Raw genomic sequence first — 53,479 nt, forward strand, 5'->3', positions numbered from 1 at the left:
GGAGGTAGGGGATGACGTGCGTGGGGGCGCGTAGGTCCGTGCCATTTCTGGCGCGTGAAGGCACGTGATAGATCCAAAAATGTTTCTAAAAATATCTCAACGTCCGTGACGTCGAGTAGGTCACTGTAGTATATTCATATACCCAAATTGAGCATCGTATGAGAAGTTATTACGTATTGTTGGTTGTGTGCTTTAAAATAACGTTTTTATAGTTGTTTTGCATATAGGTAAGACCTATCCCGAGGACGAGCGCTTTCAAGGGCATCACGGGGGTTATGACCCTTTGACATACCAGTGAGTGGGCAGTTATTTTTTGTTTATACCTATATACTACTGATTTTTCCCATAAATTGAATTTAAATGGAAGTAGGTTTTAAAATGCCATGCATACATAATATATGAAATATATGAATTAGTATTTGATGCATATATATGAAATTGTGTTGTGGACGCACAGGTGAGTATCATGTGAGTTTTACGTGTTCATGTGAATTATTAATGAGATGAATTATGTTGAGAGCTCATAACATGCACCCCTGGTGTTAATGCTTATATTATTCACCCCGCACCACACGCTCACCTTGGATCCAAGTAGGTGCATGCCGAACAGACCATTAGAGGTGGTTCCGACATGTCGTATAGACCATTAGAGGTGGTTCCGACTTGTAGGTGACTTTAGATTATTATACAGCTGTTGATGAGAGAAGCACTAGAGTGTATTCTTACACCATTCTTGTCGTACAGACTACTTCAGGTAGTTCCGATTTATGTGCAGAGTAGTGCCGTACAGGTCACATTTGTGACTCCGGTTGGGTTGGATATTGAGCTATAGAATTAACCGTACAGGACAATTGCAGGGTCTCCGATTGATTCATTATTTCATCTGTTATACAGTGAGGGGTTAGAAATGTTGTTAAATGAAATATTTTCGAAAAGCTTTGTTTTACTGACCCACTTAATCTTGTTTTGCGCCCCTCTAGGTTTTAGTTAGCAGTGTTGGTGGCCCACGAGGATTCCCATGGCGTACTGACAGACTACTTAAATGTAGGACTCATCCTCGGGTGTTGTAACTTAATAATGGTCCTACTTGACTGCACTTAGTACTTATACTCTGAATATGTGTGTTTTACACTTAAACTCACTCTAGCATGTTAGTTGGATATTATTGCTAGTAGTTGGTTTTTATTCCTTTGTATTTCTTTTATCTTTTGCTTCCGCATTGCACTTTTGGTTACGTCACGCCCACGTGACGGCCAGCACACATTGATTCTAGGATCGGGGTGTGTAGGTTTGGTATCAGAGCGTAGATTTGTAATTTTGTATAAATTGTGAATGCTCTAATGATCTTTTGGTGTCTTCTGTCAGAACCATACCGCCTCGTAGGGAATCACGTCGTGCTCTTGAGCCTAATTTCCCTGACATAACTCAATTAGGGGAAGCGATGGCCCATGCCTTTCAGACTGCAATCCGTCCTCCTCAGAGAACACCCCTGGAGACTATGTACAATCTGAAATTAGACCGCTTAATGGGTAATGAGGGTCATGAAGGGGCAGAAAAGTGGTTAGACCATATTGAGAAGACCTTTCAGGTGATGGAGAGTCAAAGGAATCTTCCTGCTAGTAGATGGGTCGAGACCACTACTTGATTTTTAGAACGAGAGCCAACAGCTTGGTGGGTAAATCAAACTCAGTTTATGTCACCTAAAGCGGCAACTGATTGGGAAGTATTCAAAGAGAATTTTAAGAAAAGATTTGTTCCCCCGAAGTACATTGATCGTAAGAAGCAGAAGTTCACTCAATTGAAGCAAAAGAATATGTCGGCGCATGAGTATTACAGGAAGTTTACAGACTTATCCCGTTATGATCCTGATACAGCTGGTAATCAGGTAGAGATGCTTCGCCGTTTTAAGCAGGGAACTAAGAGGAAATGGCAGACGTTCGCTAATGTGATTCCTTGCACCACTTATCATGAGTTTTCTGAGATTTTGGTTCGGATTGAGGATTCCGAAAATCTTCATAGTGATAGTGAGGAAGATGAAGATAAGAATGATAATCAGAAGAAAGATGACAGGGGTAAATGTATCTCCACTCAGGGACCCCGTAAGACACATAATTTCAAGAGAAGTGGAGCGAGCTCGAGTTCTTCCAGCGGAGGATTTAGTGTCACAGGCCCGATGAGAGGTGGAAGATTTACTGGTGGACTCAGGTTTCAGAGACAGAGAAACTTTGGTGGTGCTGGTGGTTCAGGTTCTCCGTTGTGCTGCCGTTGTAATTTCAAACATCATGGAGAGTGTAGGAGAAATGGCGGTGGTTGCTACACTTGTGGACAGATGGGACATAGAGCTGCTCAGTGTCCCCAGAGTCAGCAGATGCCTCAGCAGTCTGTTATACCACTTCCAGCGTCGATTCAGCAGAACTTTGGATCAGGCAGTTATGGTTAGACGAGTCGTGGTGGTGCTTACCACTATTAGGGTGATGCTGCTCCCTATGCTTTTGGATAGAATCAGTATTCCCAGGATCCTTATTTTCAGACTAGGTATTCCCAAGATCCTAGAGGTTATACTTCATATCCTTCCATGCCAGCTAGTGGATCTTAGTGGTATCAGAGAGGTCAGCCCCGACAGGGAGAGGTTGCTGCTAGCAGTGCAGGACCGTCTAGACAGTTTAGCCAGATAAGACAGGGACGTACTTCTCAGAGGCGAGGTAATCAAGGTAATAAAGGTCATGGAGGTCGACAGCAAACTCATGGACGTGTTAATCACATCTCACTGCAAGATGTTCAGAATCATCCGGACTTGATTATGGGTACGTTAAACATCATTGGTCACTTTGCTAGAGTTTTGATTGATTGTGGTGCTACACATTCTGTGATTTCTCATACTTTTGCTCAAATGACACAACCTCACCCCACACCTCTAGGATTTGATTTAGAGTTTGCTATGCCTAGAGGGGACAAATGTTATGTTGATAGTGTTTATCCAGGGTGTCCAGTGATGGTAGATGGTGTAATTATGCCAGCTAATCTTATCCCGTTAGATATTGTGGATTTTGATGCGATTTTAAGGGCAGATTGGTTACATTATAATCGTGCCCATATAGATTGTTACGGGAAATTAGTTACTTTTCATCGTCTTGGACTACCAGAAGTTACTTCTGTGGGAGAAAGAAGTGGGGTGAGACATGGTGTTATTTCTGCCATAAGAGCAAAGAAGTTATCAAAAGGTTGTCAAGGATACTTAGCACATGCGGTGTTAAATGATGTTGTTCCTAACAGTGTGGAGGAAGTTGGAGTAGTGAGGCACTATCCTGATGTATTCCCAGATGATTTGCCTAGATTGCCGCCAGACAGAAATGTGGAGTTTTCTATTGATTTGCTTCCAGGTACGGATCCTATATCTTTGACTCCATATAGAATGGCTCCAGCTGAATTGAGAGAATTAAAAATTCAGTTACAAGAATTAACTGATAAAGGTTTCATTCAACCTAGTACTTCACCGTGGGGAGCTCCAGTGTTTTTTGTAAGGAAGAAAGATGGAACTCTGAGATTATGTATTTATTACAAGTAATTGAATCGGGTAACGATTAAAAACCGTTATCCATTGCCTCGTATCGATCATTTGTTTGATTAGCTTAAAGATGCATGTATGTTCTCTAAGATTGATTTGAGATCTAGCTATTATCAGTTGAAGATTAAAGATGAAGATGTACCTAAAACAACTTTCATGACCCGTTATGGACATTATGAGTTTTTGGTGATGCCATTTGGATTGACTAATGCACCTGCAGCTTTCATGAGGTTAATGAATGAAGTATTCCAGCAATATCTTGATAGATTTGTCATTGTTTTTATTGATGATATTCTGGTATACTCTAAGTCGAAAGCAGATCATATTTGACATCTTAACTTGGTGTTAAAGAAATTGAGGGAACATCGGTTGTATGCCAAGTTTAGCAAATGCCAGTTTTGGTTGAATCAAGTGGCATTTTTGAGACATGTAGTATCGACACAAGGAATTCAAGTAGATCCTCAAAAGATAGCAGCAGTGGAGAATTGGGAACAACCACGAACCTTCACAGAAGTACGGAGTTTTCTTAGTCTAGCAGGTTATTATCGACAGTTTGTTCAAGATTTTTCTATGATTGCTTTACCACTAACGAAGTTAACCAGGAAGGATGTTAAGTTCGAGTGGGACGAGAATTGTGAGCAAAGTTTCTAGCAGCTAAAATATTGCCTCACTCATGCTCTAGTATTGGTACTTCCTGACAATAGTGGTAACTTTGAGATTTACAGTGATGCTTCCTTAAATGGTTTGAGATGTGTCTTGATGCAGCATAATAGAGTGATCGCCTATGCTTCTCGACAGTTGAAGATTCATGAAAGGAATTATCCTACTCACGATCTTGAGTTGGCAACCATTGTCTTTGCTTTGAAGATTTGGAGGCATTATCTCTATGGTGAGAAATGTAAGATCTTCATAGATCATAAGAGTCTTTAGTATCTTTTTACTCAGCATGATCTTAATCTTCGTCAGGGAAGGTGGATGGAGTTACTAAGTGATTATGATTGCACTATTGAGTATCATTCGGGTTATGCAAATGTGGTAGTTGATGCACTGAGTAGGAAACCTCAAGGTCGACTTAATGTTTTGTATGCTTGCCGTGTTCCTCTTCTTGCAGATTTGAGAGCTACTAGAGTAAAGTTGGAGTTAGAAGAACTAAGAGAAGCTTTTCTTGCTAGTTTCAAAGTCAGGCCAGTTTTGGTCGATCGTGTACTTGAAGCTCAGATGGTTGATGAAGAGATCCAAGAAATGATCCGATTGAGAAATGAAGGGAAAAAGAAAGATCTCAGGATTCGAGAATGCATCCAGGAGGAACTAAGATGTACCATACCATTCAACCATTTTATTATTGGCCGGGTATGAAAAGGGAAATTGCAGAATATGTAAGTAGGTGTATTGTTTGCCAGCAAGTCAAAGCAGAAAGAAAGAAGCCTTTTAGACGGATGCAACCACTTCCCGTTCCTCAGTGGAAATGGAAAAATATAACTATGGATTTTGTGTATAAGCTTCCACGTACAAATAATGGATTTGATGACGTTTGGGTGATTTTAGATCGGCTTACCAAGTCAGCACACTTCATTCCAGTAAGAGAAAAGTATCCCCTGAATAAATTGGCTAAGTTGTTCATCACGAAGATTGTGAAGTATCATGGAGTTCCAGTTAATATTATTTCTGATCGAGATCCAAGATTTACTTATAAGTTTTGGATATCTTTTCAGGAAGCTCTTGGTACGAAATTGCTTTACAACACTGCTTATCATCCTCAAACCGATAGACAATCAGAGAGGATTATTCAGACGTTAGAGGATATGCTAAATCTTCAGTTTTACAATTTGGTGATTCTTGGCATGATCGCCTAGACTTGATGGAATTTGCTTACAATAATAGTTTTCATTCAAGCATTGGTATGTCACCATTTGAGGCACTTTATGATAAAGCTTGTCATACGCCATTGTGTTGGTCAGAGATTGGCGAAAAAGTGCTAGAGGGCCCAGATATTGTGGATCAAAACTACTCAAAATGTTCAGGTGATTCAGTCTAACCTGAAAGCGGCCCAGGATCGACAAAAGAGTTTAGCAAATAGACATGCCACTGATCGAGTATATGATGTGGGTAATTTGGTATTCTTGAAATTGTCACCTTAGAGAGGTGTAGTGCGGTTTGGAAAGAAAGGCAAGCTAAGTCCTAGGTACATAGGACCTTATGAGATCACTGAAAGGATTGGCGAAGTTGCTTACAGATTGGAGTTGGCTTCGGAGTTATCTAAGGTACATAATGTGTTTCATGTCTCGATGCTTCGACATTATGTTTCAGATCCTTCACATGTGATTCCTCCTCAACCTTTGGAGATTAATCCAGATTTGACGTATGATGAGGAATTAGTGACTATCTTATATTGGAAAGACAAGGTTCTAAGGAATAAGACAGTGAGCTTGGTAAAAGTATTGTGGAGGAACCACTCAGTAGAAGAAGCTACTTGGGAGACAGAAGATCGAATGAGAGAGATGTATCAAAGGTTGTTTTATAAGTATTAGTGGATTGAGTGTTGTATGAATTTCGAGGACGAAATTCTATAAGGAGGGTAGATTGTCACAGCCTGTCCCGAAATTTCATTTATCACGAATGTGAAATGACAGAATTGCCCTTAACGGTTGCTAAGGTACGTGTGACATGTTATTTGAATATTGCATACTCTCCTAAATTCTTGGAAAATTTTAAGTGGATTAAAAGTTGTATACAATTTGTGTGGTTAGGGACTTAAAGAACTTTGGATTGTGGTTTGTTTTGGGTGGACCACAGACACACACGGAACACACATACTCACCCCGTGCCCTCTCTCTCCTCCCTCTTAGTTCACTTTCTCTCTCTCCCTTTCGAACTTGTACGGACAAGAACCAAACCCCTTAAAACTTCACAGATTGACGTAAAAAAGGTGAGTTTCTTCATCCTTGCAACCTCCTGAATCGATTGGTACTATTTTTAGAACTAGAAACCCTCGAAATCACGTCGAAACCGTAACCCAGTTTGATGTCACTGTTCATGCACACGTGAAATGTTGGTTTTCAAGGAATTCTAAGCCTACATGGAGCTTAGTGAGGTCCCAAGGAAGCTCGGAGTACTTAGTTTGAAGGTTTTGAACGTCGGGATCGCAAGGTTCGAAGTTGGCCGGTTTTCTTAGATTTTCTCCGGTGAGATTTCGTGTGTTTTTGAGCCTTAAATTAGTACATCATGATTCTACATGCTTAGGGCTTCATTTTGGTATAAATTGCGAAAAAAATGGTTGAGAATTGACGGAGAATAAGAAGTTTGAAAATAACCTAGAAACCGGCGACTTTTCCGTCGCCGGCGAAACCAGTCCGGTGACTGGAGGTAGGGGATGACGCGCATGGGGGCGCGTAGGTCCGTGCCATTTCTGGCGCGTGATAGATCCAAAATTTTTTCTAAAAATATCTCAACGTCCGTGACGTCGAGTAGGTCACTGTGGTATATTCATATACCCAAATTGAGTATCGTATGATAAGTTATTACGTATTGTTGGTTGTGTGCTTTAAAATAATGTTTTTATAGTTGTTTCGCATATAGGTGAGACCTATTCCGAGGACGAGCGCGTTCAAGGGCGTCATGGGGGTTACGACCCTTCGACACACCAGTGAGTGGGCAGTTATTTTCTGTTTATACCTATATACTACTGATTTTTCCCAGAAACTGAATTTAAATGGAAGTAGGTTTTAAAATGCCATGCATACATAATATATGAAATATATGAATTAGTATTTGATGTGTTCATGTGAATTATTAATGAGATGAATTGTGTTGAGAGCTCATAACCTACACCTCTGGTGTTAGTGCTTATATTATTCACCCCGCACCACACGCTCACCTTGGATCCAAGTAGGTGCATGTCGAACCGACCATTAGAGGTGGTTCCGACATGTCGTACAGGCCATTAGATGTGGTTCCGACTTGTAGGTGACTTTAGATTATTATACAGTTGATGAGAGAAGCACTAGAGCGTATTCTTACACCATTCTTGTCGTACAGATTACTTTAGGTAGTTCCAATTTATGTGCAGAGTAGTGCCGTACAGGTCATAGTGGTGACTCCGGTTGGGTTGGATATTGAGCTATACAATTAACCGTACAGGACAACTGCAGGGTCTCCGGTTGATTCATTATTTCACTTGTTATATTGATGCATCCTTATCATGTTTGAAGCATAGCATGGCATATTTCTTGAAAAGTGTTAAAGACTTGTGATTTGAGTTTTGATGTTATATATGGTTATATATATACTATTTTTCTGGGAAAGTATATAGGTTTTACAGTAAGGGGTTAGAAGTGTTGTTAAATGAAATATTTTCGAAAAACTTTGTTTTACTGATCCACTCAATTTTGTTTTGCGTCCCTCCAGGTTCTAGTTAGCAGTGTTGGTGGCCCACGAGGATTCCCACGACGTACTGACAGACTACTTAAATGTAGGACTCACCCTCGGGTGTTGTAACTTAGTAATGGTCCTACTTGACTGCACTTAGTACTTATGCTTTGAATATGTGTGTTTCACACTTAAACTCACTCTAGCATGTTAGTTGGATATTATTGCTAGTAGTTGGTTTTTATTCCTTCGTATTTCTTTTATCTTTTGCTTCCGCATCGCACTTTTGGTTACGTCACGCCCACGTAACGGTCAGCACACCTTAATTCTAGGATCGGGGTGTGTCACTAAAATATTAGACCACATAAAATAAAAGGTTTATGTTGTGATCAATTTCATGACTTGAAAGAGCTCTTTTTAGACAAATTATTTATTTATTTTTAAAATAACAAACATTAATTAACCAAATAATTTTATTGTGGTTATAAAATGGTTGAAAAAAAATTGTCTCCTTTTTCAACTTTGATATAGACAAGCAAGTGGGTGAAGAAACTCAGATTATATCTAAATTAAAAGAAAGAAAAAAACAAATTGGTAACAAATATTGATCAACGTCATTGGTAACGCGACAATGACGACAACCAAAGCTGAAATATAGGAGAGAGAAACACAAAGGAAAGAACCCAATTGCCGGATTTGGATCCTCTTCGGATCCCCTCCCTGGGGATCCCGCGGATCAAGGCACAAGGATCTTTCATCAAAGATCGTGTGGTCACAATTAAATATTTTTATGCAAAACGAGACTGCTTTATTTTTAAAAATATAAAATACATTTAATTGTGGCCGTACGATCTTTGGTGAATGGTCCTTATGCCTTGATCCCCATGATTCTCAGGGAGGGGATCCAGAGAGGATCCAAATCCCCAATTGCCGAGTGAGGACCACATCCTCTTTATGAGGATCTTGGAAAATTTCAAATCATCTCCATTCATTAAACATCGTGCAATTAAAAATTATTAAAAATTATTTTATTTAAAATTGAATATAGAGAGTACATCATCAAAAGTAGTTATATAATTCACGATGAACGAATATGATTGGAAATCTCGGGTTCCTCGTCTTCCGGCGGGGATCCTCTCTCCAATTGCCCAACTCCAAAACAAGCTCCTTCATGGCTGCCCCTATAAAATTACCATTCTCTCCAACTTGAGGGGAAAATGCAATGGTCCATATAGTTCTTCCGTTTAGTTTTTGGTCAAATAATTGCTTCTTTTAGTCTATTCAACGTCATTCATTTGCCGTCTTGCCGTTTTACTCCTGCCATATATAGTAACTGGCCCAATTATCTTGCTCCAATATTCGCACTCGAAAATCGAAGCAAAGTGTGAATTTTTCTGCAAACAAACCACAAAAAAGGCGAAAAATGGCGGAAGCAATTCGGTTCTTTGAGCTCAACACCGGGGCCAAGATTCCGTCAGTCGGACTGGGCACGTGGCAGGCCGAGCCTGGCGTCGTCGCTGCCGCCGTCACCGCCGCCGTCAAGGTATCTTCGGTTGCTTTAATTTAAAAGTCCAATTCCAAAAAATAAATAAATAAATAAAATTAAGTTTAATTTTGCGTCTGTGTCAATGCAGGTTGGATATCGGCATATTGATTGTGCTCAAGCTTATGGAAATGAAAAGGAGGTATTTAAATTTCATTACTTGTGATTAATTGTGTGTTTCGAATTTTTCTGCTTAATTAATCTGGTTTATTCTATGATTTATGTATCGCAGTGACCAGTAATTTCATGGATTTTTTTTATTTATTTTTGGGTAGATTGGGTTTGCTCTGAAGAACAGTGGCGGAGCCAGAATTTTGAATGAGGAGGGGCCTTTCACAAATATGTGTGTGTATATATATATAAACATGTTGACATATGCAATTTGTGTAATCCTCACAAAACTGAAAAAAAATCTCTTAAATTCAATACTAAGAAGAAAAAAAATGTAAAAACCCAGACAACCAAGTAAGAGGTAGGTTGTGGAAGGCTAAAGAAAATACAAAGAAGTAGAAAAAGAAGGAAAAGGGGGAGAGGTCTGCAAATAAAGAAGGTGGGTTGCTTTAGAAAATTATAGGGTGTATATTACTGTTAGGTGAGAAAATCGAACCAGAAGTGGGATTGCTTTTTCCATTTAAAATTGCACCTCTCTTTTAAAACTCCCTTGCCAAACTTATCGTTTCATTAAACAACCGAAAAGATTTAAAATCAAAACAATTTAACGACGTCGTTTGCTTCATCTTCTTCCATGAGGTTCACACCTCAGATTAAGTCAGGATGGGCCGGGGACTACCCTAGTCCCTTAGTGGCTCCGCCCCTGCTGAAGAAGCTTTATGCTGATGGTGTAGTGAAGCGCGAGGACTTATGGATCACTTCAAAACTCTGGTCCGTTTTCAATATCTTATTAACTTTGGGAAATATACGAAACTGATTACAAACTTTTAGTGAAAAATGAACGTCGATAAAAGGATACTAAACCGTGGTTTATGTATATGACTTATTGTTGGTTTAATGTCCTTTTAATTTTATTTTTTACATGTTTGTAACCGATTTTGTTGTGTGTATTTCCCTTTCCATTTTAAGACTCTTGAGTCTTTAGACTATCTCCAACCTTGCGAGATAAAACTTAAAAATTTAAGCCAAAAAATTTTAAGCCATAAGCCAGAAACTATTTTTCTCCTCTAACACTTGTGACTTAAAATTTTAGTTCGAAATTATTAAAAAAATAATTTTAGCCTAACTTTTTTTGAAAATAAAATTTATGTAGAGTATCCTAATTTATTTTTATGAATATTTTAATCTAAAAATATTTAAATTTCGATAAGTAATTAAATATCATACAAATACATATGTATTTATAAAGTTTTAAGTTAAATTTGATTTAAATAATTTTCTTAAATTATTTTAGACGTTAGATTTAATTTTGGGCTGGCAAATATTTTTTTTTACTATTAGATTTGATCTTATTTGATCATAGATGTTAGATTATAAGTAAAAAAACAAAAGAAATGTTTGAAATATGACAGTTTAGTGGGTTCAGAATAATTTAAGCCAGACTTAAATCGTAGAGAGAATCTAGCCCAGAGATATATTTTCTCCCCAAGACTTATTTTAGCCCATAGTTGGAGATGGTTTGGGGGGGGGGCGGTTAAAGCTTATATTTTAAGTTTTATCTCATGGGTTGGAGATGGTCTTACTATCTAATTGGAAAGGGTGAATTTGAATTTTGAAATTGCATGTGTCACTGTGCAGGTGTAGCAATCATGCACCAGAAGATGTGCGGAAGGCAATAGATAGTACCCTGCAAGACTTACAACTCGACTATCTCGATCTGTATCTTTTATGTACAATCTGATATCTTGGTTTGCTGGTGTATGAGTTTACGATTTGGATCGTACATTCAAATAATAATCGAACGTTACCATTAAAAGAATGTTAAATCTTCGACAAGATAACATTTTATTTGACATTATCCAAATGATTTCTGCAAAAATAATTACAATCTTGGTATATGATTTAGTTCGTTTTCATGATACGACGTTGGAGTATGTTTAAGAACAAGCAGCAACCTTACAAATTTCACTAGTATCATAAACTCTTATTTGCCACTAATGTTCGTAAAATTATTGTAGATCCACTGGCCGGTCAAGATGAAGAAAGGTTCCGCTGGCTTTAAGCCTGAAAACCTTGACCAACCTGACATACCCAGTACTTGGAAAGCACTGGAGGCAGCATATGACTCTGGAAAGGCCAGGGCTATTGGAGTTAGCAATTTTTCTACCAAAAAGCTCGGCGACCTGTTGGCTGTGGCGCGCATCCCTCCCGCTGTTAATCAAGTGGAATGCCACCCTCAGTGGCAGCAGCCAAAGCTACATGAATTCTGTAAATCCAAGGGAGTCCACTTAAGTGTAAGTATTCTGATATGAAGTTAAAGGCCTCTTTTGATGATTTTCGAAAGGCACAAGCTGCTAATTATTGGTATGATGCTGTGATGCTTTTCTTTTTTCAGGGGTATTCACCATTGGGATCCCCTGGCACAAGTAGCATTAAGGGTGATGTCCTTAAGAATCCAATTCTATTATCGGTGGCAGAGAAGCTGGGCAAGACTCCTGCGCAAGTGGCTATCCGATGGGGGCTACAATCGGGTCACAGTGTACTGCCTAAGAGCACAAAGGAGGATAGGATCAAGGAAAACTTTGATGTTTTTGATTGGTCTATACCTGAAGACTTGCTTGCAAACTTTGCTGAAGTAAAGCAGGCAAGTAATTCTTTCTTTGTCCCGTCTTTCTTTCCCCAAATTCAAGTTGTCATTTCTTCTTCTTGGTGTATCATGCTTGAATTATGAATGAACTTTCTGTTTGGGAAGATTGGGTTTAGTAACATCTGCTATAGTCTAATTTCATTTCTATGTGATTCGACTTTGCTAAAGTTTCTTCGTATTTCCTTCCGTACAGGAAAGGTTAGTGAAAGGTACTGGATTTGTCAACAAGGAGCACGGTGCCTACAAGACCATTGAGGAGCTCTGGGATGGAGAATTGTAAGCATAGGCTGGAAGAGCGAATGTTTGAAACATTCAGCTTTTCTATATGCCTTTCTTTAGCCTGTTTGTTTCGTTGTAGCTTGATTTTCAGTGGCTCCTTAGAGAAGGGTGAATTCAGAAGCTCTGGTACTTGTGTTGAACATTGTTATAACTTGTAAGGTTCTTCAGAATCATTGAAATATTAAACCTGTTCACTTCGTCTGTCATGAAACATTGATGTCAATGATCATTTGGTTTAACGGCATTTGCAAAATGTCACCTTCTCCGGAGCCAGATATATCAGGTTTGTGGCAATGACTTGCAAAGCAAAGTTTTATGAGGAATTTCACAAACAGTTTGTCCAAATATTGGCATCCCGATTATATCTTAACCCGGATTAGTAAAAGTAATTCAAGAGAGTCGACAAATAACTCTTTCTGAATTCAAGAGAGCTGACAAACTACTCTATTTTAAAAGCCAGTTCTAAAAGAAGTGTTCATGCATAGTGGAACGACAGTTTTGCGTGAACATTTCCATTTCATCTTGAAAGAGATGAGCATCAGTCTGATTTTAATGCGTGAACCGTTCACGCATAATGAACGACGGTTTTGCCTCTGTTTCTCTGTGGTCCCGTTTACTGTGCTCAAGATCAGTCCGTCCATTTCATCTTTTTCTCTCCTCTGCTGAACATCGCTCTCTCTCTCAACAACGCTCTTCTGCTCGACATTGCTCTAGCTGCGCAAGTCGACCCCCCACCCGCACGTCATCTCCACGAACCCAGAGACACGCCAAACCACCCCCACGAATACCTCCTGCAGTTAATCAAGGGGAATTGCACTCTCACTGGCAGCAACCAAAGCTGCGTGAATGCTTTGAAAACAGAATGGACCAGTTGTCAATCTTTTCGGTTCCCCAATTCAGTTAGGGCTAGTTACTTACAGATTTTTGTGATTAATACCATATTCCGGGGACTTGCATCATTGGCGACGAACAAGGTCCTTACGAATGCTATTGGTCTATACCTCAATACTTGTTTGCCAAGTTTTCTGAAATTAATCAGTCAAGTGCTTTTTCCTTTTCCCCTTCTTTTCATTCCTTCTTTTTCGTTCAGGTGTGTTAGTTTCTGCACTTGCTTGTCATTATACGACGATGTTCTATAGTTTTTCCAATGTATCCTTTCGTTGGTCATATCGATTAGGCACTTGTAAGCTGCGACTTTAAGAGAACTTCCATATTCGCAATTATTCAACTTCGTTAATACAAGACATTGATTGAATTCAATATTCTGTTCGATTGATCATGCAGGAGAGGCTTATAAAAAGGAACTGGATTTGTGCACGAGACTCTGGTTGCATCTGTTGGGTGTTGAAATGGTGGAACTGTTCACCGTTGCTTGTTCTATTTCCTTTCCTAACCTGCTTTTTACTCGTGTCCCTACACTTAAACGGAAAGAAATTAACTAATCCCTGTCTGATTTCTCTGCCCTGCCTTAACAACAGCTCTCATCATCTTTCAGTCACGTTTTCACCTTATGCACTCCTCCCCTTGTTTCGCTTCTTGATTCCCATTTAATCAAATCTTCTTCTCTTAATACCTACACGTTAGACTGAAACCTGTATTGAAGTGACTCGTTAAAAATAGAAAATGAAAAAAATTATGCAAACAATCGCTGGTAGAAGAACGACTTCTTAAAAGTAAAAACCATTTTACTTTACTATATCATCAAATTAAGAGAATGGTTTAGGTGAAACGAGTTCACAGACTATGACAAAGCTATAAAAGTGGCCCTTAACACTAAAACAAAAGTGTGTTCCATTGAAGATCTCTCTCCAGAATCAGAGAACACTACAAGAGCATGGGGACTTTGAACACTAAACACATGGAGTTTGGAACAAAAAAGTTAGAGAGTTTGAGCACAGAACGCAATGAATTTAAAAAGAAAAGCCTATTCACTTGGACAATTGCAGCTATTTAATTTGGGAACGACTAGTTTGACACACCTCGAAAATTCACAATTTATCCTTTTCCTTCTACTTGTGTGGTCTCCTGGAAAAAGATCGACATCCTTTTTTATGGCTTGAATAAAAGGCAAAGAAATAGCCGTTTGATAACTCCAACAAGTGTCTTACCTGGACCACTCGGTGACTTGATTTGACTACGTAAAATCTACGGCCACAAAAGGTGGCAACTTCCATTTCAAAGGCTGAGATTCCCTGTGCCACCTGATAGGCTGATATAAAGGAGAGATTTTTTAGTATGACGGAAACATGGGTATGCGGGACATATGTCATTATTTAAACGGATGAACATTTCAAAAGAAATTCAACTAATTGTATGTTTACATATAACCTGTCATCTCTTGTTCCCATCATATTGAAAAGTCTCTCAATACCCAGACTAGTAGGGCACTAACCACATCCCAGAAAACGGAGGAGGTAACAGTCCTTATCAAACGTTCGTAAACGATGACGTCTCGAATTCTCTCCCGCTCTCTTATATAAAGTGCGCGAAGAGCCTTTCAATTTTTCTAGATCCCTCTCTCTCTCTCTAAACTTCACTGTCTCCTCCTGAGAGACTGAGAAATGGCGGGCGAGATTCGTTTCTTCGAGCTGAACACCGGAGCTAAGATCCCTTCTGTAGGATTGGGGACCTGGCAGTCAAGCCCTGGCCTCGTCGGTGACGGCGTACACGCCGCTGTCAAGGTATTTTTCTTTCCCTTACTACACATTCTATTTAAATTTTTTTCGAACAGAAAAATTGATCATTGTGGAGGATTATTGTCTATCATTAGCGAAGAAAGTTGAGTTTTTTTTTTCCCTTACTTCATTATCATGGGATTTGTTCACAATACACCTCTCGTGTAGGGATGGGCAATGGTTATACGGGTGGGTAACCGATGTTAATTTATCTATAATTGTTTATGCTCATACCCGCATAACCGTTTACCCATTGGGTAATTGCCTAAACGGTTATACCTATACCCATAACCGTTTATAAACGGTTAACCATACCCATTTAACCGTAACCGTTTAATACCCGTTTACCCATTTATCCTTTTTAACCCGTTTATTTTTTTTTTTACAATTACGCTTTTTTCACCTATCTACATGTTTTTTAACAACTTGAAAATTAAAAAAAAAAATTGTCATAATTTTTTTTTTGACAATTGAACACCGTTATAGGTACATTCATCATACATTTCCATATTTTAATTTTTTAAGTCCTTATATCATTCCAATAATTGAAATAATAGTTTACGGACGATTTTTTAATTGTTACCAATGAAGGTAAATATAATATTTGTTAAGTATTATTGGGTTACAAAAATTGTTTAGAATACAATTTTGTCAAAGCATTTCTGTCAATTTCACGGTTACCCGTAAGGAATTTAAATTAATTTGGCAAATTTCTTGATGATGAGAATCATCATTCCTATAGTAGTGTTATTGAGAGAATGACCGATAAATTCCTTGCTAATTTATTGGGTGTTAAGTATTATTGGATCGAGAACATGGTTTATGTTAGTTTTACATATATAAAATAAATGGGTAAACGGTTACCCGTTTATAACCTTGGTTAATACTCATAACCGCCCATTTAAATTTCGCGGGTAAACGGTTATACCCATAACCGTTTATTTATCTAAACGGTTACCCATAACCGTAACTGTTTAATTTAAATGGGCGCATAACCGCGGTTACCCATAACTAATGGGTATTTGCCCATCCCTACTCTCGTGTGACGAAATTTGAAGCCTAACATGTAGACAACCTGCTCTGATTATACGAACAAAGTTGGTTTTACACGATAAAATCGATAGACAATATGGAGAATGACCCAACTTACTTATAAGACCCTAAAAATCCCCCATTCTATCAGTGTGTGATTCATTCTTAACAATTAGCCGTTTGGTTTTGCTAAAATTTAGTATATAAGATGAATTTGTTGTTTTATTAATTGTAGGCGGGTTATCGGCATATTGATTGTGCTCAATTCTACGGCAATGAGAGAGAGGTAACTGCAGTTTCTTTTACGCTAAATTACTTATTCGAGGGCATGTTCGACAACTATTTTGTTTTTAGTTAGTTACTGTTTGTGTATTGCGTGATAGGTAGACGGAAAGTATATGAGGAAAAGCAGGATGAATAATGATGGAGGGATCTATCTATTACAAAAAATGTAAGCTAAAAATTAAACACAAAATGGTTATCAAATTAGCCCTGAACATTTATTGTAAATTTCTTTCATGGTTGACATTCGTCTTTATGTGTTTGTTCATGTTAAGAAAATTGCACCCAGTAACTACCATCATTATGTTTAACTGTCAAATTTTTATATTTTATGTTGAGCTGATTGATTGCCTTTAATTACCTTTATATTTTAATTACTATGCGGTCATCTCTTTACATTCAAATCTGGATAAAATTTGAAATAATTTATGTTAGTGTCATTCTTTGAAGATGTTTGAGTCGTTACCAGAAATTGGTTCGACCAACAGTTTTTATTTCTTGTAGGTTGGTTTGGTTCTAAAGAAACTGTCTGAAAATGGTGCGGTGAAGCACGAGGATTTGTGGATTACTTCCAAACACTGGTTTGTTCATGCTAATTTAACTAAGTAGTGAGATATCTTGAGTAATTTCGCTGAGCACACGAAGAATTAATTAGAGTAACTGCTGGTTATTTATGCTAAGTGATAGTGATGTGACCCTTGTTTGGTTGTTTATCCGCAGGTGTACTGATCACGCTCCCGAACATGTACCAGAGGCGTTGGACAGCACTTTGAGAGACTTGCAACTGGATTATGTTGACTTGTACCTTGTACGTATTTCCTGTCCCAATCTTGTTCTCAAGTTATGCCTGTATCAGAATTTGATACGAAATTGTGTGCATTTTGTTTTAATAATTTACATATAGAAGAGGCTCTTTATAAGGAATGGAATCGTCGCGTGTTTTCCAAAATCCAAAATTTGATTTTATAAGTTACATTCAAAAGGAGTTATGTGGAAGAGACTCTGGGAGCATTTTTTTTTATGATTAGTATGACGGTTGATGTCGTAAACAGCGATTAGTTGATTATGCCACTTGCAACTTTCAGCATTTTGTTTTTCTTGATTGCCTTTGCCTGTTGCTCAGCTTTGGCTTGATGGTATTTGTGTTTCGTAATTCATTTGTTCTTAGTTTTTGGATTTTGTTGAGTATCTCACAACCAAAGTCTAGCATGAAAACCTTTGCACTTGTGACCAATTGATTTTTGATGTTACACGGCATTAATAAGAATTGAGAGTTTGTCGAGAGTATCCCACTTATATATATATTTTTTCCTTTTTATTAGTAATTTTTTTGAGAAATTGACAAAATGATCAATTTTTCAAAAGTAGTCAATATACATTTGCAATTTCCCTAAATGGTAGGACTAATCCACAATGGAACCTGAAAAGTTTAAAGACATTTTAGCTCACTCATGGCCACAATCAAGTAACACGTCATTCCAAAGCTTTCAATTGTAGAATTATTCATGTTTTTTCTTAATTATTTGATGGCCTACATATAGCTTAATTTTCAATTAAAAATTGATGAAAAATTTGTCGAATTATCAGAGAAAAGGTGTAACAACCCATCTCGGGATTTACGGAACGAAAGGGTATTTTCATATTTTCACTTTGGTTTGGAAGATATTTTTTATTTGTGCTTTTAGATATTTTTTATTTGTGCTTTTAGATCTTAAAATTGATGAAATCAATCGGCGTCACAAGACAAGATTAAGAGGGGATGTTGAAATGTAATCTTGTCTTGGCCCAAGACAATTGATCCGGCCCATACACAAAGAAAGATTCATGCACATGCTAGAGAATTCTAGCAAAGTTCAAGTTGGTGGAAGAGTTTAGAAGAATGGTGAGGATTCCACCAACATACAAGATTAATGTAGATAATTCTAGCTTAGGGAGGTAGTGGAATTATCTAGATATCTCTAGCATGATGCTTCCATGCTTCTCCAAGGTTCCATCCATGCCTATAAAAGGAGAAGGCATCCACACCTTTTGAAACAACCAAGAGAGCAAGTAGTGAGAAGTGAGAAGAAGCAACAAAGCTTCTAAGAGTGTTTGAGTGTTTCCTCTTGTACTAGTTTGTGAGTGAATAAAAAATTTTGTGTAAAAACTTTGAGTGTTCTTTCTTTTGCCTATCAATTCCGCTGCATTACATTCTTTTTTGTGAGATAAACATCTCCAAAGTAGTGAAGTCTTTTTAAGCCCCAACAGTCTGGCCGCGCACACAAAACACCCTCAATGTCACTCCCTTTTTCATGTCTCACACGCTGATTCGTGGTACCCACCCTTTGTGTCTACGACCGTAGTGCCGCAGCCTCGCCAAACACTCTCCCCTCTACGCGGATGCTATTTGCACCACATGGCACTTTGTAGTGTTTCAAAGTATATACACAAAATGCAATTTTCTTCTAATTTGAGGTCAATTTTCTTTGTTTTACAGTTAGGGAGTCATGAAAGATCCTAATTTTTTGCCGTCAAAATCTGTCTAACACATATATCTAGTGCATCGTACTCCTAGAAAAAAATTTCGACATAGATAACACTGGCGAGTACTCCGAATCTTGCATCTCTGTCATTTTTCCCCAGATGAATATGTAATATTTTCTGATCAAATAAGCTGATCTTGTGCTTTCTCTTGGTTCTGATCGCATGTTCAGTGTGTAGAAGATGGGCGAAAGCAAATCCGAAACTTTGTCTTTTGATCTGAATACGGGAGCTAAGATCCCATCTGTTGGTCTTGGAACATGGAAGGCTGAACCAGGCATGGTCGGTCAAGCTGTCATCGCTGCAGTCAAGGTTCATTCTCCACATATTGATTCTTCAAAGTTTAAACTATCACATGATTAGGTAAAGCCTTTGTCTAGGGTTAAAATTTATGCTCAAGAAGTGTTCTTGGTTATGCAGAATGGCTACAGGCATATTGACTGTGCATCAGTCTATGGTAATGAAAAAGAGGTAGAATTTTAATCATTTCTTACAGAACCTTAATTATAATTTCTTTAAATTTTCTTTTCTTATCCTTCATTGTGATGGACCTATGTTATCTTTTCTTCTGTTGACATCTTGCAGGTAGGGGTGGCACTGAAGGAACTATTTTCAACTGGCGTAGTACAGCGTAGCGAACTCTTCATTACATCTAAGTTATGGTATGTATTCATTCTCTTTTGTTTCTTCAATCGAGTCTCGTATTTCTGAATAAATATGATCTCGGCACAATCCTAAGTTCATTTCGCTAAGTGTTTAGAAACAATATTCTTAATTATATATGTTATCGATTGAGAAAACTTGATGAAATTACAAGAGTTGGATCTTACTTTAGAGCCAAGTATTTGGTATGTGCAATGGAATCTTACGTTGTTTCCCCTGAATCTTCGTGACGTATACAGGTGCAGTGACCATGCCCCTGAAGACGTATCTAAGGCACTGAGCAAGACTTTAGAAGATCTGCAGCTTGACTATATTGATCTATATCTTGTATGCAACTAGTACTTTGTATAAGCAGGACATTTCGTGAGCCTAACCTTTTCTGCCTGAATTCGGAACTCCAATAACAAAGAAATTAAAATTTTAAGTGGTTTGTGGAACATTCTTGTGCAGATACACTATCCACTTCGTACAAAGCCGGGCTCAGTAGGTTTCGCTCCTGAAGTCATGGTTCCAATGTGCCTTCCAGAGACTTGGAATGCGATGGAGGGCCTGTACGCATCTGGTCAGGCACGAGCAGTCGGGGTGAGCAACTACTCGTCTAAGAAGCTGCAGGACCTCCTTTCTTATGCAAAAGTTCCACCTGCAGTAAATCAAGTGGAGTGCCACCCTATCTGGCAGCAACCGGCTCTTCACAATTTGTGCAAATCTGCTGGAATTCATCTGTCGGTAAATTCTACATGCCAACTTGAGAAATTTTCTGTGGAGGAATCCGCCCTCGGTTCTACTCAATGTTAATCTCATTTATTGATAGGGTTGATAACTTGATTATTTAGCGTATAGAATGGTTCCTTTAAAGCTTTAGAACCCGAAATGTGATACTTAAAACTAAAAATAAAAACAATTTTTCCGAAACTAGAATTGTATTGATAATTCTACACCAAAACAAATGTCTAGAAAAGGTCAAAGTTAAAGAAAATTAGTAAAAGTGAGATTTTCTTGACGCGTCTTGCACGGAGCCCAACTGATACCAACTTCAAAGGTTCAACATCCATTTTAATTTTCAGGAAACTGAGTAGCTTTTTTTTTTTTTTTTTTTTTTTCCAACATCCATTTTAATTTTCAGGAGACTGAGTAACTTTTTTTTTTTAATCTAGAAAACTCTTCCTTTCCTTTCAGGCATATTCTCCTCTGGGTTCTCCAGGGGTTTTGGTGAAGGGGGAAGTTCTGAAGGATCCAGTACTGAATGAAATCGCCAAGAAACTCAACAAGTCAACCGCGCAAGTATGTCTTCGTTGGGGCATTCAGAGTGGACACAGCGTCCTTCCAAAGAGTGTAAATGAAAGTAGGATCAAGGAAAATCTAAGCTTATTCGACTGGTCCATTCCCCCAGAGCTCTTCTCGAAAATTTCGGGAATCCACCAGGTTTGTATAACACGTGCTTAAATACATCCCTCGACACATTTTATCACATAAAAGTTTCCATTGACATTAAGTTGCTTGTCTGTTATGCAGCAAAGGCTCCTACGGGGTGATTTCGTAGTCCATGAGAGCTTGAGTCCTTATAAAAGCGTTGAAGAACTGTGGGATGGTGAAATATGACCTCTTTTATTCAATTTGATCCGTAGAAGTTTGTCGATTTTCTTGCTTTCTCTGCAACATTTCAGATGGAAGAAACTGTATTTCGTATTGAATTCACTGTTGGGAACACCATTAAGGGTTCATTTGGTACTTAGAATAGAATTGGATTGGAAAACTCGTTAGCTTTTTTTTTTTTTTTTTAACAAACGTTATTATCTATACTAAGAGGGTGGAAAATTGGCTAAGTCTCATAATGGATTAGCTAACTCGCTAGTTTTAACTTATCATTTTTATCCCTTTTCTCAATCTCTCCCAAATTGACGAATATGAATAGTTTTATTTATTTATTTATTTATTTTATTTTTATCATTGATATGAATAGCTTATAACTTTTCTTTATAATCCCCTTATGAAAAATTCGTTGTCTTTACCTTAGTTTGTTATCTAAGGTACCATTTGGTAACTATCTCATTTTTTTCTTTTTGTTTTTACTTTTTTGAAAACTAAGGGTAACTACTTTTAGTTTTCAGCGTGAAAACTATTTTCTCTAATTTTCCAAATTTAGCCTTGAGTTTTCACTTTTCAGTAGTTTTCAATTTTTGAGAACAGACAGTAGTTTCCAAACTAAATTTTCAGTTTTCAAAAAAGTGAAAACAAAAAACTAAAAGCCGAAAATGAATTGGTTATTAAATGACACTTAAATGTATCTTTAATTTTAAGAGTTATCCAATATTTTTCAAACCCTACTTATAACATCCCACATTGCCCAAGGGAGTGATCTTTAAATGTATATTTTCATCCCTACCTAGCATGAGACCTTTTGAGAGCTCATTGGCTTCGGGTTCCGTAGGAACTCCGAAATTAAGCGAGAATGATGCCAGAGTACTCTCAGGATGGGTGACCCACTAGGAAGTTGCTTGTGAGTTCCCAAAAATAAAACCGTGAGGGAATGGTAAGTCTAAAGCAGACAATATCATGTTACGGTGGTGGAACAGGCTGAGATGTGGTGGACCTGGGCTGGGATGTGACACTACTCATCAAACCAGTCCTAATTCTAAATATGATTGTAGTCATGTATCATGTTAATCCTTTTAAATGAAAAAAAAATATCAAACAAGATTAGATAAAGATGAAAGAGAGAGATAACAACCATCTTCTATCTTAATCTGAAATAATTAAAACCTCTATAATTCCTGATTAAGAGGACGATTTTATACGACGATACAATACGTAGAATATTTCTGTGGAGCAATGAACTCCTACACTGTCATTTGATAAAGATATATGTAGTAACTAAGGCTAACAGATGACCATATGTGTCAAAAGCTTTTCATTGAGATGTTTAGGAATTAAGCAGGTCCTTGTGTGTGTACTCGACCCCTCTATCCGCGTCTACAATCTGCCCGTTCCCTCTCAGAACCCTGCATTTTGTTACGCAGACGAAGGAATCATGCAACAAGAAACAACCAGTATGCTCAAAGTTTAGAAATAAAGATAATGCAGGACTAATATACCATCTTGTTGTTAGCAATCCTTCAACTCCTACAGGACCTCGAGCGTGAATCCTGCTCGTACTTATCCCGACCTGTTCATGCACCAGATCAGTGACAATTGAGGGGGAAGAACAAAATGTTGGTAATCAATGCCAGAACTATAATCAGAGAGCACTTACTTCTGCACCGAGTCCAAAGCGAGCTCCATCACAAAACCTTGTACTCGCATTATGAAAGACTGCAGCACTGTTAATGGAAATAGTATAGCCATCAAGATGTGAACGATTCAGAAAATTTTGCATAAAACCAATTAGAATACCGTGTCTCTCATTGTTTGAAAAAATATCGTTTATATTTTTCACGAAGAAAATAAGGTTTTGGGAAGCCAATGAAAAATGCTCTAGTCTGTCCTGTGCTGTGCACGCGTGAAATATGCTTACCTGTCGACTTGAGTTAGGAAAGTTTCAGCAACTTGACGATCTTCAGCCACAATGCAATCAGTATGAGCACTGCAAAACAGGGGATATGGAGAGGAGTGGAGAGGCAATAAATTTAGAGAAATCACCGGCAAATATTATCAGTACAGCAGCGATACGGGAAAAAGGAGATGAAATATGTGAAATGTAAATACCTTCCATGCTCATGAATGTGGTCAATCGCAGCGTTTACATCATCAACGATTTCAACCGAGCAAGCCAATGAACTGTACTCGTAATGGAATGAGTTTGTCTCTGGAAGGTTTAACGCAGTTGCTGCCCTAGGTCCACCATATAAGGTAACATCTGCAACCGACTTTCTGTCATTAACTGATATCCGTTACCAATATTTAGAAATGAAAAATGTAAATAGATTGTATCAATGGGAACAGAACCATAGTTCTGAAGTCTTATTAGGAACAAACAAAAATTTAGGCACGGCTTTTTGAACAAGTGTATCACATTGTTAGGCATCAAAATTTCTTTCTCAATTTTAACTAGAAAAGAGGTTAGTGTACAGATACATTAAACTTTCCAGCAGTTTGTTGATAGATAAGTACACAGTATAAGACCTGAAACCTGGAGTTCTGAAATTATCTGCTTAAACCCGCCATCGTCACTCAACAAATCCTTGTGCACGAGAAGTGTTTCCTGAGAAAAAGAGTAACATTTAAAGGCACCAGTACAGTGAATTCCAATGTCAGGTACAGATAATAATGGACGCCTGGACGGCATAAAAGATCAGCCATGGATAGCAAAAAGTAAAATTACCATTGCATTGCAGGCAGCAGGGTAGTCTACTTTCGCATCCAGAACAATGCGCTTCGCCATATCCAGATTAGCAGACTTGTCAACATAAACGTGACAAATCCCATCTGTGCATCAAAAGCAGCAATTTATTAGTAACTCTAGTTTGCAGTGGTAGGGTATTACATTGCCCATACTATTTCTCTTACCAGCATGACCAAGAACAGGTATCTTCGTTGACTCCTTAATTTGAGAAACAAGCTTATTGCTGCCTCTAGGGATGACAAGATCAATCACATTATCGAGCTGCAGCAAAACAAATTGTTTAGTATTCATCGTACTGAAAAACCATAAACATGTTAAAGTTTCAGTACGCACCTTGAGCAGGTCAGGAATCTCATCTCTTGTATTCACAAGTCCGATAAGTTTGCCGCCAACAGGTTCTGGGATTGCTGAGGTGATGACCTGCAAATAGAAGAAAGTAATTAAGCGAAAGCAAAATAGAAACGTGTTAATGCAGAGAAGACCACGCTCCTGAATTTATACTTTGTTTGTAAATAATGATAAAAGGCCATAACCAGAGTCTCAAACCTTGTGCAAGATTGCATTTGATCGCTTGGCTTCTTTCCCACCTTTAAGCAGAAGACCGTTCCTACTTTGAATTGCTAATGAAGCTATCTGTTGAATCATTTGGAAGAGAAAAGTGTTGGTTAACTTATCAAGAAACTTCCATGTGAACCAAATCAAGAAAATGTCAATAACCAAAACAAGACTGTATTCTGCAGGCTTAGATGATTAAGGATTCAGGAGTACATATATGGAGTGTATATTTTGTATACCTGAACAAGGGCATCCGGTCGAGACTCAAACACAACTAAGAGAACACCCAAGGGACAAGACAGTTTCTCCAAGACAAGCCCTTCTGCAAGCTGCATGTAAAAGGGCTATGATTAACATATTCGGTTCTGTGTAACTTGAATCATTAAAAGTCCAAACCTGTACCATATATGTTCATTAATACTGAATCAGAACAACAAGAATAGTGTCCTGACCTCGGTCTTCTTTAGAACACGGCCAATGGGCTCTTCCATGTCTGCAAGTTTACGTATGGACTTTGCAAGAGCAGAAATCTATAGACACGCATTAGATACAAAATAAGAAGATTTCATCCAAGCTGGAGTGATGCAGGCTTAGTTTCAACTACACAAGTACTAAACTGCATACCTTCCCAGGCTTTAGGGCTAAACGCGATATTAGGGCCTTTTCATATCTATCATCCTGCGCAGCAGCAACATCAGCTTCATTCGCAGCTAAAATTTCACCTTCATTTGCCTCCAAGGCATCAGCTACGTCAAGCAAAATTTTCCTCCTCTCTTGAGATCCTAGAGCCTGCAAGGAAAATAATTCACATTAGATCCTGAATCTCTCTACTTAACCACTTGCTCTATATCCAAGTTCTTGAAGAATACTTTAATCTCTATACAAAGAACCTCGACCATCACAATTGAAAAGGCAACAAGTTTATGAAGACAATTACTCGAAGTTGTCTAGATGATTCCCGCGCTGCAACAGCCATGTCACGTGCACCTTCTTCCTTAACTAGAGTCCACAAATGTGCATCTTGATGAAATACAGTGCCTATCCGGTCTCCACGAAGCACTTTCTTTATGTTGTCTGCATAACCGCTGCAATTAAATACAAAACTTTAGCAACAAGAAACTATTGCAGTGGGCCAGAAATTCCATTGAATTATGCCAGAAAATGTTAAGAACCGAAATATCCTCTTTAATCTAAACTGGGAACAATTAGATGATAGAATTTACCTAGTGATAACAACAGGGATTCCACCATAAGCTGCACATACAGCAGCATTGACTTTAGCAGTCATACCGCCTCTGCCCACCCTTGATTTGTCTCCAAAAGTTATTTCTCCCTGATGTTTCTCTTTCACATAAGTATGGATTAACTTTGATTTCGGGTCAGTAGGAGGGCCGCTATAGAGGCCCTCTACATCGCTTAACAAAACTAGAAGGTCAGCTTTTAGTTCCAGAGCCAATAGCCCAGCCAAACTGTCATTGTCCCAAAATATGCCAGAAGAATCCTGCGAACATAACTTCCATTCAGAAGCAACAGATATATATTTGAATGCAGGAAAATTAAGTGCCCGTCTAGTAACATTTTTATTTTTAATTTTCACTTTTTTGTTTAAAGCTAAAGAGATGGAAGGAAAATGAATATCAGAAGGCCGGGAGGGAGATGGAAGAGGTGAGGAAGAAAAGAAGGGAAATGTATAAAACCACAATATTATTCGTAGTATCTATTTCGTAGTTTTTATTTTATGCATCAATCTACATCTATCATCTCGCTTCTCACTACTCTCACATTTTCCCTTCTCCATCTTCAATTAAAAACAAAAACCAAAAATCAGAAACAAAAATCTTACCAAACGGGCCTAAGCAATTCATGAGATTTGTTTTCAAGGGAAAAGAGTGGGAGAGTAACAAAAGCATGAATGTTGCGCAACACACAACCAAAAACACAGCCAGTATAAATCCATATGCCAAACAGAAGCCCTATCAAAACAAATTCGAAGAAAAAGTATAGGAACAAGCGGAGTTGAATACCTCGTATGGAGCTTTCCTAGTACTAACAGCATCATTTTCATTGAAGATAGGAACAACCCTCAGTTTTAACAGCGACTTTACAGTCTCAGAAAGCTGCTTTCGGAAAGCTTCATCCCTAAACACGCTATCCGTCACAAGAAGTTGCGAAGAAGTCACATCAAGCTGCAAGTTAAAGAATGCCAAAACTGTTCAAGCGATGGAGGCAGGTCTGAAATTACGTATGAAAAAAACTTGAAAAATGCGCACGTGTTGTAATCCTATATGAAACTACAAGAAGATTATAGTCTTGCCTGGCTGAACATGGTATCATATAGAGCCATTAGGCTACTCTGTCCAACAGCGGCACAAGCCTTCCCATCGAAATCATTTTGTGGATTTTGGAGGTCAGCAAAGCTGCAAAACAAGGCATTAACTTGTTTCAGGCACTTTTGTTTCGTGAAACGATGCCAAAACTTCACACACAATAGTAAATGTACATGTCATTGCATATAAACCTGCTATTTGCCAATCTCCGGAATCTTAGCCTTTGACGGCCAAGACCAACAGCTCCTGAAGTCACCAAAATAACCTCATAGCCCTGGGAATTTATATCTTTAAGCTGCAAATATCCCATTCGAATATGTCATCGCTCATTAGTCTCCGATACCATTTTTTGTGTCAGTCTAAACAAGAGAAACAGTGTATATGAATCAACAAAGGGGAAATCCTCGTCGTATGTAAAACAGACCTGCTCACACAGAGCGCCTAGTCTTCCCAATGCTAATCTTCCATCACCACGAGTGACCACAGCTGTTCCGACCTTCAAATTCGAGCAATCAAGTAAGCAAATTGGTCATATTATCATAAAAGCACCATCAATAATTGTCGTAAATCCAAGTTTCAGTCTTTCAGACACATAAAGGACGAAAATGCTATACAAACCCAAGTTTTCTTTTTTCCCAAAACTTTTTCTTTCAACTTACATGGCATTGAGCATATTGGGATTTGCATGTACAAAAAAATACATATTTTATATATATTGCAAAGAAAGAATGAAAAATGAAGAAATAATGGTGTACCGTGTACCTTAACAACGATACGCTTGACATTCTTGACAAAAGCTCTCGTAGGATCCACAGAGTCCATGGTTTGCTTGCCCAATGGAGTTTTACTCGACATGGGATCTCACCAATATGCACAGAAAACAAAACCCAGATTTTCCTTTTATTTTCTTCTGGTTTTTCTTGGTCCTTTGGTGTTGCACTGTTGGCCAATAGAAAGCTGGCAGCAGCTTATCAAAGAAGCAGAGAGAGAGAGAGAGGAGAGAGAGGGAGATGGAGGAGAGAGAAAAACTCAGAAAACCAGAGACCAATGAGAGAATCAAAACCAACTGAAACAACTGCTGACCCCTTATAAATTAATTTAAATATAACACAAAACTCTGTGAAAAATCGACAGCGCCAGAAAAAAAAAAACAAAAGTAAAATAAAAACAAATCTTGGGAGAGAGAGAGTAAAAAAGTGCACAAAAATATAAAATATCGGCTGGAGAGTGGAAGCCTCGGCCGAAATATGAGGAGGAGACGGCCACGTCTCGTGGTCGCTTGGGGACGAACTTCTTTTGCGCTCTGTGTGAAGGTGGTGGGTTTGGATTGTATTTGGGAGAGTCACGTGAAGCTGTGGAAAGGCAAAAGACCAAAAAGAGCGTCCGGACGCTGTTTACGTGAGCCCAGTAAAGGGAAGATCGTTCGTCAATTGACAATTTGCCACATATTTTTAGAGAAAAAAATTGCAATCATGTCACTAATTATTGTCAAGTCCTGATTTAGATATATAATTTACGTGACTGATCTACGCAACGCTGTTATAAATTTTATATATAGTAGATACGCAATGTATATACTGCGACAAAGTGAGTAATGTAATGTTATTAAGTTGCATGATTGATCTACACGGCAGTGAGATGGTTATAGTAGTTTATACAAAATTTATAATTTAAGGTGTCTAATGAAGACGGAAGGAGATATATGAATTAAAATGCTTCAATCGAGCGAGTCACGTGGTGCTTTTATGCAACATTATAACTATTTTGGCCAATCATTTCTCCAAACTACGTGATTTATGAGTGAATTAGTGACTTTATATAGCAGTGCTAAAACCACACCGAAAAATGTATGCTCCATAGTGGCGAAGTTAGGATTTTACACAAATGGGGTCATGATTTTGACAAAAAATTCAATGTACCATTACATCAAGCATTTGTTGGGTACTATCAAAATCTATCAACATTCGCTAAAAGCTTGTGATGACATCTATTGATAGTCGCTACCTGCTGTGTTTTTCTAGCATCTGCATCCGTCAAGGTGTGCCCAGGCTACCTATCAAGACCTGCTTGTCAAGAGTTTTTGAGTGAATTGCATTACGTCGAACGTGTGGTGCGCACCATTGGGTTGCACACAAGAAAAAAGAGAAGGAAGACATGAGAAAGAAAGATGAAAATTAGAGAAGAAAGAAGTAACAATAGGTTGTAATGCAACGTTGTTCACTCTCTTCTTAGTTGGGGACAAAGATAAATCTACCAACAAATATACATGAGTTTAGACAGCTGTTGAGGTCATGAGCAGCCTCTAATTCCAAACTAGCTCCAGTACTGCTCCACTCATTAGGTCTCTTCACGACTTCACGAATTAGAAATTTCCGATATTGTTTTTTTAATCATAAATGGCATAAACTGTCATAGCCCGTCCTAGGATAATTTTATCGATGGTGTGAAATGACGGTTTTACCCTTAAACGTAGGTAGTGGTGTGTGTACATGACTTAGTTTTAGGTCCAAGTTATTTTCCTAAGTATGTGGAACTAATTGGAAATTAAGTTGTTTTGTTGTTTTGGTTGGTTGGAGTGGACAACTTTGGACCACACAAAAACACATACACACACCCGTGCCTTCTCTCTCTCCTCCCTTTTTTGATTTTCTGCAATGTCCGTACAAACCGTACGGACAACACCAAACCGAACCATTTAGTCACAAATCGAGGTTTTGGAAGCCATTATCATCTTCATCTCATCATCATGAACCCAGCTATACCTTTCTGTAGACGAGAAACCCTCGTTTTCCCGAGAACCCGAGAACCCAAATTCAAGGTACTGTTCATGTACACGTGAATGTGGAGTTTTTGGGAGATTTCAAGCTTATAGGGAGCTTAAGGACCTCTCCACAAAGCTCGGAGAAGAAAAATGGCATGATTTAGACGTTGGGAAGTCGAGATCGAAGCATTTGAAGTTTGGCAGGATTATCGAAGGGTCTCCGACAAATTTCCGTGGATTTTAGGTCCCAAAACAGGTATAGTTATGTTATACTCATCCTAAGCTTTAATTTGGTTCAAGTTTCATGGAATTTGGTTGAGAATTGGACGAGATAAGAAGGTTTTCGTGTTTTTCCAGTTTCCTGCGAACGGTGACGGCGACGGCGACCCTCGAGGCTAACCGGAGAAAAAGATAGAATATTCCATCAAAGTTAACGGAATATCCTGACACCGTCAGGTAGAATTAACGATTCCTGTTATTTTTTAACGGAATATTTCTAACGGGGTTAAGGGATTCCGTTAGGGTCCCTGCGCGTGGCCGCGCATGTTGCCATATGCGTGACGGCGCGTGGGACATCGAAACATTTTCTAAAAATATGGGGATGTTCGTGAGGTTGTGTAGATCACGTTGGTATATTCAAACATCCCATTTGAGTAATGTATGAGAAGTTATTAGCTAGTATTGGTTATGTGCTTTAAATTAACATTTTTATAGTTGTTTCGCATATAGGGGAGACTTATCTCGAGGACGAGAGCAGTCAAGGGCAGTCTGAGGGCTACGACCCTTCGACATACCAGTGAGTGGCCTTTTGGTTTTAAGTGTATACATATATGCTTGATATTTTCCCTGAAAATGCATTTAAATGAGTTATGCTTTGAAAATGCCATGCCTATTGATTTAATCTTAAACCATGAGTTAGAATTGTATGCATAAATGTGATTTGGTGCTGTGGGCGCTCAGGTAAGTTCCAGGTGAGTTTATGAATCGTGAATGTGTATTGAATGGTTGTGATTAATTGAGAAACATTGAGCTTATAAACCTACACCCCGGTGTTAGTGATTAGCCAGAGATATGGCACAGGCCTGTATATAAAGTCATCTCCCACACCATATGCTCACATTGGATCCAATTTAGGTGCACAGTCTTATCGTACAGACCATTATAGGTGGTTCCGACTTGTAGGTGACTAGCGATTTATCGCACAACTATTATGAGAGCGTAGTGATGAGCATAACTATATTACACCCAGTCTTGTCATACAGACCTTTTAGTGGTTCCGACTTGTGTGCAATGTAGTGCCGTATAGGTCATTTGTAATGACTCTGGCTAGATTGACTAATGAGCTATGAATTCAGCCGTACAGACTTCTGTAGGGGTTCCGGCTAATGTGTTATTTTCCATGAATTTATTTTCACCTGAGTTACTTATCCTATTTATATCTTGGCATAGCATACTTATGATTATGAATATGTGTAACATGATTTGAATTGATATATATATATATATATATATATATATATATATATGTATATGTTTATATTCTATTTCTAGGAAAAAGTATACATGTTTTACGGCGAGGGGTTAGAGATTTTGAAATTTAAATGTGTTCCCAAAACCTTTGTTTTTGCTCACTCACGTTTTCTGTTTTGCGCCCCTTTAGGTTTTAGGTAAACTTGCTGTTAGTGGCATTTGAGGATTCGGCGGTTCTGACAAAATATAATATTCGTAGAACCTCTTTTGGTACTGTATAACTAGTACTTGTCCTACTGGACTGCACCTAGACTTTCTATGCTCTGATCAGGAGTATTTACACATGTATCTCATTCCTAATACTTTCTGCTTATAAGTGCACATTAGTAGCTTTTGGTTTTTATTTATTCGTATATTTCTTATCCTTATCTTTTCCGCACTGTGCACATGGCTACGATACTTTCACGTGACAGCCAACACGCCTTAATTTAGGTCGGGTGTGTCATAAACATCATGAGATAATTAATTCTCATCATTGGTGCATATTGATTATTGTGAATATAAGTTATTGAAATAAACAAATAACTTCAAACTAATATGGAAATATAAGTTATTAAGATTAAATTGTGTACATAGAATATCAAGTTATTAACAGTACACAGCTAAATATAGAATTTATGAGGAAATATATACAAGAAATTCATTACCAAATGCATCGTATTACATTATGTGGAATTGTATCTAATCGTTATAATTCCACTTCTTGTTTTGTTTTGTTTTTAAAACTTACCATGTTAAAGTTATTCAAGTACATTGTATCTATATGATATTTTCTATGGGCAGTGCTATTTACACACCTATTTTTACTTTTCACACGTTCCCTCTCAATTTTCGGTCGTCAGATCGAATAAATTGAAGAATATCAATGACAAAAAATTAACAAGAGTGTGTGAGAGGTAAATATGAGTGTGTGAATAGAACTTTCCTTTTCTGTTTAATTCGAGCAAATATTCTAACATGCAACATGATATGCGATATTATTTCAACAAACTAGTTCTAATAAATTGATGTAGTCAACTTAGTTATGTTTAAGCATGCTATATGATGATTATTTCAACCAATTAAGTTTTATTGCTATGATCTATGTTCACATTATTATTGTAACTGATGGATTGCCCTGGTAGATATGGTATTTCTTTTCAATCTATTGTGAGTTTACGTCCCAATTTCAATTATTACCCTCTCATTAGTATATATTAAAGTAGTAATATCGCTTGTATTAAATAAAAAAACCTGTCACATTATTATTCTTCTACCTTTCAACATATTTGGAGAAAATCTTTCGTCAAGACGCTCGTTGTACCACATGATATTCTAGCCGAGACTCAGTAGTCGAAACCAATAGAGTAGTAGGTGGGGACGGAATGATGAGGGACGGCATGAGTGATGACATTACAATATTTCATTTGAAATGGTTAAGACCTTATTTAAGTAACGTTTAATCAGGACTGTAAATCGGCTAGAATTGTTTGAGTTTGACTCGTGTTCAACTCAATTTTATTTCATTCAAGCTCGGTTAGTAAGTTAAGTGAGTCGAGCTTGAACAAAATATTAGATTCGTTAAAAAAAGAGTTGAGCTTCAACTTGGGTATGTTCAGCTCACAAAGCTAATGAACAAAGCAAAACCAATTAAAATATCATGGTTAATTTACAAACAAGCTTGAGCTTAAAAAAGGTTATCTTAGCCAAACTTGAACTTATGATTACAATTGTTTTCCGAGTTTAAGTACCTTGATATTCGCCTTGACTCACGATTGTTTTCCAAGTTGAAGTATCTTGATATTCGCCTTGACTCGGCTTATTCACACTCCTACTACATTTGACATGAATTTAAAGTATTTTAACATGAATCTAAAGTATTGAATTCTAACTTCAAATCTACTTATCCTAAACTTTAAAATGAGGTTTTTTCTTCTTTTTTTTTTAACACAATATAATATCAATTGGTAAGGGAATTGCCCGGGTCCTTGGTACCCACATCTACTTTCTTTTTTTCTTTGGCTAAAATTAAATCTTGGAACCCACTTGATTGCAAGGGATTTTGGATTACTCGAATTTAAGATTTTAGCCTCATAAATTATTATTTGTCCATCAAAATTCAAAAGTAAAAAGATCAAGTACCAAACAAATCAGAACAACCAACCACTACAGAGTGTCTCAATACTTAAGAATGAATTTTAGGTTTATATTCAATGCAACACGTTCTTTTGAAGTTGGTGAATCGTACAATAGTAGTCAGCAAAAAATTGAAATGTTTCATGAGTCTTTCTCACCCTTAAAGGAATGAACTAACGTTGCAAATCCACCAACTGGCTCTCTTTAAAAAAAATCAAAAAAGAAAGCAAAAACAGAACAACCCAACGGATTTGTGGGGATCCTAGGGATCATCATATATTAATCATTCATCGTGCATCGTGTAATCAAAAAATTATTTGACTGTTTTTTTTTTAATTTAAAAAAAAATACTATCTGACGAAAACTAGTCTTATAATGTACGATAAACGACAAAAACATGAGAATCTCATAAAATGGATCCAGAGAGGATCCTCTTCCCAACCCAAAGCCTCCATAATCCGACATCGACCCAAAGCCATCCGACATCAACCCAAAGCCTCCATAATCTGACATCGATGAGACCTCTCAGGCTACAGTGCTGAACCACGTACCAAAAAGTCAAAAACAAACCAAAGATTGTATCATATTTTATTATTTTTTGGAAAAGTTAAAAATGTTATCGAGTGTCAAGTGTTCAAAACAAATTTAAACTTCGTTAAGTGGCACAACTATTGAGTTTCCCTAATTGTTACAACAGCATCTAATACAGTGTATACGTACAACCCTTTTACTTAAGTCACTTTCCTCAAGCTGGTTCTAAGACTTTGAGGGTGCGTTTGTTTGGACTCGTTAACTCTCACTAGATCGGATAGGACTAGACATTAGGGTACTCCGGTGTTTGTTGCTCATATGGACTAAGTTAAGTGGGATTAAACGGGACTCGCACGAACTATCTCCTTCACTAGGAGGTCTTAGCCAATCTCCCCGAAAACCATGGGATTGCTAAGACCATGCTGTGTCTCGTTCTCTCTCTGCGTCGCGTCCTCTCTCCTCTCATCTGCTCGCTTTGCTGTTGCCTACACTCGCGAACTCTCCTCTCCCTGCTTGCTTCGTCTTCTCACTTCGCTGTTGCCTACATCGCGAACCCAGGATCTCTTCATCTGGGTTTCGTGATTCGAATATGGGATTTGCACTTCCAGCGAAGTTGGGTTTTGTGATTCAAGCGAATTTGGGATTGAATCTGGGTTTTGTGATTTGAATATGGGTTTTTGCAATTCCAGCGAATATGGGTTTTTTTTATTTGAGCAAATTTGTGAAGATATGCAAAATATTGAGATGAAGCTGTGGTTGCAGAGGCTCCACATGGGGATTATCAGAAGAACCAAATCGAGCAGACGATGATTCTGGGTTATGAGGATAACATTTCAAAAAAAAATGGAGAAAAGGGAGAACTTTGTCGACAAAGAAAGTGTGTTCTGGAAAATGGTAAAGGAAAAAGAAAAAAAGAAAAAAGAAAAAAAAAGAAAAATATTATTTTACTTGTTAGTCCGACACTGGAACAAACACTTCACTAAATTAATCCAGCTTAGTCTAGTCTAAGCCAGTCTAACTTAGTCCCTGAGCTTAGTCCAGTCCGAGATAGTCCAGTGCAACAAACGCACCCTAAGAGTCCTACACGAGCTTTCGAAGTAGGATCCTAGATTTCTTTGACTTTCGATCATTTGTACATTGATATGTATAATAAATAATTCGTTAATTCTACAACAAATATCATTAAAAATTAATATATACAAACATTACTTAAATATTACACTTCTCGTGTTTTTTGACTCAAATATACTAATAAAGTTTACAAAATCTAATATTTCAACCAATTCTTTTTTAATTAATAAAATATTTAATCCTTTCAATCCTTCTTGTGACATAGTTGATCGAAGATAAGATTTGATCAACTTTGTGAAAAACTTCTTTTTGCAAAGACAATTGTAACTGGAATGGTTAACATAATTTTATAAGCAACCCATGCATTTGGGAAAAAACTATCCATTTGTCCCATATATTTCAACACTTCCATTGCCGGATTTATTTCATTCGGCAAAGTTTATCTCAAAATTCTTAACTTTAGAAATAAGTTTTTACTATTAATATCAGAATGCTCACCATGTGAAGATCGAGAAAGTAGATCGGTAAAGCAAGTGGGGTTGTATCCAGAAAAAGGACTATCATTTTGATTTTTAAATTTAATTAGATTTGAAAGAGTAAAATTATATTACATGTGGATGAGTGAAAAGAAAAAAATAGTAAATTTTATTTTTTGTGGAAAATTACATTATTGCTTATGGTTTTATATTTGATATTTCTTATTGAATTTAAATTGTAAATTTTTTAATATGTATATTAAAAAAAATTGGGGCCCCTCCTGAGAGAGGACTCTAGGTAGGTGCCTATTTCGGCTACTCTCAAGGCCGACTCTAATTTTTCTCACAAAGACAAAAGATAATGCCAAATTAATGTAGATAATATTGCTACGTGCGTGCACGACTACACATTTTTAAAATCACATTATTGCTAACCAATTATGAGGCTAAGCCCATCCCTCATTCCCCTTAATGTAGATAATATCGTTTGTTAAAAAAAAATAATTGACACACCCCAACAGGAGTCGAGACGTGCTAGCCATCACGTGAGAGTGACGTGGCCATGAGCGCAAAGTGGAAGCGATAAAGAGTAAGAGAAATACTAACAATTTAAAACCAAGCGACTAACAATCCCAATTAAGAAAGGATGATAGCGAGAGTTTAAATGTGTAAATACACTTTCAGAGCAATAAGAAAGTCTAGTTGCAGTCAAGTAGAACAATTACTAAAATACAACACCCGAAGATGAATCCTACTTTCTTGGATTCTGTTAGAACACCGTTGGATTTCTCGTGGCCACCACACTCTGCTACCTAAGACCTGGAGGGACGAAAAACAAAGTTGAGTGGGTCAGTAAAACACATTTATATGAAAACTTATTTTCCTTTGAATATACTAACCCATCACCGTAAAACAAGTATATAGTTACTTTCCCAGAAAATAGAATACATAAATAAGTATATAAATATATCACTTCAAATCATGCTTCACATAGTCATATTCAAATATATGCCATGCTAAAATATAACAAAGAAAACAATCCAGGTAAGAATGATTTCATAGAAATATGATATGTTAGCAAGAACCCCTGAGGTGGTCTATATGGCTGAATTCATAGCTCAAAAGTTAATCTAGCCGGAGTCACTACAATGACCTATACAGCAATATACTGCACATAAGTCGGAACTCCTAAAAAAGTATGTACGACAAGATTGGGTGAAACATAATTATGCTCAACTCTATTCTCTCATAATAGATAAATCGCTAATCACCTACGAGTCGGAACCATGAATAAGGTCTGTACGACAAGACTGTGCACTTAAGTTGGATCCAATATGAGCATATAGTGCGGGAGGTGACGTAATAAACATGTATGTATCATATCTTTAGCTAATTCACAATCACTCTAGGTCCAGTTTTATGAGCTCAACATTATTCAATCACATATCATATCGTCGACAATTCACATAACCAAACATACTTACCTGGGCTTACATGAGCCTCCACAGCACCATGCAACAATATGCATAGTTATGATAATGCACATACTAAAATATGAGGCATGTATGACATGGCATTTAAATCACATTTCCTTTAAATACGTTTTTTGGGAAAAACATCAAGTGTGTATATATATACTGAAAATAACTGCCCACTCACAGATATGCAGCTGGGTCGTAACCCCCACGCCTAGCCTGGCTATGCTCGTCCTCCGGATAGGTCTCGCCAATAGGAGAAGTACTGAAATAACGTCACTTTAATGCACATACTAAAATATGTAATAACTCTTCATACATAGCTCAAATTGGGTATATGAATATACCACAGTGACCTACACAATCTCAGGATCGTCCCCAAATTTTTAAAATAATTTTTCATCCACTCACGCGCCACCACGCGCAGGGAGCCCTAACGGAAACAGTAACGGCAGTTAGGGAATATTCCGTTAAATCCTAACAGATCCTTTAAACTTAATTGATGGAATCAGAATATTCCGTCGTCTTCAACCTCAGACTCCGGCGACGGTCGCCGTCGCCGGAAAACTGGAAAATTTTCAAATCCTTATATCTTCGTCGTTTCTCAACCAAATTTAATGAAATTTGTACCCAAACGAAGCTTACAACATTTAGAATAAAATCATACCAATTTCAAGCTCCCAAAACCACTGGATCTCGCCTAAGAATCCCTGAACTTCCGACCAAAACTTTAAACTTGCATATCTCGATATCCCGACGTCCAAAAACCTCCAACGAAGTACTCCGAGCCTCGTAAGGATATCCTTAAGCTCCCTGTGAGCTTGAAATTTCCAAAAACACAAGATTTAACGTTTGCATGAACAGTGTTCAAATCGGAGATAGGGTTTCCACATGAAATCGAAGGTTTCCTTACCTAAAAATAGTACCTTTGAACTCGTATGATCCTCATGAACACAATGGTTCCCTTCTCCACCTCGATCCATCACGTTTACAAGGGTTTTAGGTCTCATCCGTACAAGAGAGAAGAGAGAGAGAGTGAATATGAGAGAGAGAGAGTACGGGAGGGTGAGAGAGAGAGAGAGAGAGAGAGAGAGAGAGAAAGAAAGTGGGGTGTAATGTGTGTGGTCCAAAAGTCACCAATCAACCAAAACAAAACCAAATCCCTTTTTAGTTCACTTAGGTCCAAAAATTAGGGATTAGTTCAATTATATAATCACTTAGTTCCCATCACATACACACCACAACACAAAATAACTCAACCTGTCCAAAGGCAAAACCGTCAATTCACGTCCTCGAGAATGAATATTCCAATATTTCGAGACGGGTTGTGACAATAATCATTTGACAGCTAATAGAATCACATTATTTTTATAACCAGCATTACGCGTCTCTTAAAATATTTGAACGTATTTAAAAATAGAGAAAATAATATTTAATAAACAACTGATTAAATCACATTATTGTTAGCCCATTGTGAGATACTAATTAAAAATAACTGTACAAAAAAATAATTATAAAAAAAAAACATTGTTTATATGATGAAAATACCCCCTACATTATTTGATGAATTATTTTGGACTGCTCTTGAGGGCATTTTTGTTTACAATTTTTTGTTTAGAGGGCATTTTTGTCCCATTATTTTTGGTGAAGCCCGTGACCCCAAATGGGCTTTCAGCTTTATATAGTAGTATAGATATATCATTTTAAATGGTTAATACCTTATTTAAATAAAGCTTAACCAGGACTGTAAATCGGCTAGAATTGTTTGAGTTTGACTCGTGTTCAGCTCAATTTTATTTCATTCAAGCTTGATAGTAAATTAAGTGAGCCGAGCTTGAACAGAATATTAGATTCGTTAAAAAAATTAGTTGAGCTCGAGCTTATGTTTGCCTCACAAAACTAATAAGCAGTGCATAACCAAATAAAATATCATGTTTAATTTACAAATAGGCTTGAGCTTAAAAACGTTATCTTAGGCAAATTTGAGCTTTTGATTACAATTTTTTTCCCAAGTTTAAGTATCTCGATATTCGCCTTGATTCGGTTTACTCACACTCCTACTACATTTAACGTGAATCTTAAGTACCAAATTCTAACTTCAAATCTTCTTGTCCTAAATTTTAAAATGAGTTTTTATTTTTTTTTTAAAAAAAACACAGTATAAAATAATTGGATAAGGGAATTACCCGAGTCCTTGGTACCCACATCTACATTTTGTTATTTTAGTTAAAATTAAATCTTGGAACCCACTTGATTTGCAAGGGATTTTGGATCACTCGAATTTTAGATTTTAACCTCATAAATTATTATTTGTCCATCACAATTCAGAAGTAAAAAGCTCAAGTAGCAAACAAAAACAGAACAACCAACAACCAAAGGGTGGCCCTCACGTCTTGAGTTTTATTTTTTGACACTAGTAAATCGTACGATGATGGTTAGAGAAAGGTTGAAATGCTTCTATAAGTCTTTCCCACCCCCAAAAGAGTAAATTACTGTGACGAATTTACCAAATGGTTTCCTTAAAAGAAAAAAAGAAAAAAACGGAACAACCCAACGCTGAATCATCCACAATCTGACATTGATGCGGAATAAGGATCGTCTTTGTGAGGAGGATTCTAGGGATCCTCAAATAGTGTCTGTTCATTGTATATCGTGCGGTCAATTTTCTTCAGATACTATTCATGTTTAATTTTAAATAAAAATATTTAAAATAATTTCTGATCGCTCTATATACGATGAATGGATATGATTTGAGGATGTAGAGAGGATCCTCATTCATCGATGCGACCTCTCAAGCTACAGTGCTGAACTACGTACCAAAAGTAAAAAACAAACCAAAGATTGTATCATATTTTTGCAAAAGTAAAAAATGTTATCAAGTATCATGTGCTCAAAACAAATTTAAACTTCAATACGTGTCACAACTATTGATTTTTAATTGTTAGAACATCATCTAATACAATGATATGTACAACCCTTTTACTTAAGTCAATTTCCTCGGGCTGGTTCTCAGAATCTGAGAGTTCAAAGTAGGATCTTAAATTTCTCTGACTTTTGATTCTTTGTGTATTGATATGTATAATAAAAACTCGCTAAATTCATAAAAAAATTTATTTCTACATCAAATATTATTAAAAAATATAATATACAAACATTACTTAAATATTTGCTTCTCGCATTTTTAAACTCAAATGTACTAATGAAGTTTACGAAATATAATTTTTCAAACAATTCTTTTTTTAATTGATAAAATAGTTAATCCTTTTTCAATCTTTCTTGTGATATAGTTGATCGAAGATAAAATTTGATCAACTTTATGAAAAACTTCTTTATGCAAAGACAACTGTAACTGGAATGGTTAACAAAATTATATAAGCAACTCATGCATATGGTTAACAAAATTATCTTAGATCTTAGTCGTTGGATTCAATGAATTTACAAATATAAAACTAAAAAAAATACACATATATAGTGGGACAGCCCCACTAACCTAGGGGAAATCTTGGGCTAAATTTGCCCTCATATTTGCCCCATTGAAGCAAGTTGAGGTAAGTTTATAATTTAAAATTTGAGTTTTATTCCAAGGGTTGGAGTAGGCTTGAGTGAGGGCCCTAGGCAAACGCTTACTTTGACTATTTTCATGCCTAGTGTTGGGGCCCAAAAATGTCACACACCAATCCAACCAAGCCTCAAGGCCCAGTTGTCATGCAAAGCCTTCATTCAAGCCCAAACACATGCCAAGGTGCGAGATCGATAAGGAATATATTTACAAACATGTCATGCCACGATAATTAAGTTGGATATTTACATAAATCACGCCATGCTCATGCTTATTCATCACACCAAGCTTCCTCATGCTACTCACTATTCATGTTAAGCCTAAGTCACTTATTCGAGGCGTGTCAAGTGAATTGTGGTGGATGGTTACAGAAGGTTATTGGGCCTACACGGAATCGAGGTTATGGAAGACTTTGGGCTACTTGGGGCCCAGGGATCCAAGCTTATACCTTTGCATTTCATGCATGCAACATTGAGAGAGAACTAGCCTAATTTACCTATTTCCCTAGCAAGCTAATTTTCTTAGTTAGGACTAAACTAGATTCCTTCATTAAATGTATGTTAAACTCAACAAGTCAAGCATTTAATGCTGACTTTCCTTTCCCAGCTTGCACAGATAACCAACGCACGAAAGCCATGAGGCGCACTACCAGAAGTAGTGCATATGGAAGGCTGGCCTGGGAAAACTGCGTCTTAGGAAAAAGCAGAATGTAGGTCTTAACAATGCAGCTACATTACACCAAAAGGGAAATAGTAAGAGGGCTATGGAGAAAGGAAGGAGAATACCAAGCCATAAAGGGAGACCTTTCACTTACAAAATGAGGGAGATAAGCCATTGGAGAGGGAGGCAACACAGAGACATAGAAGAGAACACAGAGAGATGGAACCACCCGGGAAATAAGTCTAGAGAGTTCTATTTAGCTGAGAAGCATACTCCAAGCCTCAAGAATCATCATCCATGCAACCTTAGTAATTCCCACAGCCTTCCCAACCATTAGAAGTTTTGTTATCACTCTAGAAAAACTCAAATGATCCAGCAAATAATTCCATGCAACCATGCAAACCCCTTTTCTCTCATGCTAAACTAGTAATCTTCTAGGTTTCACACCACACTTTACTTTAGCATGTCATTGTCTTGATCAATCATGTTATCTTTGAGCCGTTGATGTTACTCGGGTATTTCTTAAGACAAGCTAACTCTTTTGAGATATTTTAGGACTTAATACGAATCCAAACCAAGGGAGATAAGATGATGTTCTCAAAGCCCAAGTCTACCTCGACCTAAAAGTCCCCCAACAGTTGTCTCTCCTCACAAAGACAAAAGACCACCAAATTAATGTTCAACACACATCCTTTAAGAAAAACTAATAAAAGTATATTTAAAAACTTAAACTTGAAGATTAATCAATATTTAATATATTGACAACATTTGATATATATTGAAGATGATCATCTCAGTCAACTTAATAAAAAAAAGAAGGTTATTTTCAAGATTTCTCGGGTCTAAAACCGAACCCGTAAGCCCACGGACCATAATTGGGCCGTCGGACAAAACCCCACCCGCGGCCAATGGGCCAAACGGCACGCGTTTGGTGGAGCCGAATCATCATCTCTCCTTGTTCTGTTTGGAGTTAGTTATAGTCCCTCCCGGTCTGCTGCAGCAATCTATCCAGTCCCAATGGCGTGCCGTATTAAGTTCTCTCTCCGGTGTCCTTCCTCCGAAACGCCGCGTTTTGGTTCCATTTGTCGCCTCCAAAACCCTAGCTCCCCTCTCCTACTTAATCTCACTCCCTCCTCTTCGTCTTCTTCGAATCCCAAAAAGGTAAAGGTCGTCGCTTTTTCTTTTTAGCCACGAATAATAAAAACGCAATATATTCTCCATCTATTTTGTTTTTCCTTGGTAATTTAAGCATCAAACCGGGTGGTTTTTGTACCGGCAGATCTCGTATTCCTGTACGCGGCGGCGCAGCCTCGTTGCGGTGAAGTCTGAGATGGCCACGGAGGAGAAAGCGGCTTCCGGGAACAGAATGCTTGTTAGTTCACTGTACACTATTCACTATTCAACTTATGCTCTGTTTAGTTTCTGATTGGTTAACAATCTATGAATTTTGAATTTTTAAGTCTTTTTGTGGTGTTTGGAATTTGCTGCCAAATTTTGGGTGAATTTTAAGAGATGGGAATAGATAATGCTGTCAGAATCTGTGATTTGGTGTGTGAATAACTGAATATTGTCCTGAATTCAAAGGGTTGATTGGGTTTTTTTTTCCAGGTTTTCGTGCCGCCGCACCCGTTGATCAAGCATTGGGTTTCGGTTTTGAGAAATGAGCAAACCCCTTGTCCAATTTTTCGTAAGTTACAAATTAGCTTTTTCGGTTCTATGTAAAGTGAATATTTGAGTGGATTTGAAGAGTCCCAGATGATAAATTCATTGTCAAAGTATCTAGCTTGATTGTTAAACTCTATTTAAGTGTTTGGTTTTTATTTTTTGAGCTTAGAATTGTTAAACGATATTGAGTTGCTTACGAGGCATTGATTTTCGTATGCTTTAGGAAATGCCATGGCTGAGTTGGGGAGGCTTCTTATGTATGAAGCTTCAAGAGATTGGCTGGTTAGTTTTTCGTAATTTACACTCTCAAGTTTGCGACCGCAATGATTTTGAGGATTATATTCTATTTTCATCATATGAAGTAATTTTGCTTTGTTTCTTTAAATTTCAGCCTACGGTCACAGGAGAGATTCAGTCACCAATGGGTGTTGCATCAGTTGAATTCATAGATCCAAGGGAACCTATTTTGGTTAGTTTTTAGTATTGATTTCTTGCATTTTTTTCATGCAAATATGTTGCTCCCTGTATAGCTGTATATCTCTATTTTCTATTGATGGTTGAACATCCGGTTCACTTGTTCAGGATATATCGGCTATATGTTCTCTTTGGATTTTCATATTAGTTGATTATGGTTTGCTATTAAAGATTGTTTCAGTGGTTGTCTTACCACAGTGCTCTCAGTGCAGGCGAGTGTTATTTGATTTTTATTGTTTTAGTTTTGCAGGTTGTTCCAATTTTGAGAGCTGGTCTAGCACTTGCAGAACATGCATCGTCAATCTTGCCTGCCACAAAGACGTACCATCTTGGTAAGAAGGGTTCGTGCATTGTTCACTTTGCAGTCGAAGTAAACAAGAATGTTTGGCGTTTCTAGATTTCTTGTTACGATAAATTTATACCCATGAATGACTGAAAGGTCTTCTGGTCATGAAGTCTAAGTGAAAATTTTGTCATCATTTGGTGTTATGCTCTAAACACTCAATTTTCTTTGTTTTTATTTAATTAAATTTTTTGAAGTTCCATGAAACTTATCTTCTATAATCTGTTTGAAATTTTTTATCAAACTGGGCATGCAATGTTGTCATCTCTTTATATTTATTGGTTTATAAATTCAGGGTTAAGCAGAGATGAGGAGACACTTCTACCAACAGTATATCTGAACAAGTAAGTGTTCCTTGCCTAAACTTGTTTTCGTGTTCCTGTTCTTACCTCTTGCTTTCGGGTGCTGTTGGGAGTCAATGTCCAAATCTCTATGTTATTAGCTGCAGCAACTTAATAATAGCATTTCAAACGCTTTGATAAAGTATGAACAAATGAGAGGAACCCAATTCATTATCAATTTCGTAGTCCTTACCTAATCTTAGGCCTGAAAAGTTCAACATAAGGTGGTCACGTTTATGAATACCCTATCTATATGATAGTTTTGGTAGTGACCCTTCATGCAATCTTCTTCTTAGGTTACCGGACAAATTTCCAGAACGCTCTCGAGTATTTTTGGTTGATCCTATGCTAGCAACAGGTATTATTATTATACTTGTGATAGTATCTGAATTTTCATTTTTGAGTATTCAGGATTAGTGAACCTCTTCAAGTACATGTGCTGTATTTTTCCTTTCCATCAAGAGCAGCTACTAAATAGTATCAAAAAAATAAGCTATGCCCTAGTTCTGTAGTATTTCTCAATTTCTTTCTTTATCTTCAATTTCAGGTGGCACAATAGTAGCATCTTTGGATCTTTTAAAGGAACGCGGGGTTAACAACAAGCAAATCAAAGTGGTAAATATCATAGATTGCACTTTTTTGTTTGGAACTGTGTTCCTAAATTTACATATAAGTATCTTAATATGTGTACATATTTGTCAAACCAGTTTATTGAAGTTTTATGTTGAGACAATTTCCAGTTGCTTATTACATTTGATGAACTGTTATGAAGTCAATTGAATTCTAAACTGTTTCCAGTGAGATAAGCTGGTTAAATTCCATTTGATTTTATTGGTTCATACTCTCTAAGCCTAAGATAATCTGTCATGTCATAGATATCTGCTGTAGCTGCGCCTCCCGCACTTCAAAAGCTGAGCGAGAAGTTTCCAGGGTAATAATCATATCAATCAATAATTACAGTTTGAAACGAAGCTCAGCATTCCTTAACTCTGCATTTGTTTACTTTACAGGCTTCATGTATACACTGGAATTATAGATCCTACCGTAAATGAAAAGGGGTGAGTACGTAGCTCCCATTGATGTAATGCTGCTAATGCGTATAATGTTGCAGACTGGTTTAACATATTTTATGTCACGCTTGCACTGGTTTCAGGTTTATAGTCCCTGGACTGGGTGATGCTGGAGACCGCAGCTTTGGTACATAAGGTCATTGCTCAAGTGTGCGGTGGGCATCTGGTTTTTAGTTTTTACACCTGCAGTTTTGGATGTTGAGCTTATTAAGAGGAATGGTTTCTTGATCTGAAGGTAAACTTAATGAGAAAAGTAAATGATACAGCGGTGGTAGAAAGCGTGACTGCGATTATTGTAGGATTTATCTGAAAAGTAATGTATGATTTATCCACCCAAATGAGGGTGTTGTTGTTGTGAGGCATGACATTGCCTTTTATTTTATAACGAGGGGTAAAGAATGTTTGGGTTTGGTGTATGACGGATAGCCTGAGGTATAAAACGATGAACTTCCGAGTAATGCATTGTTATTAGTTTGGTAACAACTTAATAACATGCTTCCGGATATGCACGTTCTTTTCTCGTGAGGTCACATGTCACATTTCCTGTATGAGGAGATAGAATAGAATGGATGTGAACAGTGTGTTTGAGATTATGCCACACCCTATGTGTGGCATAATGGGTGATGTATGGTGTTTATATCATATTTATGGTTTTTGTATTTGGATCTTGTACAAATACTCAAGAGACTTAAATGTAATTATGTGATAAAAGAAGGGGCAAATATGTAATAAATGAGGAGCCTTTATTCTATAAAATGACCTTCTCACCCTCACAATCCCTAAGCCCTCTTAGATCCCCTAAGCTCTAACCTCTCATGCTTTCACCCTCACACTCAAGATTTTACAAAGAAATACAACAATCAGTGTGGACGTAGCCCAAACCTTGGGGTGAACCACGATACATCTTGTGTTCTTTACATTTTATGCAGATTCACGGTCGGATTTACATTGTTCCAAGACCTTCGGTTTTGTGCATCAACATTTGGCGCTGTCTGTGGGAAACGACACGAAAAACTATGTTGGTTCTATTTCATTTTTTTTCATCAAACTTCCATCGTGAATCTGCAGAAACCCAAGAACCAAACACCTGCAGAGTCACCGCAAAACCCATGTCTTCCGCTCCAACTCCCGGTCACGGCAGCAGCGTTGGAAACACGATATGACACTATAGGCCCGCCAATCATGCTGACGAGATCGGCCCGGTTGAGCTTCGAGATCGACCCGGTTCCAGCCATGAAGTTTCATTTTGAAAGTTGCCCAACAAGTTTTACATCATCTAGAAGCGAAGCAAATACGCGAGGAAACAACTTCGTTATAACATATTTCTCCAGTCCTTCGTCGGCATTGTCGAGCTCCTCCTCTGAATAGCTCGGCCAAAGTGGATGAGCCCTGAAATCGATTTCCATCCGGGCAAAGAAGTCCTGCACTGCAGCGCTGTTCCTCTCCGGATCAGGAGCATTGTTTGTAAACGACACTATGAAACTTTTTATGGACTTGACGAAATCGACGGCTGATGGTTGACGCATGCGTTCCAAAAAGTCGTGCAGTCCTAAGGACACGTCGGCTTTCTCCATTCACCTCTGTCTGATGGCTCCAAAACCTTAGCTCGCAACTCTCTCTCCAACTCTCACACAGCTCACCTGTTCCAATGGCTTCCGCCGTCCCTGAAAACCTCAGCGGAGAACAGTATGTGTGCTTGGCAAAGCTCGCCGAGCAGTACGAGGTGCAGTAGCATAGATCATCGGCTCACTCCACGCCGCCTGGTTCATAATCTCGTCGATCGAGCAGAAGGAGGAAGGCCGCCGCAACGAGGAGCACGTGGCACTCATCAAGCAGTACGAATCCAAGGTGGAGACCGAGCTCTCCGCCATCTGCGCCAGGATCTTGGAGCTTCTGCAGTTGCACCTCGTTCATTCGACTACCACCGGAAAGTCCAAGGTCTTCTACTTGAAGCTGAAGGGCGATTACCATCGGTACCTCGCCGGGTTCAAAAATGGCAACGAGACAAAGACCCACCAGCCTCACTTCATCACTCTCACTGTCTATTGATTCTCCTTCCAAGCTCTCTTTTACTTCTGTTAGAGGCAGGGAGGGCTCTTTCAACTTGGCAAGGCTGTCATTTCCTGTCCATTATTTCTGAGGAAGGCGAGATTTCCATTTGGAGGATCTTTACAGAAAAAGGTGTGAAGGAAAAGCAAAAAAGAGCAAAGCATGGCTGCCCATTAAGTGCAGCAAAGAAAAGGAAAAAAATAGAGGATGGCTATTGCTGCTAGTGGCCCTAAAAGCTGCTTTTTCACTTTACGTTTTCACCGAGGCCTATGATGGGAAACCTTTACTTTTGCTTTTGTTGATCACCAAAGGATGCATGTTCCTATATTTTGAAAGCCAGAGAAAAGCAAATGGGTGATGTCGGAAAGGCTGTCCAAAGCAGCTGCCATTTTAGAGAAAAGCAGAAAACAAAAGAGAAAGGAAAAGAGAAAGCAAAAGCAGAAAGCAAAAGAGAAAGCAAAAGCAAGGAATAAACACCCCATCAGAATGATGTGATTTACTTTTGTTGGCAAATGTATGATGTGATTTATTTTTCTTATCTTTCGGAGACATATGTATAAACCCCATTAGAGGGTAATAATAAAAAATAAATAAAAAAAAGGCAAAGTCCAAAATAAATGGGCTGGAATGTTGTGTAGAAGGCGAAGGCCCATAAGTCCAGAATAGCTCCAACCAGGTGATCAAAAGTACGCCCAGTACGCCATAATTATTCGGCAACCTGCCGTTATTACCACCAACCAGGTGATCAAAAGTACGCCCAGTACTCCAAAATTATTCGGCAACCTGTCGGTCTTACCACCAACTAGGTGATCAAAAGTACGCCCAGTACTCCAAAATTATTCGGCAACCTGCTGCTGTTACCACCAACCAGGTGATCAAAAGTACGTCCAGTACTCCCAAATTATACATGAGCATTACTCATGTCAATCATACATAAACATTCATAAGCATTACTCATATCAATCATACATAAACATTCATGAGCATCACTCATGTCAACATCTATGAGCATCGCTCATGTCAACATCCATGAGCACTACTCATGTCAACATCCATGAGCATCACTCATATCAATCAACATAAACATTTATGAGCATCACTCATGTCAATCAGCTCTAGCTTCAAAAGCTCCATTTACAAAGCTCCAGCTTCAAAAGCTTCATTTACAAAAACTCTAGCTTCAAAAGCTTCATTTATAGAGTTCTAGCTTCAAAAGCTTCATTTACAAAACTCTAGCTTCAAAAGCTTCATTCACAAAAGCTCTAGCTTCAAAAACTTAATTTACAAAGCTCTAGCTTCAAAAGCTTCATTTACAAAGCTCTAGCTTCAAAAGCTTCATTTACAGAGTTCCAGCTTCAAAGCTTCACTTGCAAAGCTTTACCTACAAAGCTTCAGTGCAGGGTATACAAATACCGCCCCCGAACAACCGCCATTTCGATCCACACATGAATTCAATTTGAAGTCTCCAACCAACAGACTCGATTGACCGAAGACTTGGGGGACTACATTATGTACCATATATTGGGCCTCAACTGGGCCTCATGAAAAATACTTAAGGGACTCTAACCCATCATTCATGTATTAAGGAGCGATCCCTTATTTTATAAAAGGGACTCCCTCACCATTATTAGAGATCATCAAATCTAGCACATTATTCATGTATTGAGGAATGAGCTCTTATTTTATAAAAGGAACTCCTTCATCATCATTAGAGAGCATCGCCGCCTACTGAGCAACCGCCTCGCCACGAGCATCAACTCTAGCCCATCATTTATGTATTGAGGAGCGAGCCCTTATTCTATAAAAGAGACTCCCTCACCAACATTAGAGAGCATCAAGTCTAGCCCATCATTTATGTAATGAGGAGCGGACCCTTATTCTATAAAAGGGACTCCCTCACCTTCAACACCACAAGCTGAGCCAACCAAGGCAACATAAGCCACAAGCCGAGCAGCCGACCAGCATGTGCTACTTCTAGTTGAGCATCATTTTAGATTAAGCACCGCCTCATATCGAGCATCAGCTCAAGACAGCATCTAGTTACTTCGGCCCACACATAGACTGAATTTCAAGTCTCCAGCCAAAAGACTCTTTTTACTGAAGACTTGGGGGACTACTGTTTATACCATATTTAGGGCCTCCGTATTTAAATCTCCTACAAATACTCAGGGGACTTAAATATAATTATGTGATAAAAGGGACTCCCTTATATATTGAGGAGCGAGCCCTTATTCTATAAAAAGAACTCCCTCGCCAACATTAGAGAGCATTAACTCTAGCCCATCATTCATGTATTGAAGAGGAGGCCCTTATTCTATAAAAGGGACTCCCTCACCTTCAACACCACAAGCCGAGCCAACCAAGGCAACATAAGCCACGAGCTGAGCAACCTCACAGCATGTGCTACTTCTAGTTGAGCATCATTTTAGATTGAGCACTGCCTCATATCGAGTATCAGCTCAAGACATCTAGTTACTTTGGCCCACACATGGACTAAATTTCAAGTCTCCAGCCAAAAGACTCTCTTGACTGAAGACTTGGGGGACTACTGTTTATACCATATTTAGGGCCTCTGTATTTAGATCTCGTACAAATACTCAGGGGACTTAAATGTAATTATGTGATAAAGAAATGGGCAAATATGTAATAAGTGAGGAGCCCTTATTCTATAAAATGGCCTCCTCACCCTCACAAACCCTAAGCCCTCTCAGATCCCCTAAGCTCTAAGCTCTCATGCTCTCACCCTCACACTCAAGCTCTTACAAATAAATACAACAATCAGTGTGGACGTAGCCCAAACTTTGGGGTGAACCACAATACATCTTATGTTTTTTACATTTCATGCAAATTCACGGTCGGATTTACGTTGTTCCAAGACCTCTGGTTTTATGCATCAACATATGGTTTATTTGAAACGATAAATCAAAGAACAATCCATTCAAATGAGGGTGTCTTACCACCTGTCCTAGGGCGCGCCACATGCTAACCGTGATTAGTATTTTTTTTAACAAATACTATTATCCACACTAAGGGTTAGAGGTAAACTTGGCCTTATTTTATATATAACAAAATAATTAATTAATTAAATAAAAATTCTTCCTAATTAGATCCCCTCAAATGTTGAGATTATTTTCTATCATTGATGCTAATTATTTTTAACTTAAAAATCATTAATGCCAAAAATAAAACAAAATTAATGCATACGGCAAGTAAGAGGAGAGATTTTTTAGTATGATCGTAACATGGGTTTTACACCACATGTCATTATACAAATACAAATGATAGTGAGATATGTGTGTTAAAAAGTTTCTCCAAGTAAGAGATAACATCGCATTTAAGAGTCCTTGTGCAGCACGTAAGAGGTTGAAACGATCCATATATAAAACTGCCCTAGGGTTCTACCTAGCCATATATAAAACTGCATAAGGTTATGCTTAGCTATATATATAAATCTCCCAAACGTACCTGACATCTTTATAGCCGCTGTCTTCCTTCTTCCCTCAACTACAACAGCATCAACCTCCGACTTCTCAAATAATGGATCCAGAAGAACCTGTCAGCAAACTAGAAGAATCTGTTAGTAAACTAACCCAAGTCGCACTACAAATGACCAAGCATCTGCTTATGTCGACTGAAGGTAAGGATAACAACATTGCGTGCTTGCTGGTTTCAATCCAGGTTGTGCTGAGCATGATTGCAGCTAGGACAAAGGGTTCCACCCAGGACCAGTTGCTCTCTTTCCTAAGGGCCAAGTCCATAGACCATCTCAATGAGAAATTTTTCATTGTGACGGGAACACGGGTGGTACACCATGTGCTCTCCACCTCAACACCCTCACCTTGGATCTCCTCCCTCTGTCTTTCGCAGATGAATCTGCCAGCAGGAGACCTTGCTTGTCCTTTGCCAATGGCATTTGGGTCGACAAGTCTCTCTCCCTCAAACTTTCTTTCAAAGAAGTGGTGGACACTTTTTGTAAGGCTGCTCCAGAAAGGGTCAATTCCAAGACCAAGGCTAAAGAAGCAAGAATTAAAGTTAATTTGTGGGCTGAAAAGGTGACTAAGGGCCTCATCAAAGAGGTTCTTCCTCCAAATTCAGTTCAGTCATTAACCAAAACCATCCTTGGAAATGCTTTATACTTTAAGGGAGCTTGGCAGGAGGGTCAAAAGTTTTATCCATTAAATTTAAAGTATGAATTCTACCTTGGCAATCGGAGATCATCAGTTAATGCACCCCTTCATGAGAAGCTCTAAGGAACAATTTGTATGTGCCTTTGATGGTTTCAAAGTCTTAGAGCTTCCTTATGAAATAGGGTTAGATGGGTCGCACCTTTTCTCCATGTTTTTGTTTCTTTCGGATGAAGTAGATGGTCTACCAACTTTGATCGAGAAAGTTTGTTCTGGCTCCAATTTCTTAGATCACCATGTTCCCCATAAACATGTTCTCGTTGGTGACTTCAGAATCCCAAAGTTTAATTAAGTTTTCTTTTGCCTTGGAAGCTTCTGAAATTCTCAAGGATATGGGACTCGTATTACCTTTTGATAGTTTGACAGAGATGGTGGAGTCGCCAGCTTCGAGTGAGGAGGACCCTTGTTTGTCCCAAATATTTCACAAATAATCCATGGAAGTTAATGAGGAGGGCACGGAAGCTTCAGCAGTTACTGTTTCTACTCATGGGTATGTAAAAGTTGTAGTGAATGACAATGAGTGTTTGATATTGCTTGAATGACAAGTAACTTTTTTTACGAGTTATTTGTTATAAAAGTGATATAGTTGATCTCCAATTCATAAGGATTATGGAGTCTTATATTCATGCAGCTAACTTGATCAAATCCTAATAAGGGTTTAATGCAAAGATATTGAATCGTGATATGCCTTTTTCATTATTTAGATGATAAGGGTATGCAACAGTTGATAGGCCGGTGGTGTAACCCCAACTGAAGTATATATGTGTATATATATATATATATGAAGTTGTAGTCCTTGTTCCCAATCGTGAAAAACCCTAAGAGATTACTGAGACATATTCACACAGTAAGGGAGCTATTGAGTAATGGGAGTAGAAGATTGACTTACGGCTCAGACATGGCATCGAACATAGGTAAGTGTTCATGTGATTACCTTCTGATAAAAGCTGCATTATATCTTGGAAAAGATTCAGTCATGTAATCCTAGTACCTAGTTGATATAGTTCTGGCTTATAGGTTTTTTAATAAACTGCTTACATGTGGTATCAGTGCCACTCAACATGGCTAGGGTTCATACTAAAATCTAATGCTATTAAATAATTTTGAGACATTATTTATTCCACTGCAAGGCTGTTGTCAAGACTGGCAAAGTATAAATTCCTTATAATATACATGCATATATATAATATTATGTACATAATGATGTGTTTTCTCAAGTTTTATCAGGTACAGATCCTCTAACAATGGCAAAGATGAATAAACACAAACACCAGTGCAGATATGCAAGATTGTAGGATTCATGTTATCATTATGATAATGCATGAATAGTTAAAATAGGAGAACAATAACTATTCTACTCAAAAGTGTTTAGTTTATTGTTTTGTCTTTTGAATCAAATATATGGAGATGGTGACTCATTTAAGAATGATTGAATAATAATATGCTCAAAAGTGTTTACTATTCAAATCAATTAGATGATTCAATGTATATTGGAACTATGAGATTGACAAGATTACATTATTCATCTACTCAAAAGTGTTGAAAAACATGTAAATTGACCTTGTATCTTATCTTCCAGCTATACAAAAATTAATATGAACAGCATCGTTGTGTTCATATGCTTATTGATGAAATGAGAAAGCAGTATGTAAAAGTTTTCTCACTAAATGTTAAGATGCTGATTGAGATTTCTAACACAAAGAATTTTCGTTTATGTCCATCATAGCTCCGCATATGACATCTCTTAACTTCAACAACATTGAAACTCTTAATGGTTCCAACTTCAAGAAGTGGAAGGAGGATGTCGAGATAGTTTTGGGATTGATGGATCTCGACCTAGCATTGAGAGACGACAAACCTGCAGCCTTGACTGATAAAAGCATAGCCGAGGAGAAACTGAACTTTGACAAGTGGGAAAGGGCCAATACAATTTCTCTGATGATTATGAAGAAAGCCATGACACAACCTGTCAAATGAGGGATTCCAAAACTTGACAATGCCAAGGCATTTCTAGCTGTTGTTGGAGAAAAGTTTATGGAATCAGAAAAGGCAGAGACAGTTACACTCCGCACACAACTTACCTCCATGAAATTTGATGGCATTGGGAGTGTGAGAGAACACATTCTCAGAATGGTTGATCTTTCCTTAAAGCTGAAAGACTTAGAGGTACCCATGACTAATTAGTTTTTTGTTCATATGGCTCTAAACTCACTACTTGCTAAGTATGGTCAGCTTAAGGTGTCGTACAACACACAAAAAGACAATTGGGGGA

At 37.9% G+C, this 53,479-nt stretch overlaps 5 protein-coding genes and 3 pseudogenes across 11 annotated transcripts; 6 read left to right on the top strand and 2 right to left on the bottom strand.

Annotated features, from left to right (window-relative positions):
• Positions 1–9,067: 9,067 nt before the first annotated feature.
• Positions 9,068–12,754, top strand: LOC126618550 (aldo-keto reductase family 4 member C10-like). Its single transcript, XM_050286655.1, has 8 exons — positions 9,068–9,473; positions 9,565–9,615; positions 9,749–9,760; positions 10,291–10,355; positions 11,223–11,310; positions 11,603–11,878; positions 11,980–12,228; positions 12,425–12,754. Exons 1-8 carry the CDS (start codon positions 9,354–9,356, stop codon positions 12,509–12,511), a joined length of 948 nt encoding a protein of 315 aa, XP_050142612.1. The 5' UTR covers positions 9,068–9,353; the 3' UTR covers positions 12,512–12,754.
• Positions 12,755–12,892: 138 nt separating this feature from the next.
• Positions 12,893–14,193, top strand: LOC126618551 (uncharacterized; annotated as a pseudogene).
• An 863-nt stretch (positions 14,194–15,056) lies between these two features.
• LOC126618552 (NADPH-dependent aldo-keto reductase, chloroplastic-like) lies at positions 15,057–21,435 on the top strand. 6 transcript variants are annotated; one of them, XM_050286657.1, is made up of 8 exons: positions 18,582–18,616; positions 18,976–19,331; positions 19,440–19,490; positions 19,605–19,681; positions 19,922–20,009; positions 20,133–20,408; positions 20,859–21,104; positions 21,195–21,435. In XM_050286657.1, exons 2-8 carry the CDS (start codon positions 19,203–19,205, stop codon positions 21,279–21,281), a joined length of 954 nt encoding a protein of 317 aa, XP_050142614.1. In that variant the 5' UTR covers positions 18,582–18,616; positions 18,976–19,202; the 3' UTR covers positions 21,282–21,435. The 6 variants fall into 6 exon arrangements, with proteins under 6 accessions (XP_050142618.1, XP_050142617.1, XP_050142614.1 ...); XM_050286659.1 differs by having other exon boundaries at positions 18,597–18,616; positions 19,193–19,331; XM_050286656.1 differs by lacking the exon at positions 18,582–18,616 and adding an exon at positions 18,629–18,812.
• A 964-nt stretch (positions 21,436–22,399) lies between these two features.
• LOC126618554 (delta-1-pyrroline-5-carboxylate synthase-like) lies at positions 22,400–28,186 on the bottom strand. 2 transcript variants are annotated; one of them, XM_050286663.1, is made up of 20 exons: positions 27,666–28,186; positions 27,328–27,399; positions 27,095–27,198; positions 26,891–26,993; positions 26,601–26,762; positions 25,800–26,089; positions 25,514–25,661; positions 25,201–25,365; positions 25,029–25,106; positions 24,816–24,905; positions 24,568–24,654; positions 24,355–24,441; positions 24,186–24,282; positions 24,001–24,104; positions 23,802–23,880; positions 23,385–23,535; positions 23,194–23,262; positions 22,933–22,999; positions 22,775–22,845; positions 22,400–22,681 (listed from the first exon to the last, which is right to left on the bottom strand). In XM_050286663.1, exons 1-20 carry the CDS (start codon positions 27,756–27,758, stop codon positions 22,603–22,605), a joined length of 2,196 nt encoding a protein of 731 aa, XP_050142620.1. In that variant the 5' UTR covers positions 27,759–28,186; the 3' UTR covers positions 22,400–22,602. The 2 variants fall into 2 exon arrangements, with proteins under 2 accessions (XP_050142620.1, XP_050142621.1); XM_050286664.1 differs by having other exon boundaries at positions 25,800–26,077; positions 27,666–28,185.
• Positions 28,187–36,111: 7,925 nt separating this feature from the next.
• On the bottom strand, positions 36,112–37,848 carry LOC126618555 (uncharacterized). Its single transcript, XM_050286665.1, has 4 exons — positions 37,776–37,848; positions 37,530–37,682; positions 37,047–37,127; positions 36,112–36,206 (listed from the first exon to the last, which is right to left on the bottom strand). The coding sequence occupies exons 1-4, from the start codon at positions 37,843–37,845 to the stop codon at positions 36,196–36,198; spliced, it is 315 nt and encodes a 104-aa protein (XP_050142622.1). The 5' UTR covers positions 37,846–37,848; the 3' UTR covers positions 36,112–36,195.
• Positions 37,849–42,060: 4,212 nt separating this feature from the next.
• LOC126618556 (uracil phosphoribosyltransferase) lies at positions 42,061–45,499 on the top strand. The gene is made up of 12 exons (XM_050286666.1): positions 42,061–42,242; positions 42,361–42,453; positions 42,690–42,768; positions 42,970–43,028; positions 43,138–43,215; positions 43,471–43,552; positions 43,859–43,907; positions 44,201–44,262; positions 44,452–44,519; positions 44,780–44,835; positions 44,915–44,962; positions 45,058–45,499. The coding sequence occupies exons 1-12, from the start codon at positions 42,099–42,101 to the stop codon at positions 45,107–45,109; spliced, it is 870 nt and encodes a 289-aa protein (XP_050142623.1). The 5' UTR covers positions 42,061–42,098; the 3' UTR covers positions 45,110–45,499.
• Positions 45,500–46,571: 1,072 nt separating this feature from the next.
• LOC126618189 (14-3-3-like protein D) lies at positions 46,572–47,023 on the top strand (annotated as a pseudogene).
• A 3,537-nt stretch (positions 47,024–50,560) lies between these two features.
• LOC126618190 (serpin-ZX-like) lies at positions 50,561–52,875 on the top strand (annotated as a pseudogene).
• Positions 52,876–53,479: the final 604 nt, after the last annotated feature.

Source organism: Malus sylvestris, chromosome 4, assembly GCF_916048215.2.
Source record: "Malus sylvestris chromosome 4, drMalSylv7.2, whole genome shotgun sequence".
In the NCBI taxonomy this organism is placed as follows: Eukaryota; Viridiplantae; Streptophyta; class Magnoliopsida; order Rosales; family Rosaceae; genus Malus; species Malus sylvestris.

Excerpts from the sequence above, each read along its gene's own strand:
- LOC126618555 (XM_050286665.1), bottom strand. The coding sequence starts at position 37,845 with ATGGATCGAGGTGGAGAAGGGAACCATTGTGTTCATGAGGATCATACG. Across the intron at positions 37,683-37,775 it reads TTCAAAGGTACTATTTTTAG|CTCACAGGGAGCTTAAGGAT; the intron begins GTAAGGAAACCT and ends GGAAATTTCAAG. Across the intron at positions 37,128-37,529 it reads GTTTTGGGAGCTTGAAATTG|TACTTCTCCTATTGGCGAGA; the intron begins GTATGATTTTAT and ends ACGTTATTTCAG.
- LOC126618550 (XM_050286655.1), top strand. The coding sequence starts at position 9,354 with ATGGCGGAAGCAATTCGGTTCTTTGAGCTCAACACCGGGGCCAAGATT. Across the intron at positions 9,474-9,564 it reads CCGTCACCGCCGCCGTCAAG|GTTGGATATCGGCATATTGA; the intron begins GTATCTTCGGTT and ends GTGTCAATGCAG. Across the intron at positions 12,229-12,424 it reads ACTTTGCTGAAGTAAAGCAG|GAAAGGTTAGTGAAAGGTAC; the intron begins GCAAGTAATTCT and ends CCTTCCGTACAG.
- LOC126618552 (XM_050286657.1), top strand. The coding sequence starts at position 19,203 with ATGGGCGAAAGCAAATCCGAAACTTTGTCTTTTGATCTGAATACGGGA. Across the intron at positions 19,332-19,439 it reads CTGTCATCGCTGCAGTCAAG|AATGGCTACAGGCATATTGA; the intron begins GTTCATTCTCCA and ends TTGGTTATGCAG. Across the intron at positions 19,491-19,604 it reads TCTATGGTAATGAAAAAGAG|GTAGGGGTGGCACTGAAGGA; the intron begins GTAGAATTTTAA and ends GACATCTTGCAG.
- LOC126618554 (XM_050286663.1), bottom strand. The coding sequence starts at position 27,758 with ATGTCGAGTAAAACTCCATTGGGCAAGCAAACCATGGACTCTGTGGAT. Across the intron at positions 26,994-27,094 it reads CGGAGATTGGCAAATAGCAG|CTTTGCTGACCTCCAAAATC; the intron begins GTTTATATGCAA and ends CTTGTTTTGCAG. Across the intron at positions 23,881-24,000 it reads CTGCTGCCTGCAATGCAATG|GAAACACTTCTCGTGCACAA; the intron begins GTAATTTTACTT and ends TCTTTTTCTCAG.
- LOC126618556 (XM_050286666.1), top strand. The coding sequence starts at position 42,099 with ATGGCGTGCCGTATTAAGTTCTCTCTCCGGTGTCCTTCCTCCGAAACG. Across the intron at positions 42,454-42,689 it reads CTTCCGGGAACAGAATGCTT|GTTTTCGTGCCGCCGCACCC; the intron begins GTTAGTTCACTG and ends TTTTTTTTCCAG. Across the intron at positions 44,520-44,779 it reads ACAACAAGCAAATCAAAGTG|ATATCTGCTGTAGCTGCGCC; the intron begins GTAAATATCATA and ends GTCATGTCATAG.